General features: G+C 32.0%; 1 protein-coding gene across 1 annotated transcript; it reads right to left on the reverse strand.

Annotated features, from left to right (window-relative positions):
* Positions 1-20,490: 20,490 nt before the first annotated feature.
* On the reverse strand, positions 20,491-34,336 carry LOC133197823 (receptor-type tyrosine-protein phosphatase alpha-like). The gene is made up of 11 exons (XM_061334014.1): positions 34,154-34,336; positions 32,600-32,703; positions 31,775-32,066; positions 29,532-29,619; positions 28,907-28,983; positions 26,061-26,097; positions 25,354-25,454; positions 24,912-25,052; positions 21,519-21,667; positions 20,793-20,928; positions 20,491-20,596 (listed from the first exon to the last, which is right to left on the reverse strand). Exons 1-11 carry the CDS (start codon positions 34,334-34,336, stop codon positions 20,537-20,539), a joined length of 1,368 nt encoding a protein of 455 aa, XP_061189998.1. The 3' UTR covers positions 20,491-20,536.
* Positions 34,337-60,000: the final 25,664 nt, after the last annotated feature.

The following is a 60,000-nucleotide window of genomic DNA, read 5'->3' on the forward strand; positions in this document are numbered from 1 at the left end:
GATCAATTTAATCAGACTTACTTAATAAAGACACAGATCAATTTAATCAGACTTACTTAATAAAGACACAGATCAATTTAATCAGACTTACTTAATAAAGACACAGATCAATTTAATCAGACTTACTTAATAAAGACACAGATCAATTTAAATCAGACTTACTTAATAAAGACACAGATCAATTTAATCAGACTTACTTAATAAAGACACAGATCAATTTAATCAGACTTACTTAATAAAGACACAGATCAATTTAATCAGACTTACTTAATAAAGACACAGATCAATTTAATCAGACTTACTTAATAAAGACACAGATCAATTTAATCAGACTTACTTAATAAAGACACAGATCAATTTAATCAGACTTACTTAATAAAGACACAGATCAATTTAATCAGACTTACTTAATAAAGACACAGATCAATTTAATCAGACTTACTTAATAAAGACACAGATCAATTTAATCAGACTTACTTAATAAAGACACAGATCAATTTAATCAGACTTACTTAATAAAGACACAGATCAATTTAATCAGACTTACTTAATAAAGACACAGATCAATTTAATCAGACTTACTTAATAAAGACACAGATCAATTTAATCAGACTTACTTAATAAAGACACAGATCAATTTAATCAGACTTACTTAATAAAGACACAGATCAATTTAATCAGACTTACTTAATAAAGACACAGATCAATTTAATCAGACTTACTTAATAAAGACACAGATCAATTTAATCAGACTTACTTAATAAAGACACAGATCAATTTAATCAGACTTACTTAATAAAGACACAGATCAATTTAATCAGACTTACTTAATAAAGACACAGATCAATTTAATCAGACTTACTTAATAAAGACACAGATCAATTTAATCAGACTTACTTAATAAAGACACAGATCAATTTAATCAGACTTACTTAATAAAGACACAGATCAATTTAATCAGACTTACTTAATAAAGACACAGATCAATTTAATCAGACTTACTTAATAAAGACACAGATCAATTTAATCAGACTTACTTAATAAAGACACAGATCAATTTAATCAGACTTACTTAATAAAGACACAGATCAATTTAATCAGACTTACTTAATAAAGACACAGATCAATTTAATCAGACTTACTTAATAAAGACACAGATCAATTTAATCAGACTTACTTAATAAAGACACAGATCAATTTAATCAGACTTACTTAATAAAGACACAGATCAATTTAATCAGACTTACTTAATAAAGACACAGATCAATTTAATCAGACTTACTTAATAAAGACACAGATCAATTTAATCAGACTTACTTAATAAAGACACAGATCAATTTAATCAGACTTACTTAATAAAGACACAGATCAATTTAATCAGACTTACTTAATAAAGACACAGATCAATTTAATCAGACTTACTTAATAAAGACACAGATCAATTTAATCAGACTTACTTAATAAAGACACAGATCAATTTAATCAGACTTACTTAATAAAGACACAGATCAATTTAATCAGACTTACTTAATAAAGACACAGATCAATTTAATCAGACTTACTTAATAAAGACACAGATCAATTTAATCAGACTTACTTAATAAAGACACAGATCAATTTAATCAGACTTACTTAATAAAGACACAGATCAATTTAATCAGACTTACTTAATAAAGACACAGATCAATTTAATCAGACTTACTTAATAAAGACACAGATCAATTTAATCAGACTTACTTAATAAAGACACAGATCAATTTAATCAGACTTACTTAATAAAGACACAGATCAATTTAATCAGACTTACTTAATAAAGACACAGATCAATTTAATCAGACTTACTTAATAAAGACACAGATCAATTTAATCAGACTTACTTAATAAAGACACAGATCAATTTAATCAGACTTACTTAATAAAGACACAGATCAATTTAATCAGACTTACTTAATAAAGACACAGATCAATTTAATCAGACTTACTTAATAAAGACACAGATCAATTTAATCAGACTTACTTAATAAAGACACAGATCAATTTAATCAGACTTACTTAATAAAGACACAGATCAATTTAATCAGACTTACTTAATAAAGACACAGATCAATTTAATCAGACTTACTTAATAAAGACACAGATCAATTTAATCAGACTTACTTAATAAAGACACAGATCAATTTAATCAGACTTACTTAATAAAGACACAGATCAATTTAATCAGACTTACTTAATAAAGACACAGATCAATTTAATCAGACTTACTTAATAAAGACACAGATCAATTTAATCAGACTTACTTAATAAAGACACAGATCAATTTAATCAGACTTACTTAATAAAGACACAGATCAATTTAATCAGACTTACTTAATAAAGACACAGATCAATTTAATCAGACTTACTTAATAAAGACACAGATCAATTTAATCAGACTTACTTAATAAAGACACAGATCAATTTAATCAGACTTACTTAATAAAGACACAGATCAATTTAATCAGACTTACTTAATAAAGACACAGATCAATTTAATCAGACTTACTTAATAAAGACACAGATCAATTTAATCAGACTTACTTAATAAAGACACAGATCAATTTAATCAGACTTACTTAATAAAGACACAGATCAATTTAATCAGACTTACTTAATAAAGACACAGATCAATTTAATCAGACTTACTTAATAAAGACACAGATCAATTTAATCAGACTTACTTAATAAAGACACAGATCAATTTAATCAGACTTACTTAATAAAGACACAGATCAATTTAATCAGACTTACTTAATAAAGACACAGATCAATTTAATCAGACTTACTTAATAAAGACACAGATCAATTTAATCAGACTTACTTAATAAAGACACAGATCAATTTAATCAGACTTACTTAATAAAGACACAGATCAATTTAATCAGACTTACTTAATAAAGACACAGATCAATTTAATCAGACTTACTTAATAAAGACACAGATCAATTTAATCAGACTTACTTAATAAAGACACAGATCAATTTAATCAGACTTACTTAATAAAGACACAGATCAATTTAATCAGACTTACTTAATAAAGACACAGATCAATTTAATCAGACTTACTTAATAAAGACACAGATCAATTTAATCAGACTTACTTAATAAAGACACAGATCAATTTAATCAGACTTACTTAATAAAGACACAGATCAATTTAATCAGACTTACTTAATAAAGACACAGATCAATTTAATCAGACTTACTTAATAAAGACACAGATCAATTTAATCAGACTTACTTAATAAAGACACAGATCAATTTAATCAGACTTACTTAATAAAGACACAGATCAATTTAATCAGACTTACTTAATAAAGACACAGATCAATTTAATCAGACTTACTTAATAAAGACACAGATCAATTTAATCAGACTTACTTAATAAAGACACAGATCAATTTAATCAGACTTACTTAATAAAGACACAGATCAATTTAATCAGACTTACTTAATAAAGACACAGATCAATTTAATCAGACTTACTTAATAAAGACACAGATCAATTTAATCAGACTTACTTAATAAAGACACAGATCAATTTAATCAGACTTACTTAATAAAGACACAGATCAATTTAATCAGACTTACTTAATAAAGACACAGATCAATTTAATCAGACTTACTTAATAAAGACACAGATCAATTTAATCAGACTTACTTAATAAAGACACAGATCAATTTAATCAGACTTACTTAATAAAGACACAGATCAATTTAATCAGACTTACTTAATAAAGACACAGATCAATTTAATCAGACTTACTTAATAAAGACACAGATCAATTTAATCAGACTTACTTAATAAAGACACAGATCAATTTAATCAGACTTACTTAATAAAGACACAGATCAATTTAATCAGACTTACTTAATAAAGACACAGATCAATTTAATCAGACTTACTTAATAAAGACACAGATCAATTTAATCAGACTTACTTAATAAAGACACAGATCAATTTAATCAGACTTACTTAATAAAGACACAGATCAATTTAATCAGACTTACTTAATAAAGACACAGATCAATTTAATCAGACTTACTTAATAAAGACACAGATCAATTTAATCAGACTTACTTAATAAAGACACAGATCAATTTAATCAGACTTACTTAATAAAGACACAGATCAATTTAATCAGACTTACTTAATAAAGACACAGATCAATTTAATCAGACTTACTTAATAAAGACACAGATCAATTTAATCAGACTTACTTAATAAAGACACAGATCAATTTAATCAGACTTACTTAATAAAGACACAGATCAATTTAATCAGACTTACTTAATAAAGACACAGATCAATTTAATCAGACTTACTTAATAAAGACACAGATCAATTTAATCAGACTTACTTAATAAAGACACAGATCAATTTAATCAGACTTACTTAATAAAGACACAGATCAATTTAATCAGACTTACTTAATAAAGACACAGATCAATTTAATCAGACTTACTTAATAAAGACACAGATCAATTTAATCAGACTTACTTAATAAAGACACAGATCAATTTAATCAGACTTACTTAATAAAGACACAGATCAATTTAATCAGACTTACTTAATAAAGACACAGATCAATTTAATCAGACTTACTTAATAAAGACACAGATCAATTTAATCAGACTTACTTAATAAAGACACAGATCAATTTAATCAGACTTACTTAATAAAGACACAGATCAATTTAATCAGACTTACTTAATAAAGACACAGATCAATTTAATCAGACTTACTTAATAAAGACACAGATCAATTTAATCAGACTTACTTAATAAAGACACAGATCAATTTAATCAGACTTACTTAATAAAGACACAGATCAATTTAATCAGACTTACTTAATAAAGACACAGATCAATTTAATCAGACTTACTTAATAAAGACACAGATCAATTTAATCAGACTTACTTAATAAAGACACAGATCAATTTAATCAGACTTACTTAATAAAGACACAGATCAATTTAATCAGACTTACTTAATAAAGACACAGATCAATTTAATCAGACTTACTTAATAAAGACACAGATCAATTTAATCAGACTTACTTAATAAAGACACAGATCAATTTAATCAGACTTACTTAATAAAGACACAGATCAATTTAATCAGACTTACTTAATAAAGACACAGATCAATTTAATCAGACTTACTTAATAAAGACACAGATCAATTTAATCAGACTTACTTAATAAAGACACAGATCAATTTAATGAGATTCTTACAAGGATACACATATCTGTATCACGTTTTACAAATGTTCTCTTTCTTCAAAGCCTCTGTGCAGAGGTCCAAGAGTCCAGTCGGTAAATTATGAAACATGTGCAGTCTAACTTTATCTAGACTCCTTGTGTCATAAAGTAATCACAAAAAATACAAACACTCTGTTTTTAAATTTACAATATTTTAAAATTATCTTTCGTTCTTTATTAAGATTTATCACTCTGTATGTTACCAGGCAAACCTGAGAAAGTTATATATCTTTCTTAAAAAGACTAATATACCGTGAATTTGTCTTCCTCAAACGTGCTGTTTTCGCATCTGATACGATGATTATTGATAAATGTGTCAAAGGATAACCTATCACTTGTGTTGTTCGAGACTCAACATCTCTCCGTATCTTGTTTATGCTGACAATTACGCATGTGATTTCTTCCAAAACAATCATGTTTGCCTCGTCGCCAACAATCTTTTGCAATACAGGGAAGACATGTGTTTGCTCTTCAATTGCTCCTATAACTTCCGGTTGATTATAGCTGATGCATTTACAATATCTGTAATATCTAATCAAAGTATCAAATAATTATTTTAAATATAAAAGTTCAATTGGACATTATTTAAAAAAAATAAAAATGTAAATTTTGGATTAATTGTGAGACTAATTTTTAGGTTGTGAAAGAAAGTTTTTTATCATTTAATTAGTAGGTATTAAAAGGTACGTGTACTTGAGAATATTTTTTTTTCTAGCGCCATTTAGATACACAAAGATGTATAATCATTTGACACATAAAAGAATTACAGTTATTACAGTAGAAGCTTTTTCATAAATAAATCTAAAAATTTCTTTTTCATTCAAAAAGTTTTATTGATCTTAGAAAAAGACCACCAGTCAATATATATCCATGTACATCCAATAATGATAAATATATTAAGTTACTGCTTTAAATTAAAATGTGTATATACACTAACATAAAATTTATGAAGCAAAAATAAGTGGTTTATTTTTTGGTAATGCAAGTTATGAAATCGTCTAAAATATTTAAAATGATGAGATACCTTTTAATTGCAAAGAAGAAACCTAGTAAACAGAGAACAACCACTCCATAGATCACTGCAGTAAGATCGGTCGTAGAAGATCCGTCATATAAATTCGAAGACAGTCTCTTTTTTTGCATTATTTTGTGAATTATATCAGAAACAAAGCATGGAATGGTAATGGATAGCTATGAAATTTGTCTTTAATGTCAACTCACCTGGATAAATGTCTCAACCAATAAGGTTTGAACGCGTGTTTAATGTCAATCTTTGTATGCCTACATGTCCGTTTTTCTATATCGCAAAATGACTTGGACAAATTCATTGAACTTTGTGAAAACGAAATTTAAGAAAAAATAGACACAAAATGCTCAATCTAAAAACCTACTACTGTCTTCTTCCACTAGCTTCCCTATGTCTTCTTTTTTTTTTGTGAATTGTGATAAATCGCATTTTCAATATAAACAAAGAAAACTTAGCAACTAAAATTTTCTGTGTCGGGAAAACCTAATCGGATGATATACATGCTTTATGTGCATTGCTTGCCAAATAAAATATTACTAATCTTTTTTACTAAATTAAAGTCACTTCGCCATTTCTTTAACGAAATGTTCCTCTTTGAATGTGTAAAGCCTGGAAATGACATACTTTTTTCTGAACCATTTGGAATTTTACTCTGTTCATTATTTCTTGTTGATTCATACATCTTGTAACTTTTTCAGTTGTTTTGGACATCTCGACATCATTTTCTGCATCAGACTCGGAACAGTTTTTAGCACATAGTTTATCACATGTTTGTTTGCAGTTGGAAGTAAAATTTCATGATCAAATCCTACTGGTAGAATCCCGAGTTGTGCATCGAGCACAAGTACACTTCTTACATAAGATATCGGGAATTACAGCTAAACAATCTGAAAAAGAATAGGATTCCATATTTTTTATATTAAGTTTATTCTTTCATGCATTTCTATTTTGAAACCTGAGTTTTTAAGGAAGTCAGTTGAGGCATAGGTAATAAGTCGATGTTTTGGCAAGCATTTAAATGATTTGGTCCATACTTCTAGTGTTCACTCATTGTAATTAAAAGAAAAGTTGGTAAAATTATAATGGTGCACATCTCATCAATACACAGTTTGATAATTGTTTGTGAATTATGGTTACGTAGCTTGACACCGCCCTAAAAAGCTTTTTATCAGCACTTTGCAAGCCTTCCGACTCTCAGACATAAGATGTCTCTAAATTGATCCTTTAACAGATGTCTTTTATCTCTGTTTTTTTTTCTTTCATTACTAGTTTTGTTTTATGTGATTCTGTAAATTCTTATTTGTTTTAAACATCCAAAATACGCTGGAGAGCATTAAATTCGTTAGCTTTCCAAATTATAATAATCAAATATAACTTGAAAAGAAAACACAATTACAGTAAAACTTCATAATAAGGAAGTCAATCGGAAATCGTTTTTTTCCTTATAATCAAGATTCTTTATATCTCTACAGGGAGTTTACGGGATCCGTGAACAATTCCTTATAACCAAGATTTCGTGATGAGCGACTTCTTTGTAACCAAGTTTCACTGTAGATTTTTCGTGAATTCATGGGTAAAAGAAATACTGGAGAACTCATAAACCCACAAATTATGCAGTGCACATACAATGTAAAAAGATGTATAAAAATAACATTGTATTTAAAAGAACAAAATACATAGATGTTGAATAACAGTGTCGTGTAGCAATTTGTCTATTAACATGACATTAAAGCAATCACAAAGCATACTTATCAGGCTGACTTCATATAGTCTTAATTTTCCAAAGTCTGAACGATTGACCCCAAATGATGTCCCTTCTGTTTGATTCCAGCAGCACCGTGAGACGGATTCCTTCTCGCCGTTTACTGAAAACTCGTCACAAAAAGCAATTTTGAATTGTTAATTTTGAATTCCCCTAAATGTAGAAATTATTGTGTTTTAGAATTAATACAAGTCATAAGGTTTTCCAATTAATGCGTACAAATAATAAAATCCAATGAAAATTTATGAATATATACATAGTTATATTCTTTTACGTCACTGAAATCAAATTATCAACTTAAGTTATATTTTCGATTACACTAACCAGAGTGATATTATTTTTTTTTTCTCATCTTATCGAAGTATTATTTTTGGAAATTGCATTACGCTATTAACTACGGTACATGTATTATGTTTTTAAATTCAAATGCACGATTACTTTTAATCTCCATAATGTTTATTGAGGGTGAATGTCAAAAGCTAAAAATATCGAAACTGAATTCTACAAACCTCGGCTAGAAATAATGGTAAAACATGTTATGTTGACTGGATTTGTAAAAGTAATTCTCCAAAAGTTGTTGACTGCTTGTTTTGTTTGTGTAAACGTTGATACATTGCTATCAATAGCACGAATTGCAGGAAAGGCGTTGTTTAAAATATCTGTGTTATCAACAGAAGATTGAATCACATACTGAAATTTCAAGCCCATGAGGTCTGAAATAAAAAGAAATTCCTGTTATTTACATTTTAAACCATTTAAATAAATAAAGTGCAATTTCTCAGAGGAAAAAAGATTATGGGGTTTATACACAAACACACGGAGAGAGAGAGGAGAGGTGTGCGGAACGAAGGTCATTTTGTACACGCATGCAGGTGCGCGTACAATGAACAAAATGACTGATATACTTAATATAGCCATAATCTTTACATTTTTTGATGAAATGCTTTGAAACTCAAAACATAAAGATATATAAGTAGTATAGACAAGATGACATGGTCAAATTAGCATGAACTCACGCACATGCACATGCGCTTTGCTTTGACTGGCCGAAACAAAAATCGCAATACCTTCCTTGATTTTTGGCAAAATTTTTTGAAATATAAGATAAAGGTACATATTATAAGGTTCTACAATATGTTATATTCAGAGATTCTTGAAAACATGCATGTGTTCTGTTATTTGATTGGCTTAAACTTAAAATGTCTATATTTTCTTAATTTTTCAACAAAACAGAATGAAATTTAGAATATAGATAGGTATAATGGGTTCCTACATTATGCTACTATCAAAGGTTAATACAAGGACATGCATGCACGTGTACTGAAATCTGCTTGGCTAATACCTTATAGGCTTTATCTCTCTTGCTATTCAATCTAGTTCTTTGAAATTGAAGACATTGGCACTTGTTGTACCCTTATAAATATCTTTCTACATATTTATTACAAATAAAAATTCCAACAAATTAAATCATTTTTTTTTTCATCGGCCTAACAATTTCACTGTTGCCGGTCTGTCAGTCCAACATAAGAATTGTTAGACCGCAACTTCACTGCTATGTCGTTCAATATCGGCGACATATTGAAATAGTCCAAGTTTCAAGAGTTACCGCGTATGCTATTTGAAAGATGGCGTAATTGGAAAAATAATGTTTTGTGATAAATAATTTCTGTTATGATAAATTAATACATGTAATTATTTTTTTCATTCTTTGTTGTTGTCATTTTTTTTAAAAAAAAGCCAAAATATTACTTATAAAGAAACAGTGTAATTATATGAGTAAATCTGTTTAAAGGTTTTAATTTTGTGTTCTATCTTAAGTGAAGGGTAAAACAAAACAGTTATAGACTAGGATTCGGGCAACATATGATTTGTTGGACCTGAAGGTGAAAATGTATTCTTGGCCTGCAGCCTCGGGCAACATTTTCACCTTCAGGTCCGACAAATCATATGTTGCCCTCGTACCCAGTCAATAACTGTATACTATAAGAATAAACACTGTATGTGTACTTAAAAAAGCGGGTTTCATATTTTAGCGGCTTTGGCACAGACTCATGAATACCGCTAAGAAATCATTTATAGATACAATATACAGCATATATAGCGCGAATTCATGATTTCGCCAACAATTCTCACACCCAGCGATTGCGCTAAATTTTAAATAGAACTAGTTAAGATTCAAGTATCTTAACCTCTCCAGTACCGATATTTTTTCCAACTGTGATTGTCCATGTCGGAATAAAAAAAGTAAGGGATGAAGATAATCTATGAAATATGAAGACAATGAGTGTGCTCAAAAGTCTATTGAACTACAAACTATGAGCAGTGCAAACACGGTCCTCTCAAAACAGGGGTTGGGTTAGGTGCCATTATGGAGAGAGCATCCCCTGTCGACCGGTAACACCCGCCGTATGCTCCTTGTCATGATCAGGTAAACGGGGAAAAATCGGGAACAATTCAGTGTGAAAATAAACGTATAATAATTTACATTAAAGACCACTTTAAACAATCAACTTAAAGAAATATTGTGTTAATTTGAAAACAAGGTCATTGTATCGACCATAGAATTTACAAATATTTGAAAAGAGATTATTGATATCCTTTTTTTAAATTCTTTGTCAATAGCCTGTTCCTTTTTGGGTTGTTTTTATATACCAAAAAATGGCATTAAGAAAAGAAACCTTGTAAAGTATAAGACTATAATTAATCTTAAATGATGAATTACGATCATCTCTTTTAAGGGATGGATCACAATTTCAACTGTCGTCCGCGTGGCGCAGTGGTTAGAGCGTCTGCTCTAGAGTCGCGAAGTAAGGAGTTGATCCTTACGTCGCGGGTTCGAATCCCACTGTGGGACGTGGAGACCGGTCCTTCGGATGAGACCGTATAAACTGAGGTCTCGTGTCGCAGTAGGTGCTGGCACGTAAAAGATCCCTCACTGCTTAATGGCCATAAGTGCCGAGTATAGGACAAAATTTGCAGCTCTCCACCGGCAAGTGGTGACGTCTCCATATGAGTGAAAAATTCTCGAGAGGGACGTTAAACAACATACAAACAAACAAAAACAAAACAGTTTCAACTGATATATTCTGCTTATGAATAATCTTGAAGAAATTTATGAAAAATTGTTTAATGTACATCTAGGTATGATGAAATGCAAGATCTTTTACCCCCAGATTGCACTCTTTTTTCAAAGCAGTCGGGGAGTTACAACGATATAACATTGGCAAACACCTACCCTTTAAGTTGAAGACTAAAACAAGTAACAATGTCTGCATCTTAATCCAATTATAGTTTCATTTTATTGCATATTGTGCTTTATTCTGCTTTAGATATCGTTGGTTCAACGATTTATTTCCGTACTTTATATCACAGGCACCAAACTCGATTGAAAGTTTTGAATCCCTATATATTCTATGGGGTCAAAAATGCAAGCCAGTTTGGCGCCTGTCTTTAAATAAATACAATTTAAAAAAGAATTTTTTATTACAATTTATTACAATTCCCGAATCACAGAGAGATATAACAGAAAGGTACAAAAAAAAAACAATCTAGTAAATATCTCAATTTATTCTCCCTCACTACGTTCGTCCAAATATAAATTTATTATATTCTTTATTCTGTATTCATAAATAAATTTTGAAAAGATAACAAACTCATGCATATGGAATGCTGCTCGTCAGAACGTTTATTACAGTAACATTTTATTCAAATTCAACATCCGAATGCAATATTTTTTCATTTATCATATAATAATACATATATATTTATGTGTGCATCTAATTTACTGGTTACCATTCCTAATCCTACGTTCTATACGAGCGGAAGAGTGACTTTTTAAGCACGTACTTGCTAATTATATGACCATGTCACGTGACATAAAAATCACACAGATCCATCACTCTGTCCACACAGGAAATACCAATCACAAGAATAATAATAAATAGGGTGAATTCACCATGCATCGGACACCCTTGCACTTCAACAAGTTCTAGTGATATCGCTACCGACCGAATATTATCAAAATGGACCTTAACATGTAGTATGTGGTTTAAATATAAATTTTTGACACAATCGTGCCCTATTTATTGAGAAAATATCATTAAAAACCGGTTTTTTTTTCGAAATAAGTAAGAATTAACCATGGATCGGACAATATTCACCATGCATCGGACAAACGATATTTAAACCAGAAAAATATCATACCTTGATCTTGGTGCTTTAAAATTAGTGATATCGAAACATTTTTATCTTTTATTTAAAAATTAACCTTTTAATTAAATTTGAATGACTATTTCGATCCTCAAATATGAAGAGTTTTTAGTTGCACCACATCGCCTTAGAAAGGCTTTACAATGCTAGTAATATGGCAACTCGCGCCTTTGTCTCGTGGGTTATAATCATCTAGTTTAAACAAATAAATTGAGTCCACTTCTAGTCATCATATATCGATAATTTGTATTTTCATTGAAAATTTAGAGTTTCTATTTTCTATTTCCGTAAAAAACAGCTGTCATTTGGGTTTTACATGAAAATGGAAGTGATTACCCATGCATCGGAAAGTGTCCGATGCATGGTTAATTTGTGTCCGATGTACGGTGAAATAAACATACTAGTTAAAAACAACTCTAAAATATATTATACAAACATTGAAGTAAAATTTTTGAAAAATTTCTGTAATATTATCAATCATTGGCAAATTTTACCAAGGTCCGACCCATTCCGTTGACGTCTATTTAAAAGAACGACAACTCTAAAAATTGCAAAATCGTAAAATTCTGGTTACTCCCCTTTGATGATGCAAAATATGACGTAATTTCAAGGCCATTCTTGTGGTATTTTTATCACAACATGAAAATAAAAATCGACATCATTAAAAAGTTTAATTCTTCATCTTTAAGACAGAAACAAGTAAAAACATGGGGAGACTCAGGTTCAATGAAAGTTTATTGCTTGAAGTTGTCCGAAGCAAGGTATGTGTCCGATGCATGGTTAACTCACCCTAGGCATTTTAACATTTTTTCTTCTTCATTGGATATATCATTATTGTCCCTTTTTTGTTTTCCAAATGTATAGTACAAAATTCAAAGTCCTAAAAGTACTGGAAGCAGATTTTGAAACACAGTTAACAGTTTGCAATTCACAATCAATAGTAAAATGCATTCTAGAAGTTCTAGAAATACAAATTTTAACATGTGTCCGTGAGTATGAAAATATCAGGGAAGGGTGTGGTGGTCAGATAAAACTACTGCAGTATATTGTGTGAATAAACTCTGGGCTCGTAAAGATCAGTCTCTTGTCCAGGGGTATGAAAATTTCAGGGGGTGGTACTAAAAGTAAAAATGCAACTTCTGTTGAAATATGGTGATGATATCCTCCCTAGTTTCCGAGATCTGCTTCTCAAGTCTCCTTGAATCAGCATTCGATTTATACCACTATTAGAATATGCTGCAAGACAGTAAGTCTGAAGCTTGTCATTTAAAGCAGTTAAATTATTGAGGAGTAAAGATATGGTCCTGGTTGAGCATTTGCTGGATCCAAAAATGTATTTTTGTAAGGAATGTTATGAAGTTAAGGAATCCAGAATAGGAAGAGTATATTGATCACATCTTAGTTTACTGGAATGTTAAAGTTTTTAAGATTGAAATCTGATTTTGAAGAAATTCCTTCATAGAAAGTGAACTGTGTGTATTTCAAGACGTAGAATTAATAGACGAATTTCACATTCTTAAGAGTTATCTCCCGTTGTCGGCGTAACACTCATTTTTGTCACTATATCCTTTGTAACTTACCTGTTAAGATTTTCAACCTTCAAACGGAAAAGGACAATTTTGACCTGATCCTGAATATTGCCTTAGTATGGGGCAACATGAAAAACATAATGAATATGTTCAAACGGATTTAGTTTGCGAGATATTACCCCCAAAAGTTGGTAATGTTATAGAGGGAAAACAGTGTCTTACGCCGGCTGACCCCAGATTGACCCCGCAAAGGGGAATAACTGTTGTAAATGTGAAATTCATCTATATCAAGTTCTTCTAACATACAGGTCGCCTACTTGGCGCAGTGGTTAGAGCGTCTGCTCTAGAGTCGCGAAGTAAGGAGTTGATCCATACGTCGCGGGTTCGAATCCCACTGTGGGACGTGAAGACCGGTCCTTCGGATAAACCGAGGTCTCGTGTCGCAGTAGGTGCTGGCACGAAAAAGATCCCTCACTGCTCAATGGCCGTAAGTGCCGAGTATAGGTCAGAATTTGTAGCCCTCCACCGGCAAGTGGTGGCGTCTCCATATGAGTGAAAAATTCTCGAGAGGTATGTTAAACAACAATCAATCAATCAATCAATCTAACATACAGTTATAATAATGAGCCTTAGAAACAAAGATGATATTTTTACAAGCCTTGTCGGCTGGAGCCATATGCATAACATATTGTTCATGTAGTATCTATCTCTATCATACATGTAATATCATTATATATATGTTTGATAAAATGTGGTCTCGGTATGACTTTTTTGTACATCGGTATCTTATGCTTTTAACCCTTTTTTGGGTTTATTTTTTTCTTTTGTGCTATTTATAGTAAAACAGGCGATTTAGATGCCTAAAACCAGGAATTCACTTTCAGCAAATCCCGACTAAAATTCTCTCTGACTCCCATAAAAAAATCACATGAGTAAGAGTTTGCATCGCAGTTCCAAGCGCTTGTAAATTTTCACGCGATTGATTTACTGATATTTGTTTACAGATATTATGTTTGGTTGTTCAACGTCCCTTCGAGAATTTTTCACTCATATTAAGAAGCCACCATTTGCCGGTGGAGGTCTTCATAATTAGACCTGTACTCGGCACCTACGGCCTTTAAGCATTGAGGGCAGCATCTACTGCGACAAGGGACCTCGGTTTATATGGTCTCCTCTAAAGGACCGGTCTCCACGTCACACGTTGGATTCCAAACCACGAACGTAAGGATCAACTCCTTACGCCGCAACATTCATTTGTAATTCAGATTTTTATGGGCATTCATTCAGCACTTTTGATGAAAAGAATATCTGCGTGTTTATGTCTTTTTTTTTCAAAGGAACACTTTGTTATAAATGGAGCACCGACCTTTAGGCCAGGAATATGTTTTAGTCTTTACAAAAAGCTCGTCAATTTCTGGCCAGGTCAATGACGTTAGGCTACATAAACATATACCAATTTGTTTCTATAAATCATTTAATTTAAATATGTAGACAGAAGAGGAACATTTTCGTAAACATTAACTATGTGGCATGATATTGTCAACACATTTTGAGTTTATTTTCTCATAATGATCAATTCTTTTCTTGTTTGTTTACTTTTCAACAAATTTCCTTGGATAGAATAAAAATGCCATTAACAAATTATATAAATGAAATCCAAGGGAGTGCAGTTACTGATTATATAGTCCCACTGTTTCAAAACTTGAGGACCGTTCACGGTAGCTCAGTCGGTAGAGCGCTCGTTCCGTGATCGGGAGGTCGTGAGTTTGAATCTCGTCCGCGACTGACCTAAGTCGATAAAAAATGGGTAGCAACTGTTCCTTTGCCATGCGCTAGGCACTTTGAGGTGAAAGTTGCGGGTCCTTCGGATGAGACCTTAAAAACCGAGGTCCCGTGTCACTTCAAGGGTAGGCACGATAAAGATCCCTCACTGCTCAATGGCCTTAAGGTCAAAATTTGATGCCGTTCACCGGTATACGAAGACGTCTCTATATGAGTGAAAAATTCTCGAAAGGGACGTAAAACAACATACAATCAATCAATAAATCAAAACTTGAGATCTGAATTTAGACTTAGTACAAAAGTACATGTATGTCATTCTAAATGTATTAAACTCAGATAATACAAGCAATACGTATACTTTCCAGTGCAAAAACCCAGACAAATATTTGACGTACAAACGGAATATAAAACAATGTAATACACTAAACTGATTAAATTCACAGCTCAATGCAGACGAAAATACCTGTATCGAGTAACGGAGAGTTTATTATTCTTATCCTCGAAGAAAGTGTGCTATATTGAAGTAGTTCCGCTTGACTGGGTTTTAGTCACAATGAAATTTACGATTTGCTTTCTCTTAAGTGACTTTATATGATGAATGAGCATGCATTAAAGATAGATAATTGAAGGAAAATACGCAGACACCTATAATAACTTGTAATATCCTTGAAAAGGGGAGAATTTAAAACTATAAAATGTGTGGCACTAGGTGGATTCTATAAAAACAAATATCACGATGTTAATAGTCAGCTGATATACGATTCCAGCGAACCCTGCTATGAATATAGTTGGTATAAATGTGAACTAAGTAGTTAAAAACAGGTTTCCTTTTTATTTTTTTATTTATTCATTTTTTTTTTATTTATTTTAATTTTTTTTTTTTTTTGGGGGGGGGGGGATTGGTAGGTTTTTGTGCATTTCGATTTTTTAAATGTGTCTTTTATATGGTAGAAAAAAAACTATTGTACATCGATTTTTTAAATGTGTCTTTTATATGGTAGAAAATAACTATTGTACATCGATTTTTTAAATGTGTCTTTTATATGGTAGAAAATAACTATTGTACATCGATTTTTTAAATGTGTCTTTTATATGGTAGAAAATAACTATTGTACATCGATTTTTTAAATGTGTCTTTTTCCCTGAGATTGTTCTCTGCTATAGGTTAATTTCTTTTGAAATTCTGAATACGTCCTTAAAATAAAAAAAAGTTACAATTTATTCCGGATATTTTTTTTAATTTTTTTATTGAACTTTTATAAGAATATAAATGCATACATGGGAAAATTGGAGATGATGGATTTCTATGAAATTGATAAACTTTTTTTTTTAAAAAAAATGTTAAATGCTTTGGAAATTTATTTTATTAGATATTGAGTCTACTTTTATAAACAAATGCATTTTTAGAATCATATCTTGCATTAAATGAAAAAAGGACGGCTTCAGATCAGATTGACTAAAGTATTAATCAAAAGAAAGCGTTTTGGAATTAATAAAATCTAACTTTCAAATTACTGTGCTGCTTTTATTTTTATAAGTTCAGAAAACAGGCATTTGATAATTGTGATGGAGAGATATAAGGGAGTTTCTCTGAAGCCAAAATTCATACTTGCACTCATATTGAATATTCTTGTTTACTTGAATATAAAGAATTACATTTCTTGCCGAAGAATCGGAAAGAATATCAATTATATTTTCCAGTATTCCAAAGGGATTAAAGGGTATTTTAATACATAATATATAAACGATAGTTAAAATGATAGGAGTATTTTTCAATTAAAAATAAAATGTTATTTTAACTTCCTTATCACGAAATGATAGAAATATGTTTTTCTATAAAATGGATCATTGAAAACCAACATTTCCTTGAATGCCGAAAGTGCCAAGCACGATTCATTGAGTTAATCACTCGAATAGTCGTGGACTTTGGAAGATATATTTACAGACTTTCAATCCAACACATTGGTTAATCAAATTCAATTCTGAAAAAAATAGACCTTTGATACTCAAGAATTTTTAAGAAATTTATATGTAAATATTTTGTGTCTCCTGCTATTTTGAGAACCCTTTTGCTAATGACCTGAAAGTATTTTGATCTTCAGTGGCTTGAGATGGTAAGAATCTTTAAATACTAGAATACTGAATTTGCTTTGAAACTTTCCTTGGAGTAATAGATCACCAGCAGTGCTAGGTTGTTGTATACGTATATATTAAACGAAAGATTCTTGAACAATTCCTCTCAAGTAAATGGAAATAAACTTATCTTTGCTTTTTTCAGTACAATCGATCAGTTGTCCAAAGTACAAACCTAGGTGACCTCACTATTACAGAACTTGTATTATCTTTATTGGACTTGATATCCTCTAATGGATCAATAAAAAAAGTAAAATTGAAAATAGCTGAAAAAAAGAACTCCGTCATCTAGATAAAAATTATACTGCAAATTCTTATGGCTTGAATGCCTGATGTAGTCACTTTTTTGTTGAATGTGAGAGAATGACCTTTCAATTCTAACATTAAAAGGTCATTGCCCAAATCTTCTCAGACTTGTGACGTTTACTTAAATAAATAGCAAAGGTTAAGATTCATGAAAGATCTCTTGGACCCGACCAATATTTGTGCCAAGTATGACCTACTTATTGCATTAGTCTAGATGATGTTTGTTCAATGCCATGATATATCCAACCCTGAGGACAAAAAATACAAAGATTATATACCATTTGATAGAAAAGATTACACTTAAAACCAAGTTATTTTAACCTTGTGCAAATGACCATGATGCACGATTATTACAAAACCTTTATTACAAACAACTTCTGTGCTTATTATATGTAGCTAGAACCTTAATTTGATACTTTATGCCGTGTAAAATTCATATCGTCCAAATGCTCTTAGTACAACGTCACAATATTTCATCTCCAATGCCACCCTTGTACCCAGACGTTGGGCTAAATATGAAAAGGAAGATCTGAACACTTTATCATGGATTACGTGCTTTAGTACTATATCAAAGATTCGTATAAGGAATTTAAAAGGTAATATGCAAACCATCTAATCCTTCCGTTTTCACTAAAATGGAGGTGATAAAAGAAGTAAAAAGACTACATAAACAGTATGTTATGGTTCCAGCCAATAAAGCTTGTAACAATATGGTCTTTGTTTGCAAGGTTCATTTATATAACTGTATTTTAGAAGAACTTTGTTTCAATCATAAGTCTGGAAATTCAACTAATACTTACAGTTCACTTTTAAAGTGTAAAATTCTTCAAAATCACATTTCAGCGTTTAATACTTTTAACATTCAAGTCAACTATGTGAATTCGATCTTCCCTACCTATACTAGATTCCTTTGCTTCATAAAAATACTTACAGAGATATATTGCTGGGTGCAGCAAATGCTCTCTTAAGGCCCTACCATTACTTCAAATATATTAACTGCTATAAAGGAGAAACTTTCAGAGGTACTGTGTTAGAACATATTTTACAAGTGGTGTAGATCAGACGGAGGTTTTCAAATAACCAAAAAACTTTCAGAAAATTTAAAATCGACAATTTTCTCAAAAGTCAATACGACTTTTTTTTATACTTTATAAAACCATTCCTCAACATAAATAATTAAAAAAATTAGCTTTTTTGATATCCTAGACTTCTGCTTCTTCAATAAAAATGAAAGTTGGAATTTTTCGTATTTTGCGATTGGTCATCGACAGAACTTTGTTAAAAATCAATCTGATTCTACACACACTCTGAAGTTGATATTAAAAGGATGCTGGAGTTCCTCAATAACAACATTTATGTAGTCTTCGGAGACCAGGTCTATTTCGATGACACTAATTGTGCTCCTTTATTAGCTGACCTGTTTTATATTCCTATGAAGCAGAATTTTTTTCAAAAAATTCTCCATGAGAAAAAGAAAAGATTTGCTGTTGCGTATTATCAACTTACTTCCATTTATATGTCGACCCGATATTTCCCAGTGAACTTGAAATAAAAGACACCGCAGAATCTTCCACATCAGTTTCAAGTTTCAATGATTTACTGACTATAGACAATAAGGGCCAACTAACATATAAACTGTAAGAGAAACAAGATGACTTCAGATCCATCGTCAAATTTCCTTATTTATGTTGTAATATCCCGCTATAACCTGCATATGGTGTTTACATTTAACAACTTATTCCATTCTTAGGAGCATACTTTGCGTACGATAAATTTTAAAGCGAGACAGGCTACTGACAGATAAGTTGATGTTACAGGGATTTCAACAACCTCGTTTAAAGTCAGCATTTCATAAATTTAATGGTCGTTATTTTGACCCTGTTAGCAAATATCAGCTATCACTGGTTCGTATATTTGCTGAAGCTGTTCAATCCAATTGATAGGTCTTAGTTTTTAAACTGAATTTGAGTACGGAAAGTTCCGTCTACCTGATCAATACATAGGGCTCATAACGGGTGTAACCGGGCAAAAGGAGATGCTTATTCCTCCTTGAAACCTGATCCCCACCTCTGAAGTCTCAAGGGGTTTCGTGTTTTGTGCCCTCTTCACAAATTTGTATCATATATATGGTTTGAGATCGACCACTGTTCGTTATCTTCACCTTTTTCACAGGAAGCATTTTTTTTTTCATTTTTCGATCTCAAATATCCGGACAAGAATTTCTGTCCTCTTTTTCCTAGTCATATGTTATGTTCAATAATAACTTATTGACATCAATCTGAAAATACCAGTTTGCCATCAATAAAAAGGAAATAAAAGTATCAATGTATTTTTTTTTTAAAAATTGCATAATACATATTTTCAATCTAGTTTGAAGTTAAAAGATAAACCAATTGTTTATACACATTTTGAGGTCATAAGTAGACCGAGCGTCCCTAACAAAAAAGCGACGTGGTTTCCAATTTCATCGACAAGTTGATACAATGACTATCTTCTAATATTCTTCAATCCTTGAACAAGTGCGTCATAGAGAAAGATGTACTGCGCCTAAAATTGTCATAAAAATAAAGAATATTTTATTGGAAGAAACGTTTATTCTTTTTAAAATGTTCAATGCAGAAGAAATAAGAAAAAAACATTCTTTTTTGTATATAATTAGTTCTCAACCGTCTTGAGGACAAAATTAATGATTTTTACACCTTTCCTCTCACAAATAATAAATTAAATCAGCTGTAAATCTTACCTTAGTTTGTATTGAATGTGCCCTTTGCTGTCTGAGTTTGGATACACAGTTGATGATATCCACACTCTTCATTGTAGATCCTTCCTCCAACAAATAATCCAGAGCAATGAAGGTCCCTGTTCTCCCTATACCTGCGCTTTAAGGTAAACATCACGTCATGAATTACGTCATAATGGTTTAGTTTGAGAAAAACATATTAGATATTCTTGAGTAAAGAAAGGGAAATTAATCATAAACTGACTTTTCAATACGTGACCAACTTATTCCCAAAATTTAAGAATTTTAAGATAATGAAGTTTACCGATACTAATTTAAATTATTATTGAGCTTTAGACTACTGTAGTCAAATCAAGAGGTTTGAATACTAGTCTTTGGACAACATATAAAAATTAACATTAAAATGATAAATTATCACAAGTAAATATTCAGATGTTTCTAGATTTACAGTAACAGCTATTTAGTAAAATACATGTACATGTATTTAGTACCAAATTATCACATAATATATCTAGGAACTGATTAAAGCACTATGTAAGGGTTTATAGATACATCAAAATATCAAAGCTTTCATAATATTGTTCAGCGATACCAATAATATAAATGTTTTTTTTTTTCTGCTTTTCGTTCCTTTTTAATTGAAGCATTATAGACAAAGGCGACTCATTTGATTGGCATATTTTTAAGGAACTTTATAACTGTTTATCCAAAGTGATAAACTCTCATTACCTGCAGTGAACAATTATTGGACCGTCAGCATCAGGTCTGTCATTTTTCACAAAGTCCCGAAAACAGAGAAGACTATTAACATCGGACGGAACTCCACAATCAGGCCAACTAGTGAAGTGAAACTGGGTCAATTTTTTAATAACTTCGTTCTAGAAAAAAGAATCATGGTTGGATTTGGAAAAGTTATCAAATCAATTTTATATTGCACCTCTGGGTTAAAAATTATATATAATTGTACATTTCTGAATATATTGCCAAACGAAATTTTTGACACTTTTCGTCTTTTATTAACAAGTATATATATATATATATATATATATATATATATATATATATATATATATATATATATATATATATATATATATATATATATAAAGCACTAAAAATGACCAACGACACGAACAATAATAATTGTCAAATTTTCGGGACAACCTGTCCCTTCCTCAGGACAAAGAAAAAAGTTAAGAAGTCATAAAAACAAAGGAAATAGAGAAGCAAAAACAACTAGCACTAATACTAAACTACCAAACACTAAATATTTACAAGGTTACATGTTTAATTTGGAGTTTATAAACAGTTGTGAACAAAGAAATCCGGAGCGCTATGAATTGCGTCCGGTCTATCGGGTGTACTCGGTGAAGTGTGATTTACATAATTGAACGAATTAATTATCGCTAATTAATTACGGCCAACAGTAAATCGTACATTGTCTTATTCTCTCAAAATAGCGTAACTCTCTTATTCTCTCAAAATAGCGTAACTCTACATGATAAAAAGAAATTAAAGAAAGATAATATGGAAGGACAATTTTGAAATATGAATTTGGATATATTATAAATTTGGAAATCGGAAAAAAGAAATAAACAAAAATGTGAGCTGTAAATATTTGGGTAGGTTGTTCCAGGATTATTAATACGAATTAACGGTAAAGTTTACGCTATATAGAGAGAATGAACTTGTTTGTTACAATTCGGGATTGGGTCTAGTTCACGTTCATCCTGGTGAAGTCATTAAGTTTGTTAATACCATTAGGGCGGAATGACTTCAGCCTGTGCATCCAGAACTTTTCCTTGCCTTTTCTCTGCGCGTCTGTCCATCTTGGATTATGGTCAATAACCACTACTGTCATGTCCTCCCATTTGTGACCTTCAAGGTTGAAATGTTCTCCAACGGGTTCATTGAGTTTTTTGGTCCTAATGGTAGAACGGTGATTATTGACTCTCCTGCGGAGATCTCCTGTGTCACCAACATACTGTTTGGAGCAAACTTTGCAGCTGATGAGATAAATGCAGTTGTCTGTTTGACAGGACAAATTCCCTAGTATTTTGTAGCTGCGGCCTGTAACGGGGCTGTTAAAACTGTCTGTGTCAGAGCTGTACTTACAGAGAAGACATCTTCTGTCAGAGCAAGTTTTAAAGCCCCCGTTAGGTAATGGATTGTCCAATCTGGTTCTTACTACCATGTCCTTCAGGTTCCTCGGGCGCCTGTATGCAGCCAATGGGGGCTCCTTAAAGACCTCTGCCATTCGTTTATTTGAGTGGAGAATTGGCAGATTCTTTTGAAGGATACCGCTGAGGTTCTTAAGGACGGGATGGTATGTGGTTACCAGAGGGACCCTGCCGCTATTGTCTTTTTCCTTGTAGCGTAATAGGTTTTGCCTGTCATGTCCCGCCATCTCATCAATAGCAGTTTGTACGGTGCGGGCATTGTAGCCTCTCTTGCATAAGTGGGACTTAAGGAGACCGCTTTGTTCTTGATATAAGGCAGGGGATGAACAGATGCGCCGAATTCTGGTGGCTAGACCCTTAGGCACACCCTTAAATGTGTGTGGGGGATGACAGCTAGTTGGCATAAGATACAGATGGGAATCTGTGGGTTTCGTGTGGAGACTGAACTCGATTTCACCATCAGTCAGGGTAGATGTAGTATCTAGGAATATGTTTTTCGAATTAGATACGTCTACTGTAAATTTGATAGACTGATGAAAGGTGTTGGCGAACGAAATGAATGCCTCGAGGCTCTCGCGACATTCCACCCACTTCATCTCTATATCGTCAATGAAACGCAACCAGCTAAGGGGCCTAAATGGTGCTTGAAGTAGCAAGTTGCGTTCCAGTCTGCCCATGAAAATATTGGCATAAGATGGTGCCATTTTCGTACCCATAGCAGTGCCATTAACCTGCAGGTAATGTTCTCCATTAAACATGAAGTTGTTATACTTGAGAACATGTTCAAGGAGCTTGGCAAGGGACTCGGTAGAAGGAATTTGTATGGATCTACTATCCCAGAATTCTCTACAGGCTTCGATACCCTCATCGTGCGGAATATTGGTGTACAAAGATGTGACGTCCATAGTCACGAGAAGGGTATGATCTGGAAGGCCAGTAGAGGGCGTCTTGTTAATGTAGTCCGTGGTGTCCTTGAGATAGGATGGCAAATTCTCTACGTGTGGACGGAGATGTAAATCGATGTATTCAGAAATTTTCTCCGTGGGGTGTCCAATAGCGCTAACTATAGGGCGACCTGGCATACCTTCTTTGTGTATCTTAGGAAGCAGATAAAATTGTCCTGGTCTACAGTCAATAGGATTGAGTGTCTCATATATATATATAAGTATATATATATATATATATATATATATATATATATATATATATATATATATATATATATATATATATATATATATATATATATATATATAATTTGAGTTTTGAAATATGGAGGTATCGTACAGTAGTCAGGATAAAAAGTTCATTGAATCAATACAAATTGGGAGCAAAGCAAACACGGACCTCTAAAAATATCAGAGGTGGGATCAGGTGCCATCGAGGAGTAAGCAATCCCTGTCGCCCGGTCAAATCTACAGTGTGCTCCTTGTCATAATCGTGCAAACGGAAAAATCCATAGAAATTCAGTGTGTAAATAATGGCCAAATAATTTGAATGAAAAGCGTCAGTCAATTTTTGCCTTTATGAATATGAATACAAAAATACATGTAGGTCTGTAAATAACGGGGTGCAATTTGTACCCTCCAAAAACCACATAGATATTGTCAATCAGAAGCTTCAAGAATCTTTTTAATATCAACCCCAGAGTACTAGTGCGTACAATCAGAATGTTTTTAAAAAAATGATAATAATTTTTTAAATGACCAATGACAAGGTAAATAAACTTACGAGTTCCATTTTTATTGAAAAAAGCAACTGTCTATGATGTCAAAAAGTATAGACTTTAGTTTGCCGTGAAAAGTGTTGAAAAGTTGTACGTTTTATTGTTATTGATTTTGGTACACTTTTATGATTTCAAATTTTCTGAAAGATCCTTAGAGTTTTAAGTATATAGCTAAAATCTAGGTGTACTGTGTATTGGAGAAATGATAATTCTTACTGGGTTTTTATCCTCGCTCTCGACCTGCTGCACAACCAGGTGTCTTATTGTGTAGTTTTCATAAACGTCTTGTGATTCCAATCGAATTAAAAAGTCACCAATTTTATCTTCTGCCTCAGGCCAGTACTTCAGGCATTTCATCTACATTAAAAAAAAATTTTATTTCCTCCAATTTAAACTTACTATATTTTAAAATCATTTTTGAGTAAGTTCTTTTTTTTCTTACTTTTCGTTGCTTGTTTTACACTTAAGGATTACCTAGGGCGTAATTTAGTTGGCGAGTTTCTTGTTATGAATGATGGTCTTAATATCAATATTTGCCAATTTGTAAAATTCTAAGCGAGATTAAGAACAAAATTGAAACCCATAAAAACATTATTCCTCTTTATCTTTCGAAAAGCATTTTATATGCTAATAAAAGGCGTCATTTATAATATCTTACATGATCGCCTTCAAATAAATTTGTTAGCATCACAATTCTTGAACTGTTTTCCTGCCAAATCATCCTCCAGAAATCAATCAATGTTGTGGGAGTAAATGGTCCTATATAAAAAAAATAGTTCTTCGCAGTTTACAGCAATATGAGTGAACATAAAATAAAAGTTATGAGACACGAATGAACGAGTAGGAAATTATGTTAATTACATCATTAGTAAGAAAAATTACGATATGCAATGGTGGAGTAGATCAAGGCATAAAATAAGCTACGGAGGGGGAAGGGGGGGGGGGGGTAAGGGCCTTGAGACATTTTATAACTTGTCACAAATGCCTACTAGATAATTTAGGCTATTTATCAGTTTTATTATTTATTTCAACAAAAACTGTCTTAAAAAGGTTTTATCAATGTCATTATGGACTTGCTTTAAGGCATCAAGTTGAATTTAATGTAAGTATAGTATTTTTTTTTTCATATCATCAATAGAGGAACTAAAATAAAATTGATTTTGAATATTCTGCTAACTTAAATTTTCTAGTAAATGTTGTTTCCAATTTTCTGATTCAATACAGATATTTTTTTTAATATTGAAGTACAGAATTGGCTTCTTCATACCTATTCAATACTTTTTTTTATATTTACCTTGGGACCGACGATATATGGCTGAAATATTCCCGACTCGGCGTTAAACAATATCAATCAATCATATTTACCTTGGGCTGCAATATAGGTAGAATCTCCTTTAATACCCTGTAACAAAATAAGAATAAAGGTAGAGTTTTTATGTCTGACTATCTGACATGCGTTCACCCATCATTTGGTCGTATTTAGATTGAAATATTTCATAACAATTTTCTTTTACAATAATTAAGACTTCCGTCTACTTGATCAGTACAAAGTATTCACAGCAAGTGTATCTGATCGATAGAGAATACTTACTCCTCCTGGATAATAGATCCATCCTCTAGAATTTTCAGGGGTCCATGTTTTACATGTATGTCATATTCACAAACTGTTATTGTAGGTTTTTTGAGATCGACCACTGTTCATTAACTTTATCTTTTAAATTCAATATTCTTTATCATGAAACATGTGGAGATAACAAACAGTATCACAAGCTCAAAAGTCCATTAAACATTACAAAATAGAAGAGCAAACACGGACCTCTAAGACATCAGAGGTGGGATCATGTGCCAAGGAGGAGTGAGCATCCCCTGCCGACCGGTCACACCCGCCGTGTGTTCCTTGTCATGATCGGGAAATAACGGAAAAATCCGTCGACAATTCAGTGTGTAAATGATGGCCTTACAATTATTATGAAAAAAGTCAGTCACCATTTGATGACATTATAGCCAATGAATATTAATATAAGTAATATTCTTAATCACAAAAGCGTCCAGTCTTGCATTCCATCATATTTCAAGTTGAAGACTACACCTTGTATTTCCTACAAATATACATCGACTATTGCTTTCAAACTTTTTAATTACAAGAAAACTTTACAGGGCCTGGATATCGAATATCTGAAACATAATCCTCTTTCGTGTTCATGTTCTTCTTCACCCTATAACTATAGTCCTGCTGGACACTTATTACTGGTGACGTAAATATAGTTAATAATGAGGACCTTCGATCACTAATTTTAAAAGGTCCTAAATGTAGGGAACCGCGATCCTTTAACTGGCGTCTTAATTTCATACATATTATGGATTCTTTAGAGGATTACGCTAGGCGTTGGGTCAGACATGAAAAAGAAGACCTTGACACTTTGTCAGAATGGATTAAATGTATCAGATATATGTTAAAATCTCGCATTAAACGATTGAGGGGCCGTATGAAAACCATCTATTCTACTGTATTCAATAAATCAGAAGTGAAAATAGAATTAGATAGATTACACGATCAGTACGTACTGGTCCCTGCTGACAGAGCAAGTAACAACATTGTCTTTGTTTGTAAGGCTCATTATATAAATTGAATTTTAGAGGAACTAGGATTCGATTCTACAAGTGGTAATCCAACGTATACCCATAGCTCCCTTTCCAGGGAGGAAATTCTTCAAAATCATATGTCAGTTTTGAATATTTTTAATATTCCAACAATCAAAATGAATTTTAATTACCATATCTATATTGGATTCCAAAACTTCATAAAAATCCTTTCAAACAAAGATACATAGCGGGTTCCAATAAATGTTCTACCAAGCCTCTTTCTTTACTCCTCACTAAGATATTAACAGTAGTGAAGGAGAAACTTCAAGATTACTGTGCAACAATATATTCGAGAAGTGGTGTAATTCAGATGTGGATACTAAAAAATGCCAAGGAACTTTTGGAACATTTGAAATCACAAAATTTTACCAAAATCAACAGCACAAAAACTTACACGACTTTTCAACTTTATATACAACTATTCCCCACGATAAATTAAAGTCCAGACTTTCTGACATCGTTGACAGCTGCATTTTCAATAAAAATGGAACGCCTAAATTTACTTACCTTGTCATTGTTCATTTGCAATATTACTTTGTTAAAAAACAATCCGATTGTACACACAAGTACTCTGAAGTTGACATGAAAATGATGCTCGATTTTCTGATTGACAATATCTATGTGGTCTTTGGAGACCAAGTCTTCCAACAATCTATTGGATTTCCCTATGGGTACCAATTGTGATCCCGTTAGCATACCTATATTTGTTTTCATATGAAGCAGAATTTGTTCAAAATCTTTTAGGTGAAAAGAAGAAAAAACTTGCTGTGGCCTTCAACTCGACATTTAGATATATCGACGACGTATTGTTATTTAATTATGGTTATTTCCATTCTTAAGTCGTCACGATATATCCCGTAGAGCTTGAAATAAAAGACACCACAAAGTCTCACTCATCTGTTTCATATTTGGATATTTTATTGGAAAAAGACGCTTTATGATAAACGTGATGACTTTAACTTTCCAATCGTCAACTTCCCTTACTTATACAGCAATATACTCTTATCACCTCGATACGCCAGGGCGTGCTCTACGTATGAACAATTTCTGAAACGAGGTAAGTTATTGACAAACAAGTTGATGAAACAAGAATATCAGTAGTCTCGTTTAAAGTCATCATCTCGTTAGTTCTATGGTCGCTACAATGATCTTGTCAGCAAATACAATCTTTCATTTAGCCAAATGCTGACTGACTTTTATCATACTAATTGTTAGGCCATTATTTACACACTGAATTGTCAACGGATTTTTCCGTTATTTCCCGATCATGACAAGGAGCACACGGCGGGTGTGACCGGTCGGCAGGGGATGCTCACTCCTCCATGGCACCTGATCTCACCTCTGATGTCTTAGAGGTTCGTGTTTGCTCTGCTCCTATTTTGTAATGTTTAATGGACATTTAAGCTCGAATACTGTTCGTTGTCTCCACATATTTCATGGTGATAATTCACAGATCATTTTTATAATTACTTGTTTTATAAAAGCGTATAAACTATTTCAATGTTTTGAGTCATTTATATGATGATAAGACAAAGAATACTAAAAATAAAACAAACACAATTCCTGACCTCGACATAACAAGCATTAATATAGTCATTTCTTCCTTGTTCTTCGGAAGTGCTAAGTACAATCCGACAAAAATCATCTACAACAAAAAGAGTATCATTGTAGATAATTCATATATTGAACAAATATTTCTTTATTGCAAACTTCATCATTGAATGTACATTTTATTTTTATTTTTAACACTTTGAAAAGCAATGTTTACATTTTTTTTATCCTTGAAAGCCTATTTTCCTCATAATCCGTTAAAATACGTTATATGTTTGAATGTTCCGTTTCTGTTCTGAAACCATGTCAATAAGAAACTTTTTACTAGTATTCACGAGTTTTATTGTTTAGAATTTTTTACAAATAGCACTTTTTAATCATGTAAATTTTTGTGTACAGTTATGTTTTAAAAGAGACCTTTTACTAGTATTCACGAGTTTTATTGTTTAGAATTTTTTATACATAGCACTTTTTAATCATGTACATTTTCGTTTACAGTTATGTTTTATCATATCTTAAAGTATATGGTTTGCATGAATGTTCAAAAACAAAACATACTAGATGGCTGTTATATTGAGTAACTTTTCGATTTATTATTCATCTTGTGTAGAAGAATTTATTTGAAACAGAGTTGTAACTTACAAGGATATACGTATCTATAGCGGTTTTTAGAAATGTTCTCTTTCTTTACAGCCTCTGTGTATAGTTCCATTAGTCCTGTCGGTATTTTCTAAAATGATTCAACTTATTGCTTAAACTAAAAAAAAAATTTAAAAGGCATTCCAAAACGTTCAATTCCTAAAACAACTCAATTCACAAAATATAAAGGCAGTTAAGAAATTATTTAAATGAGTTAAGCTTTTTAAAGTAAAGAATATCCGCTCCTCAGCCAGGAAGGGTAACTCATAAAATTATTGTTTAATAATTAATTAAGTTTCAAATTAGAGCTCTGCTATTGATACATTTTCATGCAACAATTTTCATTTCATGTATCTCAATATGATTAAATGTTCCTTGAAGTCTTAAAAAAGTAAATAAACATGCTACATGCCTATAATTTTTTTTATCTTAAAATATATTTGTTGATCAATTTACAATTTAAAAATGCATAACTCGTGTTTTCATTCACATTACCTGAAAAAAAATTTGAGATTTGATAATTTTCCCCTTAAAATATGATAATAATACAATAATAATGAACTTTGAGGAAATACACATTACAGTACCAACCGGACACAACCTAACACCACAGCGAACCCAAAGCGCACCCTGGGTTCGCTTCCTGGGTCCGCTGCGGGTCCGCTTTCAGAAAAATTTGGGACCGCTCTGGGTGCGCTTCGGGTTTGCTCTGCGTTCGCTCGGGGTCAGCTCTGGGTCCGCTAGAGCGAACCCGGCGTTCGTTTCCCGGGTTCGCTTTACTCACTCGTGCGTGAAGCGGACCCCGCTTTAATCTTGCCGCCGGTAAGCCCCGCCCCTTGTATATTCCAAATACAGTAGTGAAATCGATCATTACTGTTCTTATGGCGATCGAAACATGTACATATAAGTAAAAATATGGAGAAAGTTGATAAATTTTTCAAGAATTTCACCGTACATTCGACGTAGAATTATCACTTTTATTTTTCTTAACTTACAAGCTAAGTATATCTCGAATGAAAAAGAAGAAAATGTGTTAAATTTATTTTCAATGTATCGGATGGAGTGAAATTGATAAGAGTATCTTAATAAAAAAAAGCTTTCAAATTCATTTGTTTACATTATTCATGCGTTTTAAAATAAGTTGGAACTTTTAATTGTAATTGCAATTGCTAAATCGTAATTCAAATGTTTGAAAGACAAACAACTGAATTATGATCTTATCTATGAAATAGCTGAGACATACTGTACACGTAAAATACTAAGTTTTCATATTTAGCAGTTTACATTTAAGCTAGGTTGTCGTCCATTACATGTATATGTAGGTCGTGATAATCACTAAAAATTCTCATACAGTGTAACTGGAGTTTCGTTTTACAGATCATTTATAATTGACTTCCATGCTATAAATCATTGTTTTATAAGGCGAGTTTAACGGAAGACTTTTAAAAAAACAACAACAACAACAATCAAAAAACCAAAACAAACAAACAAAAACTAATAACTGGTCCACTGATAAGAATATATATATTTTTTAAGTTGGTTTCAAATACATGTAAATGATCATTTGGATAGTTTGTGTTCCTTACTGGTTCATGACCCCCCCCCCCCCCACTACATACATGTACATACTGGAGCGGCATGTTAACAAACAAGAATTCTAAATGTTTAAAAATAAATAAAAACAAGAAAGAAAACCAACAAAACAATTCAATAACTGTAAATTCGCATGATTAAGTAGATGAAATTAAGATAAAAACGCCCAATGTTTTGTTTGTTTGTTTTTTTTTCGATGAGCCCTCCGTACTCGAATTGTTTTCTATGGGCCGGTTGTAGCGATTTTGATTTCGTATAATATAAAGTGTTCTCTCTCTCTCTCTCTCTCTCTCTCTCTCTCTCTCTCTCTCTCTCGTAGAGCTATTTTACTGATTTTCAGCATTCAAATTTCGTGAAGATGTACTCTTCCTGCAACGTACCAAAGAACTATGACGTTTTCAAATTCCAAAAATCAAAAAAATAAATAAATAAATAAATAATTGAATTTCTCATTGATAACGTGCCCAGACGAGGTATATGTAACTTAAGGGGCATCAAATGTAGGGGGAGTATATACTCGGGTATACCGTGACCGTGAATTAAGAAACATTTTTGTGAGCTTTTTCAATTACTTAACTGTTGATTGTCAGATCCTGAGGATCGGACTACCTTAACTTAATAGGCTATTACTGAAAATTTAATGCAAACTCTACCGCAAATTCTTCTTCTTCAAAGACGTTGTTTTCACGTCTGATGCTGCGGTACTCAATGAACTTGTCCACGGGGATCCTATGAGCTAAAGTATTAGTATATTCTACATCTAGACTTTTCATTTCATCTAGAACAATGTCGTCTGCCTCAGTTATTTCTTCGAGAAATATCGTGTTGGCCTCGTTCCGAAGAATGTTCTGTGGTACAACATGGTTTAACGGCTGCTCTTCTCTAGGTTCATGTTCCTGTAAGAGTGCTGCACCAGCAATCTTATTTTTTCTTATTACGTTCAATCTGTAATAATGAATTAAAATAATATAAATTCGTAAAAGATATGTCGAAATTAAAAACTTTATATTTAATTAACTACACAATTCAAATTCATGGAATAATTATTAAGAATATAAACTCTTTATAAAAATACCTTACAACAAGTAGAAGAATAAGAAACAGCACCAACATTAGGTTTCATGTTCTAACGGTATCCGTTTTTTAATCAAAAAAAGAGTAAAAATGTGTGATAAATTCATTGAATCAACAATAATAATTTAGCAAGACACGTGTTAAACCGTGTTAAACGTGTCCATAAATGTATGTTGATCAGAAGTCTCATATTCAAATATGAAAACCGGTATAACAAGACAGTTTGAAATATGCAAAATTTAACATAATTGTTATTTACTAATGATAAACATGTAGTTTGAAACTTATCAACAATCAAACTGCTGACCATTCATTATGTTTAACTTATGTTAAACGTATTGCTAATACTGATTAAAATGTACCTAACATTGTTGTAAAAAACTAAATATAGCTCGACTATTCACCGTAGAATAGAAAGGCGATCGCTTCGTAATGAAGAGGCCTGTTTTCGATTCGGCGTCAAACCTAAGACGTAAACATAGGAAGAGACTGTCCCCTTGCCAAGTGCCTGGTAATAAAAGTGAAAGTCATAGGTCTTTCTGACGAAACGTCAAAAACTCTCGCCAAGAGCCTGGCCGAGTATAGGCCTAAATTTGAACCCTTAACTGGTAATAATTTTCGAATGGAATGTTAAACAGCATTATATCATGAAATATATGGAGATAACGAACAGTATTCAAGCTCAAAAGTCCATTATACAATACAAAATAGGAGCAGAGCAAACACGGACCTCCAAACATCAGAGTTGGGATCAGGTGCCATGGAGGAGTGAGCATCCCCTGCCGACCGGTCACACCCGCCGTGTGCTCCTTGTCATGATCAGGAAATAACGGAAAAATCCGTCGACAATTCAGTGTGTAAATAATGGCCTAACAATTAGTATGAAAAACGTCAGTCAGCATTTGACTCAATGATAAATTGTATTTGCTGACAAGGTCATTGTATCGACCATAGAACTTACGAAATTATGACTTTAAACGAGACGGCTGATATTCTTGTTTCATCAACTTATTTGTCAATAATTTACCTCGTTTTAGAAATTGTACATACGTAGAGCATGCTCTAGCGTATCGAATCAACTGAGAAATATATACCCCGTATGCAGGTGATGAAGGTATATTGCTGCATAAGTAAGGGAAGTTGACGATTGAAAAGTTAAAGTCATCACGTTTATCATAAAGCTTGGTTGTTAGATTACCATTAACGTCTTTTTCAAGTAAAATATCCAAATATCATAAAATCAATTAACGACTGTCACAGTTAACTCTCTCTCTCTCTCTCTCTCTCTCTCTCTCTCTCTCTCTTTATATATATATATATATATATATATATATATATATATATATATTCGATTCGAATTAAAACAAAATACGTTTAAGGTAAAGTTGTATATAGGGCATTCTCTAATACGAAAACTCTTGAGTAGGTAGAACAAGTTAAGCACAGCTATCTGAAATAAACTATAAATAATGTTTGGGGTCTTTCTAGATGTCTATCCTTTTGTTTTCACTTAAAGTCTTTTTTTAAAGAAGCTGCAAGACCACTTTCTCTTTTCAATTGATGTAGATACTATTTGAATTTGAAACTTTTTTGTCTACTTTTGTGCAGTATGTTTTAAAATACACGGATTAGTGACTGATACGTACAGTTAAGGGGTTTGAACGCTATAAAATACAAAATTTAAAAAAAAAAATCTCAGTGTAATATATTAATATTAAAGCCACAAAATGTAATACGTTTTGTTGAATCTTTTGGCATACCATCAACACCGATATCATTTTCCAAAACTTCAAGCGTATTTTCTCTTGTATTGTGTTTATCTTCGGTTGCCGTATTGATGCCATTTGTATAATTATTTTTTCTATGGACATTGATCTGACGAATTGTCGAACAGAGATGATTGCTTGCGAGAGAACAATTAGAGTTTTCTATTGCGATTTCTTTTTTGCATTGGTCACCATGGTATCCAGATTCACATTTGTCACATATTTGAGTATTGCTGCACTGGGAGCAATGTCGGATTGACTCTCTGCATCTATAACAATATGGAGGTTGGAAAAAACCAGGCTTACATTTTGTGCAAATTCCTTTTCTTTTGTCACACTCTCCTGCAAATCTTTCACAGATGTGGCACTTTCCATTTCTTATATCACAACTTGAACAGTTATCAAGACATTCTAATTCACAGGTCTTGCCGTATCTATATGAAGGACATAATAAACACGTTCCATTCGCAGCATCACAGGAAGTACACCCCCTGCATTTCTGACAAGAGAAACCAAATCCCCCATGAGGACAATCTATAAGGAGTAGCATTGAAAATGTTTGAATTCTCATGTTAAGAATTTTATTGCAAATGTATTTTAAAATGAGTATGGATTTCTCTTTACCGCATTAATAACTTTTAACACTTTATTATACAAATCCATCTATGCACAAAAATGATCGCGGTAATGCAGAAATAATGAATTATACCTTGCAGGTTGACTTCATACAGTCTCAATGGTCCGCTGTCTGTGCGAGTTATGACAAAAGAATCACCATCTATTTCTCTATGACAACATCGTGTTACGTTATGAATTCGTGCCTCCCCTTTCAACTTAAAACTGTCACACAGATCTTCAGAATCCAAAAAACTTGATACAATACTTATTCTGAATGTACCTAAACATTGAAATTAATGATATTGTAAAGATAAAATGCACATTTTCAAATAAATTGTAAAGCACTGAACTTTTGCTAAATTTGAATAAACAATATTCAATTTATAGAGATAATATTTTCCTTTTGTGGTAGAATCATCTCTTCCTTTTCTTTTTAATAGAATCAACCATTTTCTTGATTATCATAGACTCCCGGAAAGTGACTCAGTAATTATACCATTGTTTCCTCATAAAAATTATCATTGGAAACATGAAAAAAGACAACAAACCTCCTCTGGATATAATAGTAAAACAGGATATATCGATCTTGTTTGAAAAAAGTATTTTCCAATAGTTGTTAATTCCACTATCTATTTGAGTATACGTATAAAGGTCGCCATCAACAGCTAAAGACGCAGAAGATGAACTTTTATTTGTGTTTTTTTCTCCCAATGAAGATTGAATCACAGCTTTATACTTCAAACTCATGATATCTGAAATGGGGAAAAATAAGAATGTGATTTTTTTTTTCCTTTATCTCATTTTCATAATTTCTAGGATTCTTTTCATTACACACTACATACACAGAGAGAGAGAGAGAGAGAGAGAGAGAGAGAGGGAGAGAGAGGGAGGGAGGGAGAGAGATAGTTGACTTTAGATAGAGATAGAATTTACAATTAACATTTTTATTTCACAATCGAAAATATATGAAAGATTACAGTGTTAAAGTTGTTTTTAGAATTTATAAAACTACACACCTTGAGTGTGAAGGTATATTATTAATGGCACGATCCACATCCTTTCAATTTTACACTGTAATTGCCTCACAAACCATTAAAGCAGATTTTATTCTCATTGCTAAAAGGATATTTTTCAGTTTATAATGCAAAAATGAAAAGGAACTTCAAGGAAAATATAAGTATCACCAATGAGATTTTTAATATGAGTTGAATTGAAAAACTGTAAATTGCCAGAGTCGGATAAAGGAAATATAAAATCAAACTTTGCAGCTGTTTTATATGCTTCATAATATTTTCTTTCCGGGTCATGACATATAGGAATAAAAATATAGGTCCTGGAATTTAAATGGCTGTAGTTTTAAAAGCCATTTGATTTTTTGTTAATGGTTATTAGTCAAATTTAACTTTGAAAATTGATAAATGGTTAAAAATTTTAACTTGCGCTAGGGTTTAATTATGATCAAGTCTTGAAATGTCTTGCAGTCAATAATCATATTTTATTAAGTATAGCAACTCTAAGACGAACACAACATATTAGTTGCACGACATTATCACTGTGTTCAAAACAATTCGTGAACAAGCAGACATATAGCCACCTCATGTTGTTGCGTTAGGACGCCATATATTCTTATAATATTATTTCCAAATAAACTTGCTTCAAAAATTAGCAATTTATTTATGACAACAATTTCTGATGAATGACACTGTTTTGACCTGTTTTGTTGACATACACTTTCATATATCAATGTCTAATTCCCAAATGTCTAAGGAGGCGTATAGGTCTCCACACTTGTGTTATAACTTGTACAATGTCTTTGTCTTATTTCTTTTGTTTAATGGGCTTTTGAGCTTGAATACTGTTCGTTATCTCCATATATTTCATTTTAGGTGTCTGTCAATAGCTTGGGGCGAATTACTTTGTAAAGTAATGCATTACATGACCATAACTTCTAGAATTTGAGCAATAAATTACCATTACCATTACTCTAATTTCTTAAAGTAATGCATTACATTATCATTATTTTAGTAAAGTAATGCTTAACCATTACCATTACTTTTTTGGGTTTTTAAAACTAAAAATACAAAATTTGTGCGACTATTATTCTAAACCCTTATCCCTTAAAACATAACGTGATGTATTTTAAATTGTTATAAATTTGATTATGCAGTACTCATATTTATTACAGTGTAAATAACTTAAACATCTTTTGTTTATTCGTGATCAGAAGAAGAAAATTCTCATAAATTTATTCATGATCAGAAGAAAAAAATTCTCAATTACCAACTAGATAAATGTACAAAATGTGTAATGCACTTAATGTGTAAGTATTGATGTACATAAGACAACAATAACTTTTGGAGCACTTACTCCCTCTCCTCTCAAAGACTAGTTGAATTCATCAGACTGTCTGAGATTGTTTTTACTTAGTTATACCTTATTAAAAAAGTAAACATATTGAGAAGTGAAAGGGGTTGGACTGTGTTTACATTTTACTGAAATAGATAAATGGCATACCAATTTTCTATTTTCTTTTGGTCCAGTAGATTTGTCATGGTCAGCTCCACGTAGATCAGCTTCATAAACACAGACAGGGAAAGGGGGCTTATATTTGGAGCACTGGGCTTCTCAAAACAATACATTGTTACATAATCCTACAGATACTTGTGTTTTGTTGACACTCAATTCATAAGGTGGCAATCAGCAGATTATTTTGTACCTTGATTGGCGTATTTTCTTTGAAATTCAAGCTTAATTTCTAAAATAAGTAAGAACATTTAAATGTGGAGTCACTGAAATTTAAACAGAATAGTTAAAAGTTAAAGTATATTAATCAGAAGGTTTATTTCAATAGGTAAAATTGTTTAAATAATTTTTCTAGTTTGAAATTTATTTAATCTAAATAATAATTTCCAAGTCCATTAGTGATTAAAATAATGGGTATACACAAAATAATGCATTGTAATGCTATGTAATGCCAGCATTACTCTAGATTTGAGGAAGTAATGCATTACATTACCATGGCAAGTAATGCAGATTTTTTGGCATTACACATTACTAGCATTACTTTGATTTCAAGTAATGCAGTTGCAATGCATTACCATTACCTTTAGCATTACGCCAAGCCTGCTTGTCAACATATAAATTGTTATATTTACATTCCACATGTATTTTTCTTATAAAGTGTTAGCAAAGATACGGCATTCAAAATACCATAACACGGACATTGGGGCAAAAGGTTAAAGTTTGCGTTTTACTTTGACGTCATAAATGTTGAACGCCGTGAAAGTGCAACGGCAAAATTCACGCTCATATGGAACAGTACCAGTTGCAATGCTTCTTCTGTTAATTGTAATTTGCCCGAAGGATAATAAGGGATTTTGATATAAAAATCACATTTGCAGTCAAGGCAAGGAATATTCATTTTTTAATTCCTTGCCTTGACTGCAAATGTGAATTTTATAACGCGCTAACGCTCATTACTCAATTTGTATGCACAGTTTTGAGACAATTTCTTTCAAAAAATAATGATTCAATGCTTAAATAACACCTTATTTATACATTTATATTTATGAATAATATCTGGGTGTTTTAACATAATGTAAGGGCCCTTCTTTCATTTGATTTAGTTTATTGCTATAAATTATATCGACTTTAAAGAAAATTTACCTTTAAAAATATTGATCAAAGCAAGAGATTTAAACATAACGGCATGGTAATGTCGATATGTAACAATATATAGATATTTAGGTACATCAATGTAAATTTATTAATATTTCCAGGGAGAAGATGAGAAAATGCTGTTATCAAATTAACTTCGCGGGGGCTCAGAGACATAAATGTATATATATATAGCAAATATTTGACACTTCACACATGATACAATATACATTTACCGTCACTTCATCCTTTGTGATGTGATTTCATTAGAATTCCCGCCCCTGCAAAGTCTGTTTGAGAACAATATTTTCAAACTTTCCCCCTAGAAATACCAGCATTTATATTTTTTCTAATATCTTTTATTTATATCGATATAACTTCTATGCATATGTCACAGGGTGAATTATAATTAATTAATTAATACTACTAATTAACATTCTTATCATTTTCATAGATATTCCTAAGGCATTACGTTATTATAGTAACTGATGAATTCCGTTCCCACTACGGAATTTACTACGTTCATTCATTGCCTTATTCATTCATTCATTTATACGGGTGAGTGGTTAGTGAACGTAAGAGTGTGTGAGTGGTCTAACTGGATTTTTCCTCCCTTGCGCATTCTCGCCAATACTAATTCTTGGGCACTCCAACCTTAGACTTTGGGGAGAGAAGACGCTCTCTCTTTCCAACACAAGTTTATCTTACGATAATTGTGACATTCTGTCTAGGATTTACGGTAAGAAATAATTGGTAAATTATTTCTAAGGATTCAATTATTATATATGGTGGCATATTTTTGCCCCCTTCATGCAAGATAAATTATGTTATTATGCAACATAATAATGTAGAAATGCAACTTATTTACGTCAACATGCAAAATAATTATGTTGACATGCAAGTTACCATTTTATTATTGGTAAACTTACTTACTAACGCCATTATATGACATTATACAAGCAAGATACAACAGGATAATGTTGACATGCGACTATTTTATGTCAACATGCTAGATAATTATGTAAACATGCGACTTATTTATGTCAGCATGCAAGATAATTATGTTAATAATTTTATGTTATATTATGACGAGTTAATTATGCCAACATGCGAGACATGCATGTAAACTTGCAACTTATTATCTTGCATGTGGACATAAATACCTTGCATGTTAAAACTCGCATGTTGATATAAATAAGTCACATGTTGACATAAATAAGTTGCATGTTGACATAAATAAATGGTTGCTGGTGTCCTGTAGATGTACAATAATGTTTCCATTTTTTTTTCACCTTGGGGTCAAAATGGGGTCGAAAAATGACGGTTTTTTTCTCTACAAAAACCCTGGTTCCCTGAACATCTCTTACATTTTAAGTTATAGCCAAATTATCTTTTGATTGATTGATTGATTGTATGTTGTTTTACGTCCCATTCGAGAGTTTTTCACTCATATAGAGATGTCACCATATACCGGTGAAGGGCTTCAAATTTTGACCTTTACTCGGCACTCAGGGCCATTGAGCAGTGAGAGATGTTTATCGTACCAACGCCTGCCATGACACGGGGCTTCGGTTTTTAAGGCCTCATTCGAAGGACCAGCAACTTTCACTTCAAAGTGCCGAGCGCATAGTGAAGGAACAGTTGCTACCAATTTTTTACCGACTTAGGTCTGTCGCGGCCGAGATTCGAACTCACGACCTCCCGATCACGGAGCGAGCGCTCTACCGACTGAGCTACCGTGAACGGTCAAATTATCTTTTGAAAGATGATTGATGGTGTTCTATAGATGTGCAGTAAGGTGTCCGATTTTTTATTTTCTAGCTGGGGGTTAAATGGAGGTCAAAAATGACTTTTTTTCTACAAAGAAAACCAGGAGGTCGTAACATAAAGGGTACTTAAGTCTAAAACCATGCTTAAGTAGGACTTAAGTACATTCTTAAACTTAAGACCGTAACTAAAAACGTGCTAAATTTTAACAATCTTAGCAAAACTTAGGCGGTCGGTAGAGGTGACTTAAGTATGTCTTAACTTTCTTAAACATATATTTAGAAATATTTAAGGTTGACTTTCAATGTTAAAACATTCCCCTATTTATATTATGTATTAAAAATAATTTTTTCTAATTAATATACTGGGGTATAAGAATTATTTTTTTTGGTCAGGGGTGGGGGTGGGGGATGGGGGTGTTGATCACTGATTCCATCCAATATCACTCTTTAAATGACGTACATGTAAATACAAAATATTATTTTGGGGATACGTTTGAAATATAAGTGGGACCTAGGTTATAAACACTGATCATTATAATTAAATTGTATACAGTAATCATGGATTTTTTTGTTTACTGTGAAAAAATGAGATAATATAGATTTTAAAAATTGTCGGTGAATGAAAGAAAACTAATAAAGATTGTCTGTAAATTAAATTGAATGTAGAACGCAACAAGCGAGGATTTAGACAGGGTTCACTACCGTTCGAGAGAGAGGGTTGTTGATACATGTAAGTTGGAGATACACGAAAATTTGTTTTCTAAAAAAAAAAAAAAAACACACACACTTCTTTTCCATCCTTCATTAAATTGAAAATAAGTATATCATAAAACGTCTGCAGTCTCTGCTTCCTGATATGGGAGGGAAAAAAATTAAACATATACTGTTGTTTTGTATTTTTTTTTTTATTAGAGTTGAACTCTAAAAATCAAAATAAAACATCTCGTGTTGTACAGTGTTTATTTAAATATCTCGGGTAAAACAGTATATCAGCGGGTGAATAAAACAGATCAAAAACCGACAATTGTATCCCGAAAATTGTATTTTTTTTCAGGAATATTGTAGATTATTTAACCATGCAGTATTATTTTAGAAAGTCAATACCTTTTCTTTATAAAAAAACAAAAAAACATATAATAAAAATGTCTTCACATAACCTGGCAATTGAAACTGGGCGTCATGGAAATATTGTAAACGAACGAAGATTTTGTGAATTTTGTAAAACCAACATAGAAGATGAATTTCATTTTGTTTTGATTTGTCCCCTATACAAAGAATTGAGAAGTAAATGTATTAAATGCTATTACTGCAAAAAACCATCCGCATTTAAACTAGTTCAATTACTGAGTGTCCAAAACTTTTCCGAGCTTTGTAATTTTGGATTTTTGCATTTAGCTTTTAAGTTAATAAATGAGAAAGAGTTGTGATTCATTCTTCGTATGTTCGATCTTTATATCCGTATATATGTATTTATTATATGTTACAATGTTTGTTATATTCATCATGTATAGAAGCGCCATACCAAGCAAATTTGTTCATAATATAGGCGCTGTTTTTCATGTATAGAAGCGCCATACCACACCCTTCTGGTTTTTCTGTGTATACTGTAAGAAAATTGTGATAATATGTATATATTAAGCATATAAAAAATAAAACAGATCTGATGACAGACGTTTAAAAAATATTTTATTATTATCCCCCCTGTAACTTTTTGCATGGGGTATACTAACTGGTCAGAAAAGTACCATAGCTGACATTTTTCATTAATCCGGTGTTAGTCATATGATGTGAGAGACATACACTTGAATAATTTTTTGTATATATATATATATATATATATATATATATATATATATATATATACAATATATATATATATATATATATATATATATATATATATATATATATATATATATATATATATATATATATATATATATATATATATATATATATATATATTTATATATATATATATCACAAAAAATTGTGACGGCGGTTGGAACCTTCAGGTAATATGATTTAATGATTTTCATGGCTGTGGCTTTTAACTTTGAGTCTTTAAAATTATGTTCAATATTTTTACTAAATTTATCTTTTAAAAAATTACGTATGTATTAATGGTACAATAATATGATTGTGATTGAAGGCTGACAAGGTAATTCCCATATAGGTATAACCTTTTTAAGTGTATATTTATTGTAAACAACAAACCAGCTGGTTCCTGGGATGCGACATCCATAATTACAAGATTATTACATGCACATGTACATGTAACTGCCATTGCTCTCAAATTGGAGTCTGTTTATTATTTTGAAACTGAATTATTTAACTAATGAATTGAATTGAACATGTTTTATTGCAATATATATATACAATGGGATTGGGAACAAGTTCTTAAAACTTATTTTGCACTCTCCCTACATGAGAAGTCTATAAAGTTTGTGTTACATGTGTTACACAGTTTTAGAAATGAATTTGAAAAACTCACAACATGAATTTGTAAACTTATTTTAACTAATTAACACGACATATCTATGTTACGATTGTTAAATCTAAATAGGAATAATCTTATTGATCAATATACACAGACATTTTTATAATAATTAATCCATGATTAGGCATAGTGAAAATAAAAAAAAGATAATTCAACTTCTTTTTAAAAAAATAAAATCTGTCATTGATAACATAATAGTAAATTGATGGGTTGATCTGAAAACTAAAAATGGAAAAAAAAGATGTCAAAATAATGTTGTAGACTTTTTTCATGGACGTTCTAATTTATAATACAAACACTGACAAATTTATTCAGAAACAGTTTTCACATTTACATTGCGTCTTCACTTCCCGCCATTTTTTTCACCTGTTACTCCAGGTAAACTGAGGAGTATACTCGCGTAACACGGATTGGTCACCTGTGTCGAAGATGTCTTGTTTTATTTACAACTCTAGTAACTCGTGTAACTCGTGTCGCTTAATCGAATATACCCTTTGTGACCGTGCAATATTTGTTTTCAAATATTCAGAATAAGCAGAATTACATGTATATACTTTTATTACGAAGTCTAATCTAACCTAACTAAAACCGTTAGGTAAGGACGTCAACTTTATTAAATGTGTAATTGTATATACTTTTAATACGAAGTCCAATCTAACCTAACTAAAACCGTTAGGTAAGGACGTTTACTTTATTATATGTGTAATTAAAAACGTAACTAAATCATTCTTACAAATATATATACATTGTATAAATAAATTGGAAAAAAAAATAGGATGATACATAAAAATATTTTGAACATAAGCTTGACTTAGCTAAGACTTATACTTATGACTTAGCTAAGACTAATACTTATGACCCTACTTAAGTTCGTTTTATGTTACGATTTAAGACATACTTAAGTAGTACTAAGGCAGGTCTTAAGATTGCACCTAAAACATACTTATGATTCTACTTAAGTCAAAAACTTAGCAAGCTTTATGTTACGACCCCCTGGTAACCGTAACATAAAACGGACTTAGCTAGATCTTAGCTAAGTTAAACTTACGTTCAAAATATTTTTTATAAATCATCCTAGTTTTTCAATTTATTTATATATGTATTTGTAAATATTATTAATTACGTTTTTAATTACATGTATATTAAAGTTGACGTCCTTACCTATCGGTTTTAGCTAGGTTAGATTACATTTCTGTTTAAATAATTTTGAATATTTCAAAACAAATATTTCACGATTACAAAGTGGCACTAGTGGTTCATTATACATGCGTGAATACGTAGTGTTTATCACTCGAGACTGCGATGTTTTCATTGTTGTTACTCTTTCATTTGACAAATGTTCACTTGCTTTCAAATTGTCATTCTCGCAGACATGGCACGATAACCGAACGTCTATATACTTGAAATTGAAACTCTTAATAAAAATTAAAGCAAAAAAAACAATAGGGAGATTTTAAATTTTTTTTACTCCCATATCAGCAAGCAGAGACTGCAGACGTTTTATAATATACTTATTTACAATTTGCTGAAGTATGGAAAAGAATTGTTTTCAGAAAACAATTTTTCGTATATCTCCAACTTACATGCATCAATAACTCTCTCTCTCTCTCTCTCTCTCTCTCTCTCTTGCGCTAACGGTAGCGAACCCTGCCTGAATCCTCGCTTGTTGCGTTCTACATTCAATCTAATTTACAGAAAATCTTTTTGTAAGTTTTCTAGTCATCATCCTATAATTCACCTACAATCTTTAAAATCATTTCCTCATTTTTTCACAGTGAACAAACAGATCCATGATTACTCTATACAATTTACTTATAATGATTAGTGTTTATTACCTAGGTCCCACTAATATTTCAAACGTATCCCCAAAATAATATTTTGCATTTACACGTATGTCATTTAGAGAGTGATACTGGAATAAGTGATAACCCCCCCCCCCCCCCCCCGGACGAAAAACTAAAATTCTTATACCAGTATATTAAATAGAAAAAAATATTTGTTAATGCATAATATAAATAGAGAAATGTTTAAACATAGTAAGTCAACCTGGAATAGGTCTAAAGATATGTTTAAGAAAGTCAAGACATACTTAAGTCACCTCTACCGGCAGTCTAAGTTTTGCTAAGATTGTCAAATCTTAGCACGTGTCTAGTTACGGTCTTAAGTTTAAAACTGTACTTAAGTCCTACTTAATCATGGTCTTAGACTTAAGTACCCTTTATGTTACGACCCCCAGAACTTTTCTAATATTTTATGCAATATAACCCAATTATCTTTTAAAAAATGATTGCTGGTGTGCTGAAGATATGCAATAATGTTTTGGAATTTTCATTTTCAACCTGAGGGCTAATGGGTGTCGAAAAATGACGTTTTTTTATACATAAAAAACCCTGCTTCCAAGAACTAATCTTACATTTATGTTTTATCATTTTTTTATCAAAAAAATGGCTTTATGAGGGACTCTGACTGCATGCTTGATTTTAATTTCAAGCTAAATATCTTATTTATTCTGTGAGGTAAAGACGATTCAAATATCATGTACTCTTTTTATTTCCTGTCGCGTGGATGCTATTTTGTCAATGCGACAATAAATTTGATAACAACGAAGATAATTGATTGCTTAATTTTTGATTTCAAAACTGTTCGTTTATTGCTTACATAAACACTATTAAACTCGTACACGTAATTAACTACTCTCTAAGTAGACCAGTCTTGTGATCATTCAAGTTACCTTGCCAGCGGCTAATTATGCTACACCCGTGTAATTATGTCGGATACTCTGAGGTGAAATCATAATGTAATTATCTAGTTTTGTGAACAAAACAGCGCTGGAATTCGGAATTTACAGTGGTCGGAATACAGTGTTTTATTCTATATAAATTATAAAGAATTTTTTAAATAAAATATGAGGTAGGAAAGTCCATGTGCCGGAATGCAGATGTGTCGGATTGGAGGGTGGGCATTGTATATATGTTACAGTAAATAAGATTAATCAGGAATTTCATGTATTTCCTGAATTTTAGGAAATGTTTGAAATTCCTACTCTGCTTAAGAAATACATGTATTTACTGAATACTTTTTACCAGTATTTACTGACTGTTTTTGATGTGATAATTAGAATTTGAATCAGAAAATATGAACAGATGCACAATAAATTCAAAACTTAAACCCAGTAGAGTTCAATAACTTGTTGTACATATAGTGGTCTTCAAATGATTAGTTGTCCAATTAAAATGGTTGATGATAAGAAGAGGTTTTTCACCAAAAAGCTCTTTTCTTTGCATCAAAAATATTTCTGTCAAACGTTGAACGTAAAAGAAATATCAAGGAGGAATGCTACACCATTTTTAAGACATCTCTTTTAAAATATGGCTTCAGCTTTGACCGACCAATATTATTTCTGAATTATTTTATATGATTTTTTTATTTTGTATTTTTTCAGTGAAAATATAAAAATATATAATTTGATATTTAATTGCTTGAGAGTTTTATACTGTTAATAAATGTTTAATATGATTATCTTTTAAAAAATGTCAAGAAAAGTAGGAAACAAGATGTGTTTGTGAAACACTGATGCCCTCGTATGGCAACTAATAGCGAAGGTTAAACTTTCTCAAATGCAAAACAAATATGTTGGTACCCAAAGTAACATCTTGTACCGAGGAATATACCTGTGAAATATGAAAGCCCTAGCAGCAACCATTGAAAAGATATGGACAAGGTTAAAGTTTTTCAAAAGTAAGTCAAACATCAAGGTCAAATTAATGGTGCCCAAGGAAAGGCCTTCTCACATGAAATACACATGTGAAATATGAAAACCCTACCAACAACCGTTTAAAAGGTATGGCCAAGGTTAAAGTTTTTCAAAAGTAGGTCAAACCCCAAAGTCCCGGTCAAAGGGTCAAAGTTGTTGGTATCCTATTTAAGGTCTTGTCACAAGGATTGCATATTTGAAGTATGAAAGCCCTAGAACCAACTGTTCAAAGAAATGGCCAAGGTTAATGTTTTCCAAAAGTAGGCCAAACTCCAAGGTCAAAGGGTCAAAGTTGTTTGTATCCAAAGTTGTTTGTATCCAAAGAAAAGTCTTGTCACAAGGATTAAAAATTTGAAAAATGAAAGCCCTACCACCAACCATTCAAAAGAAATGGCCAATGATAAAGTTTTTCAAAAGTAGGTCAAACTCGTAGGTCAAGGTCAAAGGGTCAGAGTTGTTTGTATCCATAGAAAGGTCTTGTCACAAGGATTACACTGTGAAGTATAAGCCCTAGCATCACGCGTTCAAAAGTTTTAGCCAATGTTAAAGCTTTTTAAAAGTAGGTCAGACTCAAAGGTCAAAGGGTCAAAGTTGTTGGTATCCAAAGGAAGGTCTTGTTACAAGAATTACATATGTGAAGTATGAAAGCCCTAGCTCAAATGTTATGACCAAAGTTTAAAGTTGAGAAAAAGTTTGGAAAACTGGGTCAAACTCCAAGGTCGAGGTCAAAAGGTCAAATATGATGGTACCCAAAGAAAGTCTTGTCACAATAAATACACATGTGAAATATGTAAGCAATAGCTCCAACCAATCAAAAGTTATGAGCAATGTTAAAGTTTTGCGGACAAACAAGCAGCTAACCAGACAGACAGACAGACGGACAGGGCAAAAACTATATACCCCCGAGTATTCGATACTGGGGCATAAAAAACATTTGATTTTTTTTTTAAAAATCATTTATCTAATAAGAACAATATTTGTGAATATTTTTTAAACCCATGGATAAAATCATTAAGATCTGGTCAGTGTCAAAGTGACAAGATTGCCCCTTTCTGATATGCAATACAGTATGTGAAAGACCTAGAGTGTTTAAATAACAATTGGGTTCAAATGGCACAAAAATAAAATACACACTGATAGGCTACTTTCATTTTCTGGAATCAGTTGTCTATACCACGATTAACATACTATAACTGTGTGAAATGGTCATCACATTTATGCAAAATTATCTTTATAAATATTTTTAATTAAAATCTAAAATCACTTACTGACTTTTCTTCTCATGTTTTATTAGATATTAAAAATACGCTACTATGCATTTATTAACAGCAAATTTAAAACTCTGAGGTATCTTATCTGCAAATAAAACAATTATTATATTGTCTCTGGAAAAATACCCCCCCCCCTCGAAAAAAATATAAAATACATATAATGTAATGGAGCTGCCATCAATATTTCAGTGATGAAACCTTAGTATAAAGCATTCCTCCTTAAATGGAATTTTAAAGTAATCTTTGACAAATGTCAGCCTTGTAGAAAAATTCTTGTAAAGAGCTGTTTTTAAAACATGCATACTAGTAGTTGTACACTCATTGAATATGTTGAAACATATACATAGTCATCCTGCTTAGTTCAGTAAAAAATACATGAATTTCCTAGTATGTTTAGTAATAACATGTCTTTCCTAAAACAGCCATTATTAAAATACATGTATTTACTGAACGGTTTAGGAAATTCCACATATTTACTTTAACATATACACAAAGTTTAAAGGCAGGTCTCAGATTAATTTTCATTTCTAACTCTAACTAGGAGGGTGGGTTGACCCTAGATCAAGAATGAAATGTCGAGCGGATTATCATTGATACAGTTTTGACGCAGGTCTTATTGTGATCATTTCGCAGCACAGTTAAGGCTCCAATAAGTAGGCGGGCCTAATATATACGGAAAAGGCTTACTATGACATCACCAAAAAAATGTAAGTTCTTCTAATTACCACAAAATGAAATGATTTGCTATTTTAAACTGTTGAATAGCTTTAAACTACATCAATACTAACTACTGCATGAATTTTTGTCGTTGGTTAAATCCCACACAGCAATATATAAACAATTCACTGATCGCAACGCACTTGTCAATGTGACGTCATATCGTAAAATTTGACGCAGTTTGTATGCAGTGAGAGGCGGATCACGTTATATTTTATACGATGAAAAATGTATTTTGTAATGAAATAAAATATTATTTTCAGATATACAAGAGGCGATTAACTTGGATGCGATGTCTATTTTTATTATTTTATTCATATACTCCCCGTACATTCCCTAGACAAGCGATACTGCTGTATATTTGTATGCATATTCACTGAAGGGTAATAGAAGGGTCGTAATAAATCGATATATTGCAAGGGCATACCCTCAATGAACTATGACAAGCTTTTAAACATAAATGCAAGAAGTATAAAGATATTTGAAAAGTGCTGCGAACCTGTTGAAATCTTGCAAATGAATTAATTATATCTTCATTTAATGTAGTTGACCAGCAAAATATTCAATTTACTGTCTATCAAATGTAATTTTAGCTATCGAATAGTAGAATCTATATAGATTCGCAGCATTTTTCACAAACTAAAAAGAGTGTTGAAAATAGCTGTATATTAAACTTAGACTTTTAACTTGGTTATGCCCTTGCAATATTGTAATTTATAGATGACCTCAATACTCCAGGTATATTTGCTAAAATCACGTGACTGCAACATCACGTGACAAGTCTAAATAAGAAATCTAATCGTCCTCAACATGTAGTTTTCAACCACATTGCATTTGTCTGATAATAGTAAAGTCCTAAAAAGAATCGCCCATCCTTGTAAAGAATGTATTTTCTATGTAAAAAATTCGCCAATATTTATGTATATATATATATATATATATATATATATATATATATATATATATATATATATATATATATATATATAATCCGGACTTCTTGGTTAGGGAACCCAGTTAAGCATTTATATATCGGTCTGGGACCCCGATGGATTAAGCAGACTTTTTCCGGTCTCCCTAATATTTTAACTGATCATTAAGGCAGTGTACTTTGTGGTAAGATGACTGATGTCCTGAAATAAGACTCTTTCGTAATTATTTTTTTCAATGCAATTATAATTTCTGCATTTTTTATTCGCATAGCGAGAAATAATTAAATTATTTATAACCCGGCATATATTTTCATAGGAATATATATATCTATTAAGTCGCCCAGAGAAAATGTGTAATATTAATCAAAATCCGCTATATATGAATAGTTTTAATTAATATCCCATTTAGTTTAATCATTTCCTATATTTTCTTACCCTTCATTCATTCGTGAGTTCAGTATTTAAAATTTCGAAAATTCATGGTCTACAAATGACTCATGTTTGTCTGGCAATAAGTTGCCTGGTTTCCGGTCGACCTGGAGAACCAGAAAAGAAGACGATGGCAGACGCCTCGAAGTGCTTTGGATCCTTTTTCGTAAGTATAAATCTGTTACTTACTATCATTTGCAGCTGTTTTTTTTATGTTTTATACGTCTTTTGTATATTATTTTCCCCTTTTTTATACGACGCGCTTGCATAGCGTCAATATTGACTAACAGCGAACGTCGAGGAAATTCTGAATACACATTTTTAATTTCTTTTCATTCATAATGATACATCTTTTTAAAGATCATCAAATATTTATTTTAATTAATTATTAAGTTTGTGGATGCTCATGGTTTGACGTTCGAAACATGGATATGATTGACGCATTATTTAAAGAAGCTGATAGTAAGCGCGGGGGGGGGGGGGGTGTTCTTGTGTACGAGAATCTGAGATTTGTGTTTTGAGATACAATAACAAACGATTCTACAAAAATTAATGCAACAAAAACCACTTCCTTCCTTTTATGACACTCTTTAGTTTTGAACAATGAGTAAAATTTGGTTTAAGATTTGAACAAGACTTACAATGTCATATATTGTCAAAGACTACTTCTACAATTACATGTTCAAGAATTTAAGGTATTGCAGAGGTTTTTACTCTATTCTGCAGTTTTCAATGATGTAAACAGTTTCTGTCTATAATTTTAGATATTATAAGTAAAGATATGTTACTTTGTAGTAACAATAATTTGCAATGGCTATTAATTCATGTAATTTTCTAAGGTACTACATTTGATAATTTTTAGGTATAAATATTATTTTTTAATATTATGTCATAATCTGTTTTATCAGCATATATCATAACTATATTAATAACAATTCAAATATGAATCTGAGTCTTCAAGGTCTTTAAGTGTATAATTCCTTTTCACTGCCTATAAAGCATTAAAATAAAATTTGTTATGTTCCCCAGAAACATAATTTTAGGAGGTAAATCTATTATTCGTATTTTAAATTTAAAATCCTGGATGAATATGAAATTTCTATTACCGTAAAAAACTATTCTTAAAACAGTTTCTATATACCCCTTCCCCCTCATGTGTGCCAAAATTTAGTAAAGGTGAAATAATCATTTTTTTTTTTGGTTAAATATTGCTTTTATTATACATAAAATATACATAACACAACTCACAAAACTGATTTAAAAAGGACCCAAATCCTGGGAGCTTAAAGGGGCTTTTGTCCTTTACCCACTGGGGCCACAAGGTGGCCCTCACTGGCTCAGACCCCATTATTAGCCTGTTGAACCCCCCTTTAAAAAATCCTGGGTCTACCAAAGATAATTTTGAAGTCTTTATATGAAATGATAAAATGTATTTATTAGCAAAAGAAAAAGGATATAAAACGGGGGTAGTGTACCACAACTACCCAATTTAAAAAAAGAAAAATCAATAAAATTTTAAATATAAGATTTAAATGTCAAAAAAGCTTCAAGATAAGTATACATACATATTTTTGTTGTATGATACATGTACTTACATGTATGATAACTCTGCTAATTGGTGTATTTAATTAATAAAATTGGGTTTACTTGTACTTTTTCTTACTTATATGCCTCTTTGGGGCACACTGTACCAATTAGTGTGTTATGAAGTACTTTTATTAGTATTTTTAATTACTACTTACTTATCACAGGCACTTGTTTCAGTAATAATTTTTTTAACACATAATATAGTAATAACGCAATATTATTATACTATGGGTTAATTTTTTTTTTATCGAATCAAGTGCCTGTGTTACTTATACCTTTTGGGGGGGGGGGGGGCATATGCCACCCACAAGATTTTTCCAGGACTCAATCCTGTGCAATCCTTAAATTAAAATCATTAATAAATGAATATACATTTTGGTGGGTTCTGGTGCATCCTTGAAGTCATTTTTCACATATGAAATAAAGAAAGTCTAGCAGTGTTACTTTAAACAAATGAATTATGATCTACCCTGTTTCAAAAATGATATTTTTGAGTGTTTCTTCAGGGGAGGAGGGGGGGGGGGCTTGTGTCCAACATTCCCCACCATTACCACTTCTCTGTTCCTACGGCCCTCTATTCTACTGTACTGCTACCCTAAGAGGGGATAATAGTCTGCTCTTGGGATAGTCAGGTTGAACTGAATTCCAGCATCACAAAGTAAAACAAAGATAAATATTTGATGTGAAATTTTATTTACAAGGAATAAATGAGAATAAATGAGAAACATGTACTTCCAGTTGTACTCAAAATAATGGGAAAAATGTGATTTATATGATTAATGAAAATTTGAAGGAGCTTAAAATTTTATTAAAAACTAGTAGACTAATTGTTCACAGAACAATTAGAGGTCTTTCCACCTTCTTTAAATTCTTAATTTTTTTATATATACCTCTTTATAGTAAATTTTGAATAAAAAGAAACCAGAAATGGCTTGAAATATAGGAAAATTGAAAATTTTCCAAAAAAAAATTATTGACCTTGACCTTTGACCTTAAACATATTCAAGGTCAAAGGTCACGGGTCACATTGCACTTGACCACATGCTTCTATGACTTTTAGTTTTAAAGTTACAAGGTTTAATAGTAAGCGCAAAGTCGTTAAAGGGCAATAACTCATATAAGGGGTCATCGGATCCTTTCGCACTGAATAGATTGAAGTTGAGTCTAAAGGCCCTTAGGACATTAGTGAAGGTTTCATGTCTCTACAGTTTACGGTTTCGGAGGAGTAGCAATAACAAGGTTTTCAGTGAAAGGGGCAATAACTTTTAAAAAGGTAAATCTCTGGGGACAAGTATGAAATCTTTGAAATAGTTTTAAGAGGACATATTAAAGATGCAAAAAGATTTAGTATAAAATGAAAGACAAAAGAGATATAAAAAGAGCTTAATTTCTCAAATTTTGAATGACCTTGACCTTTGACCTTTACAAAAATTTCAAGGTATGAGGTCAAAGAATCTAATGCAGTTGGTTCCGTGTCTCTACGACTTATCGTTTTGAAAATTTTTCATTATTTGTAAACTTCATAAACTTTCAGGGGCAATAACTCACTGAAGGGGTCGACAAATCATTTCGCAATGAATAGATTGAAAAGTCCTCTCAAGTAGTCGAAGACATTGGTGAAGGTTCTGTATCTCTACGGTTTTCTGTTTCGAAGGAGTAGCGATAACAAGCTATTCTTGCGAAAGGGGCAATAACTTCGTAAGAGGTCATGGGTCAAACACGGGGGGTCGTTTTTCGGAATAACTTTTAATATCCAGTTTCATGAACTATAAAGTTTTTCTATAAGTCTTGCGGTTTCAAAAGTCCGGGAAGAAAAATAATAATAATAATAATAATAAACATAAGCATTTCAAGAGGTCTTTCCACAGAAAGGTGGAAAGACCTAATTACTTAGAAGATATGGATTTTAGAGAAATCCGTTGAATTTAGATCGGGTTCGAAATTCTTAATGTTCTCAATATGGCGCCTAAGTAAATGCAAAGATTTGGAGAGAACCAAAAAAAAAAGGTAAGTTATTAGGAATTCATTGCTCTCATAATTTGTACCGAAGTCAATATGGAGTGGTCAGAAACTGGAAGATGGGCTAAGTTGCCAAGAACAGTGAACGTAAGAACTCACACAGCAGGGGTGTGCAATAACAAAAATTAGTTACTAGCCCGTCGGGCTAGTGGCAGTAACAAAGTTACTAGCCCGAGGTTGCCAGTCACTAGCCCATTAACTACCGAAAACAATACATGTATAAGTATAACAAAAAGGTGAAAAAAAAACATTTAAGTTGAAATAAATAAAACAAATAATGGTTTGCGCTTTTTTCTCCCTATTTTTATCGACTATGATAATCAGGGACCTATATACTAGGTCCCTGCTATAATTATTATGTCACTGAAACGACTGGCGATAGCAACACACAAAACATATAGGTTAAAACGAATTAAAGATTATGATTTTACAACAAGGTTAATTCGTACATCAATTCAGTCGCCTTAAATATATGTATACTTTCGTTTTAGATTTACCAGTGTTTACTAGCCCAACGGGCTAACGCAGTATTATTAGTTACATAGTTTTTTAGTGACAGGGTATGGGATGATACCTGGTTAGTAAATTTTATACCTGGCGAGGCGAAGCCGAGCCAGGTATGAAATTTACTAACCAGGTATCATCCTGTACCCTGTCACTACAAAACTATGTAACGAATTTACCCCACCGATAAAATATCTATGCATTGTCTGTGGTTTGTAAAATTGTTTTTCTCACTATATATATGTTTCATCACTCATACAATGCCTATTATGATGTCACGTTGTGTGACGTAATGTTGTTTTGTGAGTGTTTTGTGCTGTAATAACATACTGACAGTTTTGAAGACTTTCAGTAAACCGAGAAAAAGGTTCCATCTTTGTTACTTACATTAGTTAACTGTAACATTGTCAACAGACACTCGGCAAATCGCGTGAACTCGAGTTGTTCGAACGTTACAAAAGAACGATAACTCCGTATCGACCATGTATTGATTTTCAAGCGACTAGGTATAAGTAATACACCCCCTTTACGTGACAGACTTCAACCAATCGTAAGCCAGGATTTCATCGAAAAATCAACAGAGGTTGGGTAAAGATTTATGATAGCCCGATCTCTAAAATTGGTAGCCCCGGGCGTCGGGCGATGGTAATTGCACACCCCTGCACACAAGACAATCGAAACAAACAAGTATGGTTAGAATAATGTCCGTCGAACTCAGTAACATGTATACATGTAACAGGAATGATGCTAAAAAAAATTTAAAAGGCATGCTCCATAAACTGATTAACTGAATGTAAAATAAATCAATTAATACCTTGCAAATGAAGAAAAACTCGAATTCATTTAGGAAAAAAAGTGTTAAATATGATATTTTCTCTAATCTGCTAACAGGGACCTATATACTAACAATATATAGGTCCCAGCTGCTAATTACAACCAAATTTTGCTATTTTTTCCAAATAGAAAAGCCCAGGCTCTTGATTTAAAGACCTAGAAAAACCCCTGTATGTTAACAGTACATGTATCACCGTTGGGTGAGCGCAGATGGTGGAATATTGGATACATATTCAGTTTTAACTTTAACCCCTTTGAAATATGTTTTGGGATGTGTAAAAATGCTGTGTTTTGATTGGGCAGAAAAATATTTACGTGTATATGATGTATACTTATGGCAACTTTCAGTTATCGTTCTTGACTTCCATTTTTGGAAATCGTCCAGACCTGATAATGTGCCAAATAGTTAATAAATATGTTGTCAGTAGTCAAGTAAAGAGGTGATATTTCTTTTTTATTAGCTAAGTTATGTAACAATGTCATTAATTTGAAATCAATTTCACAGGTATCATTTGCAATGAAGCGTAACTAACTAATCCCATCGTCTTTCTGCGCAAGATAATCATGCCACATTGTGTACACAAACTGTAATTAGTATTTTTACGTGGAATCCAATTTCAGTGTGTTAAAAACTGCAGGTTTTAACTTTTTCTGTAATGATAACCTACTACATTAGAAAATGTTCGGTAATACATTACAGCCATAAAAAGTGCTTACCACATGTTTATAGCTATGTATTGGTAGGCAGGTGTATGTTCATGACCATCGGAAAGAATTTTTATTTTTCTCACTCCTGAAATTTTTGGGATTTTTCTTTGAGGCATGGTAATGGTAAAACAACCAGTTTTGGAAAAGAAATTAGCAGTATTATAACAGCTGGCTTTGCATATAACATTTACAATTAGGGATCCCAAGGGGGGGGGGGGGAAGTAGGATAGTTATTCAATTCGTTTCGCCAAGCTGTCGGGGAACCACACCTGGATGCCTTAGGGCTCTCGATTGTCTATAATTAGGGCCATTCAAGGGCCCCATTCCTAATTCAAAAGAGGTACCTTTCTTCCCAATTGAATGTGTTAATTTTCCAAATAGTCATTTATCATGTTTATCCCCAAAATTAATGAAAATATGGTTGGATCTGTAATAACTAAACTTGCTATTCATATTCCTCTGTATTACAAAACAAAAATTTAGTTCATAACAAAGACCAGAAACCCAGTACAGTGGACTCTGGATATAACGAGATGCACGGGACTTATTCAGGACCCTACTTTCGTTTTGTGTACATGACTTGCATTTCGAATTTATACTTTTCTCTTTGTTGCCAGCTTACAACGACAGATTATGGTCCAATATTCATTATAACATGTGAAATTAATTAACACACACAATAATATTGAAATTGTCTAATTAAAAATTATTTATTTAAAAAAAAAATTGTTAAAGTACAAACCAGCAGAGCTACAGTCTCATCAGAGACTTCTGGTTTTGACACAAGTCATCAACATATTGACTTCATTTTCATACCATGATGTCATAAACATGCAGCAAAATGTGAAGATTTAAAGAGGCTGGGGGGTTGTGGCCATTTTTAGACTATATTGATCTCCATTAGAAGAAGAGCTCCATATGAAGATATAGAAAATGATCAAATTTTAAAACTAAAATTTTTGAAATTTTTCTTTGCCAAATGATAGTTCACAGCTTAAGATACCATATCTAAAAAATTAAGTTAAATCTGGTGGTTAATTTGTGGTTAATTTCAGGGTTCGAAATTCACTATATACAACTCGCAAAACGCGAGTTAGAATTCCCCAATTGCGAGTTAAAAATTAAGTAACTCGCAAAAACTTGCGAGTTGATTTTTTTTGCATTGAAATTGTAGCAAAATTATATAATATGACAGAACACAATGCCTTTGATTTAAATCAGTAATTTAAATAAAAGTCACACTGTAGTTGTGTTTTGTGTATTGTACAGTAGTTACTTTTTCCTTAAGTTACATGTATTTAATTTATATGCATTTAACTTTATATGAAAATTTCGAGTAGTCTTATAAAATTGCGAGTTCACTTTCTTGGTACTCGCAATTATTTGCGAGTTGTAGTTTTAAGGAGTTTCTAACCCTGAATTTGTTGACCCCCCAGCCTCCTTAAATGTAATATGTATGCCAAATTCTATTATGATCTGAATTGTGGTTATGTTACTCCTTGTATTAAACACAAAATCCTTTAACAAATATGACTGACCTCATTGCAAAAATGGTGAGAAAAAAGGGAAAATTAAATGAATTTTGAACAAAACAAAGAAGAAAGCAAAATGGTAGTTAATTAACAGGGAAATTCCAATCTTTCAGGTGATGAAAAGGTGACTACAAAGATATTTTTACTTATATAACTAAGCAAATTTACGTTTGATCTCTTGAACTCTCAGTCTCTTGATTCAGAAATCCATGATCCCTCCAAGTCAAAATGCAGTCTTGATATGCATAATCTGTTGTTATTTACTCTCAATACCTCGAAGTGTCTATGTTTTAATGTTTACATGTTTTCAAAAACCCCAGTCACATTTCCAAGAAAGACCAACGGGTGACAGTTTTTGAGGCAAAAATACCTTCTTCAGGCAACAGTCAGCTGTTCATCTGCCATTGTCTTGCCCGAATTTGACCTCTTTTTTTGTCAGCCTACCAATTTTGTGTCTGTTGGGCCATGTTATAATTTTCTCTGCATCGGTGGTCGATTCCTTCAATTGAAGCAGTCGTACAATAGTCTGTCGACCAACCTTCAATCATCATCCGAACATTGGTAGACAGTTCTTAAAGTCGTCGATGGGTCAACATTATTGGAATTGGGTTTTGTAAATGTTGGCTGATGGTAAAAATCAAACTGTGGCTTAGTGAACGATGATTGGGCGACTATTGGCCAACTTAGAATTATCTAAATTTTGAAAATTACCAGTGTTCTTAGGAATTAATGTGACTGCTCCACGTCGCTCGATACTACTGTCGGCTGATCATGTTTTTAAGCTGACGATACGACAAAAATTTGATTTGCCTGACCATCAGCTTAAATGTGACCTAGGCATAACTCTGCACACTTTACTGAACACAAACCCACAACACATGATTGCAGTCCTGCATACTTTGAGGTATTGAGAGATACCTATACTAAATGTAGAACTCTTCAGTGAGCAGTGTTTAAAGCTTCCTTTAATTCAAACAAAGGTGTGATGGGGGGGTGGGGGTGGGGGCTTGTGATTAATTCCAGATAGGTGAACTTGTTACGTGTCCTTGAGATGAAAGACTGTTGAGGGAGTGAACAAAATAGTAGTTTAGACTATATGAATCAGCCTTGATAGTTCAGTGGTTAGAACATTTGACTAGTGAAACAGGTGTCCTTAGTTCGATTCCAACCTTTTATTTTCTTTATACATTCCTTTTCTACTACAGTAGGTTACAGATTAAAAAAAAATGTATATTTATATTTTAAAAATGTGTTTGTTATGACTTATTCACATGTTAAGGAAAACATTTAGATTTTAGAGTGATTAATAATCTGTTAAGAGAAGTACTTTTGAGTTTGATTAAAATACCTGTAATTATGAAGCTTTTATTTCCCTACAGATGTCAACAATGAAAATGAAACAAACCAATCAGTGGATCGAATTAAAAGTTTTGGTAAAAGAAAACAGTTTCATATACATGCTAACAAGAAAGGACTTACATGAAGAAGTGTTGTACAACTATGAGAATGGAAGGAGGATTTGGTGTTTAATTGAGGTAATTTAAAGTGTTGATTCCTAGGGCTGTTTGTTTGATGAAATTTAACCATTAGAATATTTAGTTTTGAAGAAATTTAAAATAAAATTATGCATGCAATTCCATTCAGGTGAGTTTTTGACCAAAAGTCATCTTTTTCCTGATATTTTATCACAAAATTTTGTAAGAATTACAGTAAAACATGCTTATAACAAAGTGCCAGGGATGGAAAATTTTGCTTCATTATAAGTGTAATTCGTTTATATATCCATTAAGTTTACAATATATTTTAAAGTCACAGGGAATAAAAATCACTTTGCTCTAAGAGTCAATTCATTATAAGTGTGTTAGCTATAAGCGTGTTTTACTGCATGTAGAAAGAATGATATATAATTTCAGAATCTGGTCACCTTAAAGATTTTTTAGTTACACTGTAAAGAAATATATTCTAAAGGTGAAGGTAAAGTTGTTAATTATGTAACGCTGTACACATATCCACTTTGAGGTATCAATGGTAAAATACAATAGATTATGCACAGCGGGTCTGCATTTTGACTTTGAGGGTTTTGAGAGATTGAGAGTTAAGAGATCAAGAGAAAATTTGCTAAGTTATATAGTGAAAATATCTGTGGATCTTTTCACAAAAAATCTTACAACATATTTTTATCTTAAGTGAAAACTTATGATAAAAATCGTTTTTACAAAAATTCTTAAGAAAATCGTAAGTGCAAAATCTGTCATAACTTTACGAGAGCCCCAACCCTCTCTTAAGTATTTTAAAAATGATTTTATTGTAAAAATATAACCGCAAAAACCAAAATACATGTTAAATTGAACTTTGTAAAGCAACTTGCAATAATATTTTATATTTTTTTCACAATCATTGTCAAAAAATTAAGTGAATTACACTACAAAATATTTACGATGTAAGTTTCACTTATGACCTTCTTTTACGTCAGACTTTTGATTGTGACATAGATTTTATACTTCCTTGCTTCACAAACGATTGCATTCGATATTTGTTGTCAATAATGTTTGTTATGCTGACAAATGTTAAAAACTAAGTTTTATTTTTATTTTCACCCACTTATTTAAGGATTATAAAGCATATTGAAGTCGTTGCTAGGGATGAAGTCTGTCGTAAATAAAATCTTAACTTCAATCTGCTACGAATGTGTTCTTGTCCTAAGAAATTCTTAAGTTAAAATCTTACGCAAAAACTTAAGTTTTTTTGTGAAAAGGGCTACTAGACCCAAGGCTAATATTTCAAGCAATCAAGAACGTCGAAAGATCGAAGTTTGAGCCATTTGGAGTTGCCTGTAGTAAGGAAATGTGTTGCTTAGCTTTATAATATCTGAGAATTTTCATACCTGTAATGACATAATCCCCCTGTTATTCTGGCATTCCCCCCTCAGCCCCCTTTAGCATAGCTAGAGGAATCAAAGACACCCTTCTACTTTTAAAATGTCCCATTTCTATTTCATTTCTTATGGATAACCCTGAATACCTGGTCACCTCAATAATTATTTTAAATTTCAAGGATCATACATATATCTCTGGTCCCCTTAAAGCTGACATGAACTCTTAAATATGCGATATTTTCATCCTGGTAAAACTTATTTCATTCTCGTACTCCCTTTTTCCGCCATATTTCTTTCAGATTCGCTCTCTTATTTTACCGGCTATATAAACCC

The sequence above is a fragment of the Saccostrea echinata genome, unplaced genomic scaffold, assembly GCF_033153115.1.
Source record: "Saccostrea echinata isolate AGI-Se365-2 ecotype Australia unplaced genomic scaffold, CSIRO_AGI_Sech_v1 ptg000031l, whole genome shotgun sequence".
Classification (NCBI taxonomy): domain Eukaryota; kingdom Metazoa; phylum Mollusca; class Bivalvia; order Ostreida; family Ostreidae; genus Saccostrea; species Saccostrea echinata.

Excerpts from the sequence above, each read along its gene's own strand:
- LOC133197823 (XM_061334014.1), bottom strand. The coding sequence starts at position 34,336 with ATGGAAAGTGCCACATCTGTGAAAGATTTGCAGGAGAGTGTGACAAAA. Across the intron at positions 29,620-31,774 it reads TTGAAGAAGAAGAATTTGCG|AAAATACCGACAGGACTAAT; the intron begins GTAGAGTTTGCA and ends GAATCATTTTAG. Across the intron at positions 28,984-29,531 it reads CTATAGATACGTATATCCTT|ATGATTTTTGTCGGATTGTA; the intron begins GTAAGTTACAAC and ends TTTTTGTTGTAG.